Source organism: Electrona antarctica (assembly GCF_951216825.1).
Source record: "Electrona antarctica genome assembly, chromosome: 4".
NCBI lineage: Eukaryota > Metazoa > Chordata > Actinopteri > Myctophiformes > Myctophidae > Electrona > Electrona antarctica.
In genome coordinates this window covers 2,754,597-2,826,685 of record NC_136809.1, presented here as the reverse complement: position 1 = coordinate 2,826,685, position 72,089 = coordinate 2,754,597, and the positions used below count along the sequence as shown (strand labels likewise).

Genomic DNA, 72,089 nt, shown 5'->3' with positions numbered 1-72,089 from the left:
AGCAGTAGCAGCCAGGCCACTTTAAAACTATATGTCTTGCCATTTTGTGTGCACATGTCTTGCCTTGCGATGTACATGTGTTACAGTACACCCTTGGTTGGTCTAATTCATTGCCAAAGCAAGTGTCAAAATAGAATAAGTTAAACAGTTGAAAAATGGGGAAAGTAGTATCAGTTGCAAGTTGGAGGCATTGTGTAAAACAGAGCTAGGTCACATTGTGTCTTATAGGTTATATACATGTTATATACACGCGTTACGTAGCCTATAAAGCTTTTTTGGAAACAAATAACAAACTTTTCCACAGTCAATTTGGGACAAATAGAAGCCTTTTTTCCTTGAGACTATTTAATAAATATTATACAAAACAAAACAACTCAGATTTAAGATTGTGTTTAAAAGGTAGCAGCTCTGTTTACATGTGCAGTAAGGTCTAGAGACAGATAGCAGTCCTTAGGGTGGTTATATTCCTTAAGGCTAAACCCTATTTTATCGCAAACAACAGTTCAAAATAGTTCAACAACCAACCATAATTCACTGTTTTAACTGTTAAGTAATGTTAAACCAAACGTAACGTGGTGGCTACTAATAACGTCTACTAATAACGTCCGCAATAACGTATAAACAATACGACGAAAGGATAGGAACAACACAACAAAGACAGACATCTCTCTGTCTTTATTCATTGTGCAACGGTCGGTGTGAAGTCGTGTATAATATATATTATTTCCTACTTGGAGAACACCTTTGCTTTTCTTTGCTAACCTTCCACAGACAGCTCGGTGCGTCGCCATGTCTGTCCGCTGCCTGCCTCCCTGTCAGCAGACACAACCACACGGTTGACAGCTAGCTCCGCTCCGTGCGTAAACGGCCTTCCAGAATAGCATTTGAAACGCGGACGGTTCGGGGACTCACTGCTGCTATTCTCGAACACAACATACGTACCGGACGTACTAGCATCTCGTATGTGTTGGTCCCCCCCCCCCCCCCTCCCCCGCGCCACTTGTTGTGCGTAAGCCACGCTCCTCCTGGGGCAGTGTTGTTGCCAGATTGTGTGAGAGAAATGCAGCAAACTAGGTCTATTATATGAAAACGTGAATTTGAAAATAGCTATTGCATTTAATATATTTCTTAGAACATTTGAACAACACAAATCTGGTATGTGGTCCCTGGCACAAAATATGTTTTTGATGCAGGGTCCATGGACAAATACATACTCGTACTTTGTTGACATTAGGAAGTATTTAGACAGGCACATGACTACATGGGTATCTTGGTGGTGTAGCGAATCTTGTTGACCAGGCCCATTGCAAGATGCTGTACTCTCACTACTCTGTCATCAACCCTAAGACATTTGAGCCTATCAAAATGGGCAGGGGTGAGGGAGAGAGTCCAAGTAGTATAGAAGTAGTAGTTTTGGGAAGTCTGGAGCCTTGTTTTAAGGGCTGCTGAAGTGCTGTGGTACCAAGAGGTGCATGTGTAACAACCGGGATTCGAACTCGGGTCTCCCGCGTGAAAGTCCAACATCTTAACCACTAGACCAAAGGGACCGGGGGAGATATTAGACTTTTGAAGCCATCAGGCAGAGGCTCTGAGCCACTCTGCTACACTCACCTCCCTTTGGACCTCCTCACACGGGGAAACCCCATCCAGGTCACGGCACCAATGTAATGCCCGGGATTCGAACTCGGGTCTCCTGCGTGAAAGTCCAACATCTTAACCACTAGTCCAAAGGGATATCCCTCTGGACCGGGGGAGGTATTAGACTTTTGAGGCCATCAGGCTCTGAGCCACTCTGCTACACTATAGCGCCACCATCAGGCTCTGAGCCACTGTGCTACACTATAGAGCCACCATCAGGCTCTGAGCCACTGTGCTACACTATAGCGCCACCATCAGGCAGAGGCTTTGAGCCACTGTGCTACACTATGTGCACATGCATAGTCGAAGAAACCTTGGCTCCTGTTAGGGCAGGGGTGGACTGGAACTCACCTATGCTTTCTATGGCTCCTGTTAGGGCAGGGGTGGACTGGAACTCACCTATGCTTTCTATGGCATAGGCCGGGAGAGATTAGACACAGCTGCGCGACATGAGACTATAATAATAATATATATACCCACACTTTTTTGACTTGAGAGCTACTTTCAAAATTACCAGCTCAACAAGATATACCCACCAAAAAGTATCCTCAATGCTGAAAATACTTGAATAGAGGTTCTTGGAATAGGAAATGGAGGGGGTGGTATTGGTATAGTTTTTTTTTGTATATAACTTTGTAATGTGCGCACGATGCGCAACAGTATTGCATTGTGGGTTTGAGCTGACAGGCGCTTTTTATGTCAATCAATCAAGCCACCTTAATTGAAGTGGCAGATGCCTTTTTTTTAAATGATATATATTTTTAGGGTCACGTCATGTGGTCTACCTGCACGTCATGTGGTCTACCTGCACGTCATGTGGTCTACCTGCACGTCATGTGGTCTACCTGCACGTCATGTGGTCTACCTGCACGTCCTGTGGTCTACCTGCACGTCATGTGGTCTACCTGCACGTCATGTGGTCTACCTGCACGTCCTTTTAGGGGCACGTCATGTGGTCTACCTGCACGTCATGTGGTCTACCTGCACGTCATGTGGTCTACCTGCACGTCCTGTGGTCTACCTGCACGTCATGTGGTCTACCTGCACGTCATGTGGTCTACCTGCACGTCCTTTTAGGGGCACGTCATGTGGTCTACCTGCACGTCATGTGGTCTACCTGCACGTCATGTGGTCTACCTGCACGTCATGTGGTCTACCTGCACGTCATGTGGTCTACCTGCACGTCCTGTGGTCTACCTGCACGTCATGTGGTCTACCTGCACGTCCTGTGGTCTACCTGCACGTCCTGTGGTCTACCTGCACAGCCTTTGTGATCTCTTTGTAGATCTAACTTTTGGGCCGGCACCCTATGCCGGCACCCCTGTGTTAGGAGATCCAGTGAGGAGATCCTGTACAGGAATCTTGTTCTTTGGTCTTAAGTAATGTACAAGTATACATTTTGTGTGAACATGCACAGGTACAACATCATTATTATCGGCTGCAATTCGAAACTGGCCCCCGTAAAATCTGAATCCCCCCCATCCCCCCCCCCCCCCCTTTTCCCTCACTGTATATGTTTCTTTTCCCTTTTTACCTCCATTATGATGAATTCCTGTTCTGTTCTTTGTCTATATAGAAGTGTCTACTTGTACGTCTCTATATGTTTTGATGAATTGAACATGGTGGACCCTCTTGTAAACAAGTGTAATGCTTAATTGGGTCGTCCACTCACAGTTAACAGTCTTTGTATTGAGTTTGTGCTTGAAATGTACTGTAATTCTGATCCCTGCAAACTGTTAATACATATTTCAATCAATCAATCAACCAATCAGACTTCTTGTGTATGCCCCAAAATGACTGGATAATACAGGCTTTGTAGCAATTTGTACAAATATTAAACCTTAATTGTCGGAATGTTTAAGCATGTTCTAATAATCATGTATAGGCCACTTTACTTCAATATTTATTCTTGTATTATTATTTTTTACATTTTTAACAAAATAGCATTTTTTTTACATGGAGGTGCCCAAATGTCCCTATAGTGCCCAGACTGGCCCACCTATAATATTTACAAGCTACTTTACAGAAAAAAAGAAAACAAATCAAGCCCCCAGGGAGTCGCTTATTATGAGCAAACATGGCAACACGGCTGCTGGGTTAGACGACGCAACTCATATCACGAATACGGCCTTAACGTAACGTTGCGGACGGAGGAATACGGCCTTAACGTAACGTTGCGGACGGAGGCTACAAACAAACAACGTACAGACAGCAGCTAGCTGCTAGCAGCGTGATGCCGTCCCGTCCTGGTGGGAAGGCAGACAGACAGCACAGCGTGCACTGTGACTGCACACACTAGCCCCAATATGTCCCCTCAGTCCCTACGCTCATTCTTTAGCTCTCTCACTAGCCCCAATATGTCCCCTCAGTCCATTCTGTAGCTCCCCAATATGTCCCCTCAGTCCCTACGCTCATTCTGTAGCTCCCCAATATGTCCCCTCAGTCCCTACGCTCATTCTGTAGCTCCCCAATATGTCCCCTCAGTCCTTACGCTCATTCTGTAGCTCCCCAATATGTCCCCTAAGTCCCTACGCTCATTCTGTAGCTCCCCAATATGTCCCCTCAGTCCCTACGCTCATTCTGTAGCTCCCCAATATGTCCCCTCAGTCCCTATGCTCATTCTGTAGCTCCCCAATATGTCCCCTCAGTCCCTACGCTCATTCTGTAGCTCCCCATTCCCAATATGTCCCCTCAGTCCCTACGCTCATTCTGTAGCTCCCCAATATGTCCCCTCAGTCCCTACGCTCATTCTGTAGCTCCCCAATATGTCCCCTCAGTCCCTACGCTCAAAGTGTGTGCACACACTTTAGTGACAGCACTACCCAGGACTAGTTCCCACGGAAGGCCATTAATTAAACACGGCGGCACAAACACGACGTCCACTCGGGGGCCGGGGCCCCTATGCTCAGGGACCGCTGCGCTCTCTCTACGTCTCTACGACGTTGTAATTAAGACACATTTCATCATCATGCACAGGTCGCTGCCTGCCCTGCGAGGCCTGCGGACAGTCTCACACTGTCTCACACACACACACACACACACACACACACACACACACACACACACACACACACAGTCACACACACAGTCTCTCACACTCTCACACTCTCTCTCACACACACACACACACACACACACAGTCACACACACAGTCTCTCACTCTCTCTCACACACACACACACACACACACACACACACACACACACAGTCACACACACAGTCTCTCACTCTCTCTCACACACACACACACACACACACACTCTCTCTCTCTCTCTCTCTCTCTCTCTCTCTCTCTCTTCTCTCTCTCTCTCTCTCTCTCATGCTCCGCCGCTTGTCACTGTCTGACAGCGTGTGAAATAAATACACACCACCGGTCCGTCCGTCACGCGTCCCGGGACCCGTGGGGGGGGGGGGGGGGGGCGTGTCGGGCCCACGCCACCTCTTCGTCTCGTGCTGAAAAAACAAGAGGCCACTTTTTATGTCCTACCTTGTTGTTGGGTCGGTTGTCACTCAGCAGCAGCAGCGCGCGGATCTTTCCTCCTCCTCCTCCTCCTCCTCGCCCCGAATATATCCAGAACAAACAGTCCCGTTCCGACGCGCCGTCGACGACGTGGGTGACGTCACGCGACGCACGGCGTCGTTCGTTCGATCGCATGGACGTCACCCAGTTCACCCCCGGCCCCCCTACCCCTCCCCTCGCAGTGAGGCTCCGGTGTTGCCATGTCTACTTATAAGCGACTTTGGCCTTCCATCAAAGCAAAGCAAAGCAAATTTCTTTGTTTACCCAGGGTAAGTGGACTAAGCTCGAGATGCTTGTTTACAGCCACGCCCTGCTCATAGAACATTTCATGGTTGGGGTTCAATGCCTTGCTCAAGGGCACTTCAGCGGTGGTAATTTGAACGTGCCGGTCCGGGGATTCGAACTGGCGACCTTCCGGTATCAAGACCGCTCCGCAAACCGTTCGGCCACCGCTGCATCCATCCATCCATCCATCTTCAACCGCTTATCCGTAGGCGGGTCACGGGGACAACAGCTCCACCAGAGAGCTCCAGACTTCCCTCTCCAGAGCAACATTAGTAACTTCCTCCTGGGGGACCCAGAGGCGTTCCAAGGCCAGTGTTGAGATGTAATCCCTCCATCTGGTCCTTGGTCTGCCCCGGGGTCTCCTCCCAGTGGGACGTGGTCCTTGGTCTGCCCCAGGGTCTCCTCCCAGTGGAACGTGATCCTTGGTCTGCCCCCGGGGGTCTCCTCCCAGTGGGACGTGATCCTTGGTCTGCCCCGGGGTGTCCTCCCAGTGGGACGTGATCCTTGGTCTGCCCCGGGGTCTCCTCCCAGTGGGACGTGATCCTTGGTCTGCCCCGGGGTCTCCTCCCAGTGGGACGTGATCCTTGGTCTGCCCCGGGGTCTCCTCCCAGTGGGACGTGATCCTTGGTCTGCCCCGGGGTCTCCTCCCAGTGGGACGTGATCCTTGGTCTGCCCCGGGGTCTCCTCCCAGTGGGACGTGATCCTTGGTCTGCCCCGGGGTCTCCTCCCAGTGGGACGTGCATCGAGGACCTTAGGGAGACACTCGAGAGGCATCCTAACCCTAACCAGAACCACCTAAGCTGGATCCTTTCCAACGAAGAAGCAGCGACTATACTCTTGCGTGACTGAGCTTCTCACCCTATCTCTAAGGGAGATGCCAGCCACCCGTCTGAGAAAATTAATTTTGTCCGCTTTCGGTCATGACCCACACTTCATGACCATAGGTGAGAGTAGGAACACTTCATGACCATAGGTGAGAGTAGGAACACTTCATGACCATAGGTGAGAGTAGGAACACTTCATGACCATAGGTGAGAGTAGGAACACTTCATGACCATAGGTGAGAGTAGGAACACTTCATGACCATAGGTGAGAGTAGGAACACTTCATGACCATAGGTGAGAGTAGGAACACTTCATGACCAGGTGAGAGTAGGAACACTTCATGACCATAGGTGAGAGTAGGAACACTTCATGACCATAGGTGAGAGTAGGAACACTTCATGACCATAGGTGAGAGTAGGAACACTTCATGACCATAGGTGAGAGTAGGAACACTTCATGACCATAGGTGAGAGTAGGAACACTTCATGACCATAGGTGAGAGTAGGAACACTTCATGACCAGGTGAGAGTAGGAACACTTCATGACCAGGTGAGAGTAGGAACACTTCATGACCATAGGTGAGAGTAGGAACACTTCATGACCATAGGTGAGAGTAGGAACACTTCATGACCATAGGTGAGAGTAGGAACACTTCATGACCATAGGTGAGAGTAGGAACACTTCATGACCATAGGTGAGAGTAGGAACACTTCATGACCATAGGTGAGAGTAGGAACACTTCATGACCATAGGTGAGAGTAGGAACACTTCATGACCAGGGGAGAGTAAGAACACTTCATGACCATAGGTGAGAGTAGGAACACTTCATGACCATAGGTGAGAGTAGGAACACTTCATGACCATAGGTGAGAGTAGGAACACTTCATGACCATAGGTGAGAGTAGGAACACTTCATGACCAGGTGAGAGTAGGAACACTTCATGACCATAGGTGAGAGTAGGAACACTTCATGACCATAGGTGAGAGTAGGAACACTTCATGACCATAGGTGAGAGTAGGAACACTTCATGACCATAGGTGAGAGTAGGAACACTTCATGACCATAGGTGAGAGTAGGAACACTTCATGACCATAGGTGAGAGTAGGAACACTTCATGACCATAGGTGAGAGTAGGAACACTTCATGACCATAGGTGAGAGTAGGAACACTTCATGACCAGGTGAGAGTAGGAACACTTCATGACCAGGTGAGAGTAGGAACACTTCATGACCATAGGTGAGAGTAGGAACACTTCATGACCAGGTGAGAGTAGGAACACTTCATGACCATAGGTGAGAGTAGGAACACTTCATGACCATAGGTGAGAGTAGGAACACTTCATGACCATAGGTGAGAGTAGGAACACTTCATGACCATAGGTGAGAGTAGGAACACTTCATGACCATAGGTGAGAGTAGGAACACTTCATGACCATAGGTGAGAGTAGGAACACTTCATGACCATAGGTGAGAGTAGGAACACTTCATGACCAGGTGAGAGTAGGAACACTTCATGACCATAGGTGAGAGTAGGAACACTTCATGACCATAGGTGAGAGTAGGAACACTTCATGACCATAGGTGAGAGTAGGAACACTTCATGACCATAGGTGAGAGTAGGAACACTTCATGACCATAGGTGAGAGTAGGAACACTTCATGACCATAGGTGAGAGTAGGAACACTTCATGACCAGGTGAGAGTAGGAACACTTCATGACCAGGTGAGAGTAGGAACACTTCATGACCATAGGTGAGAGTAGGAACACTTCATGACCATAGGTGAGAGTAGGAACACTTCATGACCATAGGTGAGAGTAGGAACACTTCATGACCATAGGTGAGAGTAGGAACACTTCATGACCAGGTGAGAGTAGGAACACTTCATGACCAGGTGAGAGTAGGAACACTTCATGACCATAGGTGAGAGTAGGAACACTTCATGACCATAGGTGAGAGTAGGAACACTTCATGACCATAGGTGAGAGTAGGAACACTTCATGACCATAGGTGAGAGTAGGAACACTTCATGACCATAGGTGAGAGTAGGAACACTTCATGACCATAGGTGAGAGTAGGAACACTTCATGACCATAGGTGAGAGTAGGAACACTTCATGACCAGGGGAGAGTAGGAACACTTCATGACCATAGGTGAGAGTAGGAACACTTCATGACCATAGGTGAGAGTAGGAACACTTCATGACCATAGGTGAGAGTAGGAACACTTCATGACCATAGGTGAGAGTAGGAACACTTCATGACCAGGTGAGAGTAGGAACACTTCATGACCATAGGTGAGAGTAGGAACACTTCATGACCATAGGTGAGAGTAGGAACACTTCATGACCATAGGTGAGAGTAGGAACACTTCATGACCATAGGTGAGAGTAGGAACACTTCATGACCATAGGTGAGAGTAGGAACACTTCATGACCATAGGTGAGAGTAGGAACACTTCATGACCATAGGTGAGAGTAGGAACACTTCATGACCAGGTGAGAGTAGGAACACTTCATGACCAGGTGAGAGTAGGAACACTTCATGACCATAGGTGAGAGTAGGAACACTTCATGACCAGGTGAGAGTAGGAACACTTCATGACCATAGGTGAGAGTAGGAACACTTCATGACCATAGGTGAGAGTAGGAACACTTCATGACCATAGGTGAGAGTAGGAACACTTCATGACCATAGGTGAGAGTAGGAACACTTCATGACCATAGGTGAGAGTAGGAACACTTCATGACCATAGGTGAGAGTAGGAACACTTCATGACCATAGGTGAGAGTAGGAACACTTCATGACCATAGGTGAGAGTAGGAACACTTCATGACCAGGTGAGAGTAGGAACACTTCATGACCATAGGTGAGAGTAGGAACACTTCATGACCATAGGTGAGAGTAGGAACACTTCATGACCATAGGTGAGAGTAGGAACACTTCATGACCATAGGTGAGAGTAGGAACACTTCATGACCATAGGTGAGAGTAGGAACACTTCATGACCATAGGTGAGAGTAGGAACACTTCATGACCATAGGTGAGAGTAGGAACACTTCATGACCATAGGTGAGAGTAGGAACACTTCATGACCATAGGTGAGAGTAGGAACACTTCATGACCATAGGTGAGAGTAGGAACACTTCATGACCATAGGTGAGAGTAGGAACACTTCATGACCATATATAGAGTAGGAACACTTCATGACCATAGGTGAGAGTAGGAACACTTCATGACCATAGGTGAGAGTAGGAACACTTCATGACCATAGGTGAGAGTAGGAACACTTCATGACCATAGGTGAGAGTAGGAACACTTCATGACCATATATAGAGTAGGAACACTTCATGACCATATATAGAGTAGGAACACTTCATGACCATATATAGAGTAGGAACACTTCATGACCATATATAGAGTAGGAACACTTCATGACCATATATAGAGTAGGAACACTTCATGACCATATATAGAGTAGGAACACTTCATGACCAGGTGAGAGTAGGAACACTTCATGACCATAGGTGAGAGTAGGAACACTTCATGACCATAGGTGAGAGTAGGAACACTTCATGACCATAGGTGAGAGTAGGAACACTTCATGACCATAGGTGAGAGTAGGAACACTTCATGACCAGGTGAGAGTAGGAACACTTCATGACCATAGGTGAGAGTAGGAACACTTCATGACCATAGGTGAGAGTAGGAACACTTCATGACCATAGGTGAGAGTAGGAACACTTCATGACCATAGGTGAGAGTAGGAACACTTCATGACCATAGGTGAGAGTAGGAACACTTCATGACCATAGGTGAGAGTAGGAACACTTCATGACCATAGGTGAGAGTAGGAACACTTCATGACCATAGGTGAGAGTAGGAACACTTCATGACCATAGGTGAGAGTAGGAACACTTCATGACCATAGGTGAGAGTAGGAACACTTCATGACCAGGTGAGAGTAGGAACACTTCATGACCATAGGTGAGAGTAGGAACACTTCATGACCATAGGTGAGAGTAGGAACACTTCATGACCATAGGTGAGAGTAGGAACACTTCATGACCATAGGTGAGAGTAGGAACACTTCATGACCATAGGTGAGAGTAGGAACACTTCATGACCATAGGTGAGAGTAGGAACACTTCATGACCAGGTGAGAGTAGGAACACTTCATGACCAGGTGAGAGTAGGAACACTTCATGACCATATATAGAGTAGGAACACTTCATGACCATATATAGAGTAGGAACACTTCATGACCATATATAGAGTAGGAACACTTCATGACCATATATAGAGTAGGAACACTTCATGACCATATATAGAGTAGGAACACTTCATGACCATATATAGAGTAGGAACACTTCATGACCATATATAGAGTAGGAACACTTCATGACCATATATAGAGTAGGAACACTTCATGACCATATATAGAGTAGGAACACTTCATGACCATATATAGAGTAGGAACACTTCATGACCATATATAGAGTAGGAACACTTCATGACCATATATAGAGTAGGAACACTTCATGACCATATATAGAGTAGGAACACTTCATGACCATATATAGAGTAGGAACACTTCATGACCATATATAGAGTAGGAACACTTCATGACCATATATAGAGTAGGAACACTTCATGACCATATATAGAGTAGGAACACTTCATGACCATATATAGAGTAGGACAGTAGAGCTCAGCTCTCTTTTCAGTGCGGTACAGCAACTGCAATACCGCCCCTGCCGCTCCGATTCTCCGGCTGATCTCCTTCTCCGTCCTCCCCTTCAGTGGTGTCATGGTGGGGTTTGATCTCCTTCTCCGTCCTCCCCTTCATGTGTCATGGTGGGGTTTGATCTCCTTCTCCGTCCTCCCCTTCATGTGTCATGGTGGGGTTTGATCTCCTTCTCCGTCCTCCCCTTCAGTGGTGTCATGGTGGGGTTTGATCTCCTTCTCCGTCCTCCCCTTCAGTGGTGTCATGGTGGGGTTTGATCTCCTTCTCCGTCCTCCCCTTCAGTGGTGTCATGGTGGGGTTTGATCTCCTTCTCCGTCCTCCCCTTCATGTGTCATGGTGGGGTTTGATCTCCTTCTCCGTCCTCCCCTTCAGTGGTGTCATGGTGGGGTTTGATCTCCTTCTCCGTCCTCCCCTTCAGTGGTGTCATGGTGGGGTTTGATCTCCTTCTCCGTCCTCCCCTTCATGTGTCATGGTGGGGTTTGATCTCCTTCTCCGTCCTCCCCTTCATGTGTCATGGTGGGGTTTGATCTCCTTCTCCGTCCTCCCCTTCATGTGTCATGGTGGGGTTTGATCTCCTTCTCCGTCCTCCCCTTCATGTGTCATGGTGGGGTTTGATCTCCTTCTCCGTCCTCCCCTTCAGTGGTGTCATGGTGGGGTTTGATCTCCTTCTCCGTCCTCCCCTTCAGTGGTGTCATGGTGGGGTTTGATCTCCTTCTCCGTCCTCCCCTTCAGTGGTGTCATGGTGGGGTTTGATCTCCTTCTCCGTCCTCCCCTTCAGTGGTGTCATGGTGGGGTTTGATCTCCTTCTCCGTCCTCCCCTTCAGTGGTGTCATGGTGGGGTTTGATCTCCTTCTCCGTCCTCCCCTTCATGTGTCATGGTGGGGTTTGATCTCCTTCTCCGTCCTCCCCTTCATGTGTCATGGTGGGGTTTGATCTCCTTCTCCGTCCTCCCCTTCATGTGTCATGGTGGGGTTTGATCTCCTTCTCCGTCCTCCCCTTCAGTGGTGTCATGGTGGGGTTTGATCTCCTTCTCCGTCCTCCCCTTCATGTGTCATGGTGGGGTTTGATCTCCTTCTCCGTCCTCCCCTTCATGTGTCATGGTGGGGTTTGATCTCCTTCTCCGTCCTCCCCTTCATGTGTCATGGTGGGGTTTGATCTCCTTCTCCGTCCTCCCCTTCATGTGTCATGGTGGGGTTTGATCTCCTTCTCCGTCCTCCCCTTCATGTGTCATGGTGGGGTTTGATCTCCTTCTCCGTCCTCCCCTTCATGTGTCATGGTGGGGTTTGATCTCCTTCTCCGTCCTCCCCTTCAGTGGTGTCATGGTGGGGTTTGATCTCCTTCTCCGTCCTCCCCTTCAGTGGTGTCATGGTGGGGTTTGATCTCCTTCTCCGTCCTCCCCTTCAGTGGTGTCATGGTGGGGTTTGATCTCCTTCTCCGTCCTCCCCTTCAGTGGTGTCATGGTGGGGTTTGATCTCCTTCTCCGTCCTCCCCTTCAGTGGTGTCATGGTGGGGTTTGATCTCCTTCTCCGTCCTCCCCTTCAGTGGTGTCATGGTGGGGTTTGATCTCCTTCTCCGTCCTCCCCTTCAGTGGTGTCATGGTGGGGTTTGATCTCCTTCTCCGTCCTCCCCTTCAGTGGTGTCATGGTGGGGTTTGATCTCCTTCTCCGTCCTCCCCTTCAGTGGTGTCATGGTGGGGTTTGATCTCCTTCTCCGTCCTCCCCTTCATGTGTCATGGTGGGGTTTGATCTCCTTCTCCGTCCTCCCCTTCAGTGGTGTCATGGTGGGGTTTGATCTCCTTCTCCGTCCTCCCCTTCAGTGGTGTCATGGTGGGGTTTGATCTCCTTCTCCGTCCTCCCCTTCAGTGGTGTCATGGTGGGGTTTGATCTCCTTCTCCGTCCTCCCCTTCATGTGTCATGGTGGGGTTTGATCTCCTTCTCCGTCCTCCCCTTCATGTGTCATGGTGGGGTTTGATCTCCTTCTCCGTCCTCCCCTTCATGTGTCATGGTGGGGTTTGATCTCCTTCTCCGTCCTCCCCTTCAGTGGTGTCATGGTGGGGTTTGATCTCCTTCTCCGTCCTCCCCTTCAGTGGTGTCATGGTGGGGTTTGATCTCCTTCTCCGTCCTCCCCTTCAGTGGTGTCATGGTGGGGTTTGATCTCCTTCTCCGTCCTCCCCTTCAGTGGTGTCATGGTGGGGTTTGATCTCCTTCTCCGTCCTCCCCTTCAGTGGTGTCATGGTGGGGTTTGATCTCCTTCTCCGTCCTCCCCTTCATGTGTCATGGTGGGGTTTGATCTCCTTCTCCGTCCTCCCCTTCAGTGGTGTCATGGTGGGGTTTGATCTCCTTCTCCGTCCTCCCCTTCAGTGGTGTCATGGTGGGGTTTGATCTCCTTCTCCGTCCTCCCCTTCAGTGGTGTCATGGTGGGGTTTGATCTCCTTCTCCGTCCTCCCCTTCATGTGTCATGGTGGGGTTTGATCTCCTTCTCCGTCCTCCCCTTCATGTGTCATGGTGGGGTTTGATCTCCTTCTCCGTCCTCCCCTTCATGTGTCATGGTGGGGTTTGATCTCCTTCTCCGTCCTCCCCTTCAGTGGTGTCATGGTGGGGTTTGATCTCCTTCTCCGTCCTCCCCTTCATGTGTCATGGTGGGGTTTGATCTCCTTCTCCGTCCTCCCCTTCAGTGGTGTCATGGTGGGGTTTGATCTCCTTCTCCGTCCTCCCCTTCAGTGGTGTCATGGTGGGGTTTGATCTCCTTCTCCGTCCTCCCCTTCAGTGGTGTCATGGTGGGGTTTGATCTCCTTCTCCGTCCTCCCCTTCAGTGGTGTCATGGTGGGGTTTGATCTCCTTCTCCGTCCTCCCCTTCATGTGTCATGGTGGGGTTTGATCTCCTTCTCCGTCCTCCCCTTCAGTGGTGTCATGGTGGGTTTTTTACTGGTACCACAGCGTTTTAATGACGCAACGTGCACGCACACACGTGCACGTGCGTGCATATGCACATCACAGAACACACAGAAAAGCTGATATTGTTAAATAGTGTATGAGAGTTTTAGACACAAACACAAAAGTAGACTTAAAATAGTCAGACAAACATCTTTACTGCACACTATCGAAACTAAAAAGTTTTCTTTGGACGAATGAATCTGTTCTGGAGGAGGCATGTTCTTCTTGTGTACAGAACACCACACAGCAGCAGTAGCCTACTGGAGCCATACAGAACACCACACAGCAGCAGTAGCCTACTGGAGCCATACAGAACACCACACAGCAGCAGTAGCCTACTGGAGCCATACAGAACACCACACAGCAGCAGTAGCCTACTGGAGCCATACAGAACACCACACAGCAGCAGTAGCCTACTGGAGCCATACAGAACACCACACAGCAGCAGTAGCCTACTGGAGCCATACAGAACACCACACAGCAGCAGTAGCCTACTGGAGCCATACAGAACACCACACAGCAGCAGTAGCCTACTGGAGCCATACAGAACACCACACAGCAGCAGTAGCCTACTGGAGCCATACAGAACACCACACAGCAGCAGTAGCCTACTGGAGCCATAGCCTACTGCTGTAAGTGTGCATGCTTACCATGCACTCAGGTATAAACAGTTAAAGCTGTCCTGTTGTTGGGGGGGGGGGGGGGGGCACTGGGTACCTTGTGCGTCTTGGAAATTCTGGTGACACGAGGTTGATTAGGTGCGTCTTCTCTTGAATCTAGGGGGACGCGTTCTAGCGTGCACGCACATGCACCGTTCCTTTCCGTCCCTGCGCGTGCACGTCAAAAGATTACTGGCACCACGGCGTGGTACTGCGTTCTACGAGCATGACACCACTGCTCCCCTCATGACACCACTGCTCCCCTCATGACACCACTGCTCCCCTCATGACACCACTGCTCCCCTCATGACACCACTGCTCCCCTCATGACACCACTGCTCCCCTCATGACACCACTGCTCCCCTCATGACACCACTGCTCCCCTCGTTCACCATGACACCACTGCTCCCCTCATGACACCACTGCTCCCCTCATGACACCACTGCTCCCCTCATGACACCACTGCTCCCCTCATGACACCACTGCTCCCCTCGTGACACCACTGCTCCCCTCATGACACCACTGCTCCCCTCATGACACCACTGCTCCCCTCATGACACCACTGCTCCCCTCATGACACCACTGCTCCCCTCATGACACCACTGCTCCCCTCATGACACCACTGCTCCCCTCATGACACCACTGCTCCCCTCATGACACCACTGCTCCCCTCGTTCGTAAACAAGACCCTGAGATACTTAAACTCCTTCACCTGGGGGATTCCCTACTTGGACTGCACAATCCTTTCCTGCTGAGAACCAAGGCCTCAGATTTTAAGATGCTGATCTGCATCCCAGCCGCCGTACACTCGACTGCGAACCGGTCCGGTGAGAGCTGAAGGTCTTGGACCTGGTGATGGTGCCATCGGGACCACATCACAGCTGCAGCTGTGGTCATGCAGAAGGTGAGAGCTGAAGGTCTTGGACCTGGTGATGGTGCCATCGGGACCACATCACAGCTGCAGCTGTGGTCATGCAGAAGGTGAGAGCTGAAGGTCTTGGACCGATGGTGCCATCGGGACCACATCACAGCTGCAGCTGTGGTCATGCAGAAGGTGAGAGCTGAAGGTCTTGGACCTGGTGATGGTGCCATCGGGACCAGATCACAGCTGCAGCTGTGGTCATGCAGAAGGTGAGAGCTGAAGGTCTTGGACCTGGTGATGGTGCCATCGGGACCACATCACAGCTGCAGCTGTGGTCATGCAGAAGGTGAGAGCTGAAGGTCTTGGACCTGGTGATGGTGCCATCGGGACCACATCACAGCTGCAGCTGTGGTCATGCAGAAGGTGAGAGCTGAAGGTCTTGGACCTGGTGATGGTGCCATCGGGACCACATCACAGCTGCAGCTGTGGTCATGCAGAAGGTGAGAGCTGAAGGTCTTGGACCTGGTGATGGTGCCATCGGGACCACATCACAGCTGCAGCTGTGGTCATGCAGAAGGTGAGAGCTGAAGGTCTTGGACCTGGTGATGGTGCCATCGGGACCACATCACAGCTGCAGCTGTGGTCATGCAGAAGGTGAGAGCTGAAGGTCTTGGACCTGGTGATGGTGCCATCGGGACCACATCACAGCTGCAGCTGTGGTCATGCAGAAGGTGAGAGCTGAAGGTCTTGGACCTGGTGATGGTGCCATCGGTCATGCAGAGGGTCTTAGGTGCCTCAAGGCGCGGTAACCCTTGAACACCCTGGTGGGCAGCGGAGGTCGGGGAAGCCGTCCGCCTGAATAAGGATGCTTACCGGGGTATGTAGGGGCAGCAGCGGCAGCTGTGACTGAGGCAAAGCAGCTGGTGTGGGAGGAGTTCAGAGAATCCATGGAGGACTTTCGGGCGGCTCCAAAGTTATTCTGGAAGACAGTATACACGGCACCTCAGGAGGGGAAAGCGGGGAACCATCCAAGCCGTGTACACCAAGGATGGGACTCTGCTGTCTTCAAATGAGGAAGTCGTAGGGCGGTGGAAGGAACACTTTGAGGAACTCCTAAACCCAAGGACATCAGACCCACCCTTTCGTGGCTGGAGCAGAGCCTGAGGATGATGGGGGATCAGCGTCAATCTCCCGGAAGGAAGTCACTGAGGTAGTTAAGCACAATAAGCAGCTCCACAGTGGCAAAGCTCCGGGGGTTGATGAGAATCGTCCAGAAATGCTGAAGGCTCTGGGTTTTGAGGGGCCGTCTTGGTTGATACGTCTTTTCAACATTGCGTGGAAGTCTGGGACAGTGCCGAGAGAGAGGCAGACCGGGGTGGTGGTACGTCCCACTTTTCAAAAAGGGGGATCAGAAGGTGTGTGCCAATTACAGAGGTATCACATTACCCAGCCTCCCTGGGACAGTTTACGCCAAGGTACTGGAAAGGATGGTCCGGCCGATAGTCGAACCTCAGACTTTTTCCCCCTGTAAAGTGGTGGTTGACTGGTTGTGGTTGCGGGTTTTGGGGTGGGCTTGTTTACTTTCTAAAGTATAGTTGTGTTTCCTAATTTAAACCAGTGATTCTCACACCATGTCAAGGATTCATTCATGTATTTCTACCCTACAGCTAAAATATGTGGTGCCAGTGACCCCTACCACATTTGTGTCGTTATCCACATTTGTCACTTTTTTCTGAGATTATTATTATTTTTATAGCAGATCTAAAAGCTCACGACTTGTCAACGCATTGTGAGCTTGTAGATCGGCTCAAATATAGCCGATGTGGTTTCACGTGGTCATGTAGCGGCTACATGACCACGTAAATACAAGGTATTTAAGATTCAGAAGCGACTATAGGCTACATTGTAGCCTATAGTCGCTTCTGAATCTAAAATACCTTACCTGGTTGCTTATTTCTTTCACACAATTTGGCAACACTGCAGTGAGCTCGTGCAATACCATGCAATCGTTGTCATAGAAGTTGGTTGAGGCGAGCAGGGATGCGACGTTACTTTAGTTTGAGAAACCTGGCTACCTCTTTGATTGATTGATTGATTGAAGTTATTTGTTAACAGATTGGAGAATTACAGTACATTTCCAAGCACAACTCAATACAAAACTGTTAATTGTGGACGACACCATAATTCAAGCATTACACTTGTTTTTGTTGTTTACAATATAGGGTCCACCATGTTCAATTCATCATAACATTTAGACAAATTTGTCAAATTGTAATAGTAGTATGGTGGTAGGAGAGAAAATAATTGAGTCCCTTGTTTGTGCCGAATCTGGGTTGCACATGGTTTGTTGAACTCCCTCTGGTGTTGTGGGCGTGGACTTCGTTGACATTAAGGAAGTATCTTGTGGGTATCTTAGTGAAGTATCTAGACAGGTACATGGGTATCTTAGTGAAGTATTTAGACAGGTACATGGGTATCTTGGTGAAGTATTTAGACAGGTACATGGGTATCTTAGTGAAGTATTTAGACAGGTACATGGGTATCTTAGTGAAGTATTTAGACAGGTACATGGGTATCTTAGTGAAGTATTTAGACAGGTACATGGGTATCTTAGTGAAGTATCTAGACAGGTACATGGGTATCTCAGTGAAGTATTTAGACAGGTACATGGGTATCTTAGTGAAGTATTTAGACAGGTACATGGGTATCTTAGTGAAGTATCTAGACAGGTACATGGGTATCTTAGTGAAGTATTTAGACAGGTACATGGGTATCTTAGTGAAGTATTTAGACAGGCACATGGGTATCTTGGTGAAGTATTTAGACAGGTACATGGGTATCTTGGTGAAGTATCTAGACAGGTACATGGGTATCTTGGTGAAGTATCTAGACAGGTACATGGGTATCTTAGTGAAGTATTTAGACAGGTACATGGGTATCTTAGTGAAGTATTTAGACAGGTACATGGGTATCTTAGTGAAGTATTTAGACAGGTACATGGGTATCTTAGTGAAGTATTTAGACAGGTACATGGGTATCTCAGTGAAGTATTTAGACAGGTACATGGGTATCTTAGTGAAGTATTTAGACAGGTACATGGGTATCTTAGTGAAGTATCTAGACAGGTACATGGGTATCTTAGTGAAGTATTTAGACAGGTACATGGGTATCTTAGTGAAATATTTAGACAGGTACATGGGTATCTTAGTGAAGTATTTAGACAGGTACATGGGTATCTTGGTGAAGTATTTAGACAGGTACATGGGTATCTTGGTGAAGTATCTAGACAGGTACATGGGTATCTTGGTGAAGTATCTAGACAGGTACATGGGTATCTTAGTGAAGTATTTAGACAGGTACATGGGTATCTTAGTGAAGTATTTAGACAGGTACATGGGTATCTTAGTGAAGTATTTAGACAGGTACATGGGTATCTTAGTGAAGTATTTAGACAGGTACATGGGTATCTCAGTGAAGTATTTAGACAGGTACATGGGTATCTTAGTGAAGTATTTAGACAGGTACATGGGTATCTTAGTGAAGTATTTAGACAGGTACATGGGTATCTTGGTGAAGTATTTAGACAGGTACATGGGTATCTTAGTGAAGTATTTAGACAGGTACATGGGTATCGGTGGTGTATCGAATCTTGTGGACCAGATCCATTGCAAGATGCTGTACTCTGTCGTCAACCCTAAACTATTCCAGCCTGTCAACGTGGGCAGGGGTGAGGTGGGTTCGGGGGGTGAGGCCCAGTAGGAGCCTGACCAGTTTGTTTTGGGAAGTCTGGAGCCTTAATAGTTTTAAGGGCCTTTGAGGTGCTGTGGTACCAAGAGGTGCAGCATAGTCCAATAAACCTTGTACGAGGGCTCCTGTTAGGGTCTTCAGGGTGTTTTTGTTGACCAGTGAGGAGATCTAGGCTGAGCTCACACCTTTCATGCAATTCTCTGTGCTCGTTGGGTGTTGTGTCATGGCCGCCCAGCGGCCCAATGCATTTCCAATGGAGGTCACATGGTTTGACCCAACATTGTGTTGTGTGAGGGGGAGGGGCGCACGACTGCGCCCCTCCCCCTCACACAACACAATGTTGTGTGAAACCATGTGACCTCCATTGGCAATGCATTGGGCGGCCATGACACAACACAACATGCATCCAACGAGCACGAGAATTGCATTAAAGGTGTGAGCTCAGCCCTAGGCTGAGCTCACACCTTTCATGCAATTCTCTGTGCTCGTTGGGTGCGCCCCTCCCCCTCACACAACACAATGTTGTGTGAAACCATGTGACCTCCATTGGAAATACATTGGGCGGCCATGACACAACACAACATGCATCCAACGAGCATCCAACGAGCACGAGAATTGCATGAAAGGTGTGAGCTCAGCCCTAGGCTGAGCTCACACCTTTAATGCAATTCTGGTGCTCGTTGGGTGCTCGTTGGGTAGTGTCATGGCCGCCCAATGTATTTCCAATGGAGGTCACATGGTTTGACCCAACATTGTGTTGTGTGAGGGGGAGGGGCGCACGACTGCGCCCCTCCCCCTCACACAACACAATGTTGGGTCAAACCATGTGACCTCCATTGGAAATGCATTGGGCCGCTGGGCGGCCATGACACAACACCCAACGAGCACAGAGAATTGCATGAAAGGTGTGAGCTCAGCCTTAGTCTAAACCATGAAGCCGGGACGGCTTCAACGACCGAGTACAGCATCTTGCAATGGGTCTGGTCCACAAGATTCACTACACCACCAAGATACCCATGTACCCGTCTAGATACTTCACTAAGATACCCATGTACCTGTCTAGATACTTCACTAAGATACCCATGTACCTGTCTAGATACTTCACTAAGATACCCATGCACCTGTCTAGATACTTCACTAAGATACCCATGTACCTGTCTAGATACTTCACTAAGATACCCATGTACCTGTCTAGATACTTCACTAAGATACCCATGTACCTGTCTAGATACTTCACCAAGATACCCATGTACCTGTCTAGATACTTCACTAAGATACCCATGTACCTGTCTAGATACTTCACTAAGATACCCATGTACCTGTCTAGATACTTCACTAAGATACCCATGTACCTGTCTAGATACTTCACTAAGATACCCATGTACCTGTCTAGATACTTCACTAAGATACCCATGTACCTGTCTAGATACTTCACTAAGATACCCATGTACCTGTCTAGATACTTCACTAAGATACCCATGTACCTGTCTAGATACTTCACTAAGATACCCACGTACCTGTCTAGATACTTCACTAAGATACCCACGTACCTGTCTAGATACTTCACTAAGATACCCATGTACCTGTCTAAATACTTCACTAAGATACCCATGTACCTGTCTAGATACTTCACTAAGATACCCACGTACCTGTCTAGATACTTCACTAAGATACCCACGTACCTGTCTAGATACTTCACTAAGATACCCACGTACCTGTCTAGATACTTCACTAAGATACCCATGTACCTGTCTAAATACTTCACTAAGATACCCACGTACCGGTCTAGATACTTCACTAAGATACCCATGTACCTGTCTAGATACTTCACTAAGATACCCACGTACCTGTCTAGATACTTCACTAAGATACCCATGTACCTGTCTAGATACTTCACTAAGATACCCATGTACCTGTCTAGATACTTCACTAAGATACCCATGTACCTGTCTAGATACTTCACTAAGATACCCATGTACCCGTCTAGATACTTCACTAAGATACCCATGTACCTGTCTAGATACTTCACTAAGATACCCATGTACCTGTCTAGATACTTCACTAAGATACCCATGTACCTGTCTAAATACTTCACTAAGATACCCATGTACCTGTCTAGATACTTCACTAAGATACCCATGTACCTGTCTAGATACTTTAATGTTAACGAAGTCCACACCCACAACACCAGAGGGAGTGCAACGAACCATGTACAACCCAGATTCGGCACAAACAAGGGACTAAATTATTTTCGCTCCTATGCCACCAAAATGTGGAACGCCCTACCAACAGTGGGCGACTGTGGCTCAAGAGGTAGAGCAGGTCGTCCAATGATCCATGGGTCGGCGGTTCGAATCCCGGCTCCTCCTGGCTACATGTCGAAGTGTCCTTGGGCAAGACACTGAACCCCAAATTGCTCCCGATGTGCTGGTTGGTACCTTGCATGGCTTCCGCCGCAATCGGTGTATGAATGTGTGTGTGAATGGGTGAATGTAATGCACAATCTATGTAAAGCGCCTTGGATAAAGGCGCTATATAAATGCACCATTTACCATTTACCATTAAGACATGTGAATCCCTTGACTCCTTCAAAACCGCTCTCAAAGGGAACCTACGGACGGCTGCAATTCGAAACTGGCCCCCGTAAAAATCTGAAACCCCCCCTCCCCTTTTCCCCCTCACTGTATGTTTCTTTTCCCTTTTTACCTCTATGATGAATTCCTGTTCTGTTCTTTGTCTATATAGAAGTGTCTATTTGTATGTCTCTAAATGTTTTGATTAATTGAACATGGTGGACCCGCTTGTAAACAAGTGTAATGCTTAATTGGGTCGTCCACTCACAGTTAACAGTCTTTGTATTGAGTTTGTGCTTGAAATGTACTGTAATTCTGCAAACTGTTAATACATATTTCAATCAATCAATCAATGGCGTACGGTAGTTTAGTGAATCCGTATACATAGACAGGTCGTTTTCTGACCGGAAAGTTGATTTTACACAAAAGGTGGGGTTTTGAGAGAGTGAGAAAGGGGGAGAGAGAGAGAGAGAGAGAGAGTGAGAAAGGGGGAGAGAGAGAGGGAGAGAGAGAGAGAGAGAGAGAGAGAGAGTGAGGGGTTCCTGCCGCAGAGAATATCAACATAATAAAACTGCCTTTGTTTTGGCGAGTAGCGAAATTATATAATTTATATAGGCTAATTATCTTTACTCAAGTGTAGTGGTCGTAGTTGTAGTACAGTAGTCATACAGTAAACAGTTATTAGGCCTGCTGGCAGAGCATTGGACAGTATTACACTTGCTGTATCCGTTCTGCTCAGTTGAAAAACGATGGAGTCGGTACGCCGCCTGGTGGCCAATGTTGATACTCGTTTTAAAGATGGGTCAATGAGAGCGTCGCAGTCCCGCCTCCTGTCATGACGACGCCAGGCCCAGGAAATGAATCGCAATGCATTTTTCCCATAGACATTTCAAAAAGTATTTATTTAAAGACGGTTACGCCGCGGACAAAGCCAACTCGAGTCGTGACAAATCATGAAAATAAACACAATATTTTGGCCCAAACAAACAATTACAAAGAAGAAAAACAAAAAAAAAGTGTTGTAACCTGCCGTTTTTTTCTACTTTCTAATTCTTTGTTTGGCCCAAAACATTGTGTTTATCGTCATGATTTGTCACGACAAGAGTTGGCTTTGTCCGGCAATGAACCCCCACTAACCAGTAGTGGAAAAAGTAGTGTACTCACAATTCTTACCCAAGTAAAAAAATATCAATACTGTCTGCAATGTAGAAATAATAAAAGTCTGGAATTCAAAATGTACTTGAGTAAAGTATTTGTTCATTATGGAGAATGTCTAGTTGCAAGATTTCAAATAGTAATTTCAAAGTAAACAAAAAAAGAAAAATCCTTTGAAAACAGCGAAAATGAAGTGGTTAATGCATGTTTTGTAAAAAATAATAATCAAAATATGCAAAGTAACGTTTCCAAACAAATGTAGTGGAGAAAAAGTACGATAGAAATGGAAATACTTCTAGGATAGAAATGGAAATTAGTTTCTGTCCTTTTACATCTTTGACTTTTTGGAAGTAATTATCCTTTTTGGACAAACACCATTTCCCAGATTCAATTGTCTGGATACAACATTTGCCATTTCACAGCAGTGGTTTTCAAAAATACATTTTAGTCGACTAAATCTACAGTTGATTTAGTCGACTAAAATGTATTTTTGAAAACCACTGCTGCTAAAATCTTATGACATTTAGTCGACTAAAACTAGACTAACACTAAAACATTCCAGGTGACTAAAATGTGACTAAAACTAAATGAAAACTATTCAAGAGACTGACTAAAAACTAAAAAAAAAAAACAACAACAACAAAACATCAGTGTATATAAAACAACAACAAAACATCAGTGTATATAAAACAACAACAACAAAACATCAGTGTATATAAAACAACAACAACAAAACATCAGTGTATATTCAACAAGTTCTTTATTTGTACTCAAGAGACAAAACAACGCCTCTTCCGTTCCCACTGCTGTTTCCACCCCAACCCAAAGTCCACCGTTTCAGATTCTTAAACACAAGGCGAGGTGAATTCAATGTAACATGATGTTGCTCTGTGCATAACCGTTCAGCGTTATTCATAGTCTAATATGTTCGGTGGTGAGGTGACCACCGAACTACAACATAACGTTGTAGGTGAAGATCAAAGCACCGTTCTCCCCCAGCCCTTCTCTGTTCTTATTACAGCTCCGGTGGTCACCTCACCACCCAAAACCCAGACTATGATTAGGCCTTTAGTCCCTAAGGCCTCCTGTCACAGAGGTGACCGACAGGGAGGTTAGGCCTCCTGTCACAGAGGTGACCGACAGGGAGGTTAGGCCTCCTGTCACAGAGGTGACCGACAGGGAGGTATCTCCTCCTGTCACAGAGGTGACCGACAGGGAGGGATCTCCTCCTGTCACAGAGGTGACCGACAGGGAGGGATCTCCTCCTGTCACAGAGGTGACCGACAGGGAGGGATCTCCTCCTGTCACAGAGGTGACCGACAGGGAGGGAAGGCCTCCTGTCACAGAGGTGACCGACAGGGAGGTTAGGCCTCCTGTCACAGAGGTGACCGACAGGGAGGGATCTCCTCCTGTCACAGAGGTGACCGACAGGGAGGTTAGGCCTCCTGTCACAGAGGTGACCGACAGGGAGGGATCTCCTCCTGTCACAGAGGTGACCGACGGAGGTTAGGCCTCCTGTCACAGAGGTGACCGACAGGGAGGGATCTCCTCCTGTCACAGAGGTGACCGACAGGGAGGGATCTCCTCCTGTCACAGAGGTGACCGACAGGGAGGGATCTCCTCCTGTCACAGAGGTGACCGACAGGGAGGGATCTCCTCCTGTCACAGAGGTGACCGACAGGGAGGTTAGGCCTCCTGTCACAGAGGTGACCGACAGGGAGGTTAGGCCTCCTGTCACAGAGGTGACCGACAGGGAGGTTAGGCCTCCTGTCACAGAGGTGACCGACAGGGAGGTTAGGCCTCCTGTCACAGAGGTGACCGACAGGGAGGGATCTCCTCCTGTCACAGAGGTGACCGACAGGGAGGTTAGGCCTCCTGTCACAGAGGTGACCGACAGGGAGGGATCTCCTCCCGTCGTCACCATCATAAACCAGTTAGGACCAGTTAGGACCAGTTAGGACCAGTTAGGACCACCGGGTCAACTCTCATGTGAATGAAAAATATAAATAACATTTCTCACCACTTGACAAGTCTAAACTAACGAATGAATTTCAACAAAGATAAAGAGTTGCGGAAACAAACAAAAGGCACAAAATAAATCTATAAACAAAAATAAAAAGTATACGTGATTTCCAGGCTTACTAGTGTGTGAGAAACCAGGGGCGGGGGCAGGGGGGGGGGGGCGGGGGGGGGGGGCGAGGACAAGGTATTCCAACAGCATTAAAATAAAAAATAAAGTAGAAAAATTCACACTGACGTTTAAAAATGGCCACTCTAGTCTAGGACCACCACCGCATCGTCGTCATCATCATTCCTTAATATGTCATCCTCCGCCTCTGTCGCCACTATTCCTTCATCCACCTCATCCTCATCTTCATCCAAGTAATGTTCTACTCCCTCCTCTTCATCCTCACAGCCCATCTCAAAACCTTCCTCATCTTCAGCCTCCTGGTCTTTTCCCTGCCGCTCCTCCTCCTCCCCCTCTACTCCTAAATCCTCTTCCAACTTATCTCCCTCTGTCCCCTCACCTCCCTCAACCACCACTGGCACAATCTCTCCCTCTCGACTGTCACCCTCCTCAACTGGCACAATCTCTCCCTCTCGACTGTCACCCCCCTCAACCACCACTGGCACAATCTCTCCCTCTCGACTGTCACCCTCCTCAACTGGCACAATCTCTCCCTCTCGACTGTCACCTCCCTCAACCACCACTGGCACAATCTCTCCCTCTCGACTGTCACCCTCCTCAACTGGCACCATCTCTCCCTCTCGACTGTCACCCTCTGCAAGAACCTCTGGCACAATCCCTCCCTCTGTCGTCTCGCCCTCAACTGCTCCTGGCACAGTCTCTCCCTCTGTCCCGTCACCCTCAACAGCCTCTGGGACAGTCTCCGCTTCCGTCCGCTCACCCTCGACTGCCTCAATCTCTGCCTCAGGTTCTGCCTCGATCTTTTCCTCGGGTGCCGCCTCATCCTTGAAAGGCTCCACCTCCGCCTCAGTCTCAATAGGCTCCGCCTCTGCCTCAATAGGCTCCGCCTCCGCAGGCTCCGCCTCGGTTGGCTCCGCCTCCACCAGCTCCGCCTCCGCCTCGGTAGGCTCCGCCTCCGCCTGGTTGTCATTGGTCATCTCCAACTCAGATACGTCCATGTTCATGGAATCCTCGGGATCCTGGTCGTCCTGGTTATCAGCGAAGGGATTCTCCCCCTGCCGAGTGGAAGCGGAAGAAACGTTAACTCAACCCCCGCCAGCAGGGGGCGCCGATAGTTCAGCAACCGCCACCGTTCACCACCATTCTATTTGGCTGTAGAAGAAGACGGCCTCCACCTCTACTGTCAACAACAATGGTGGAGGTGGTCACGCTGATCGGATTATTCACTCGCTAAGAGTCTTTAGAAGCGTTCATTATGTTACTCTTAAAAAGGCCCAGAAAGGCCTCATCCACCACCTTGCTGTTTTTCCAATGCATTGAGGCTTAAGGGGAAGCAATGGAACACGGAGCTGCCGCTCGAGGGGAGCTTTGATTAGCGGTAAGCCAACTTTATAGTTTTATCATTAAATAGAGCGCTAATTAACACGTTAAAGGCGTCGTTGGCGGTGCGGGATATCATTAAAAAGGCGTTTAAGAAGTCCTCCCATTTTGGGCGGGAACCCCTTTTGGTGTTAGCATTATGTTATGCTTTAGCTATTGAAAAATAGCAGATCTACAAGCTCATAGCGCGCCACTCGGTGGCGCGCTATGAGCTTGTAGCTTGTAGGTCTTGTAGGACTGCTATTTTTGAAAAATCGAAGAACCACTGACAAACTGTCAGGATTTAGAAGACATTTTTAGAAGCTGATCTCAGGTAAAAATGGATTAAAGAAGTATCGTATATTAGCTTTGTACCGCTGAGAAAGAAATAATGCGATATTTGAATAGAGTAAAACATGATTAGTCGTGAAAACTAGTGTTAAATGTCAATTTTGTATACAATTAGATAAACTAAGATTATTGAAAAGATATTGGCTGTTGGAAGCAAGCTTACACGATGCAAAAAACCTTGTGTATACCTTGAGGAAAGTCTCCAACTTCTGTGCAATGACTTTGTGGTTAAGGATGCTACGAGCGACGGACAGACTGTCCCTCTTGGACTGTTCCATCATTCCCTTTGGAAATACAAACAAAGGATAAACAAGTCATTCAAAATGTCAAAAGGAAAAACATTCTTAATACAGGGTATGCGCGTGACATCATCATTAAACCCGGAAGTTATGCAGGAACGCCTCCGTTCTGGCCTCGACAGCCCAGACATCCAAACAGAAAATCTAATTGCATTAAAGAACATTAACACCTTAGAGGCCCGGAACTATTGAATCCATTTCATCCAGGGTGCCTATCATTTATAGCGCACGGACCACTTTTACTGGCGCACCGGAAGCTGGTGTGCATGTCTGTGTAGCAGCTAACAATAGCCACACCACTCTAGAGTCGATCGACAACAACGGGAGGTAATAATAAATCTATCGCGACTAGCGACTGGACCGCGGAGCGCCGTCAAACACAGGATCTTTTTTCAGAATTAGACGGGATGATTTAGATCGGGAGTTATGATCGTTTTAAGATTTTCGTTTTCGTCAGCTAAACGGGCAGGGGAGATTTTCGATGACGTGTCACTTTTTGACACGTCATCGGATCGGGCAACAAGCGCTCCAAGGCTCTAGAGCGATGCGAACGGTTTTGTTATCATTAATCTCCGTCCTGTTTATCAATCTCCGTGTTGGGCACTTGACCATGACCTTGAACTTGGACGGAGAACTCCGCCTTGGACATCCAAGGTGTTAAATAATGTTAAACTCACTTTGCCTGTCACTTTATGCATGCGCATACCCTATATACAAATCAATAATATTGATTGGGCCTGACTTGAGTACTTGATGTAGTCTTTACTATGTCTACATGGCGGCGGTGGTTCAGCGGTAGAGTGGCTGGATGGTAACAGTTCGATCCCTGTGGGCTCCCCCAGAGTTAGTGTCGAAGTGTCCTTGAGCAAGACTCTGAACCCCTGATTGCTCCTGATGTGCAGGTTGGTGCCTTGCATGGTTTCCGCCGCCATCGGTGTGTGAATGCGTGTGTGAATGGGTGAATGTAATGCACAATCTATGTAAACCTAATGCCACCAAGACATCATTTAGTTTATAGATATCAGTCCCATCGTCACCTTTCGGTTGTAGTTGTGGTCAGGGGACCTCATGTGTTCCTGGATCAGATGAGGCTGCATGGGAATGAAGACGTCACACGCTGCGCAGTGAGCCGCCTCCACCTTCTTCATGAAGTGTTCCATGCCGATGTCTACAGGAGAGAGAGAGAGAACATTCAGGTCTATGTCTACAGGAGAGAGAGAGAGAGAACATTCAGGTCTATGTCTACAGGAGAGAGAGAGAGAGAGAACATTCAGGTCTATGTCTACAGGAGAGAGAGAGAGAACATTCAGGTCTATGTCTACAGGAGAGAGAGAGAGAACATTCAGGTCTATGTCTACAGGAGAGAGAGAGAGAACATTCAGGTCTATGTCTACAGGAGAGAGAGAGAGAACATTCAGGTCTATGTCTACAGGAGAGAGAGAGAGAGAGAACATTCAGGTCTATGTCTACAGGAGAGAGAGAGAGAGAGAGAGAACATTCAGGTCTATGTCTACAGGAGAGAGAGAGAGAGAACATTCAGGTCTATGTCTACAGGAGAGAGAGAGAGAACATTCAGGTCTATGTCTACAGGAGAGAGAGAGAGAGAGAACATTCAGGTCTATGTCTACAGGAGAGAGAGAGAGAGAGAGAGAGAGAGAGAGAGAGAGAGAGAGAGAGAGAGAGAGAGAGAGAGAGAGAGAACATTCAGGTCTATGTCTACAGGAGAGAGAGAGAGAGAGAGAGAGAGAGAGAGAGAGAGAGAGAGAGAGAGAGAGAACATTCAGGTCTATGTCTACGAGAGAGAGAGAGAGAGAACATTCAGGTCTATGTCTACAGGAGAGAGAGAGAGAGAACATTCAGGTCTATGTCTACAGGAGAGAGAGAGAGAGAGAGAACATTCAGGTCTATGTCTACAGGAGAGAGAGAGAGAGAGAACATTCAGGTCTATGTCTACAGGAGAGAGAGAGAGAGAGAACATTCAGGTCTATGTCTACAGGAGAGAGAGAGAGAGAGAGAACATTCAGGTCTATGTCTACAGGAGAGAGAGAGAGAGAACATTCAGGTCTATGTCTACAGGAGAGAGAGAGAGAACATTCAGGTCTATGTCTACAGGAGAGAGAGAGAGAGAACATTCAGGTCTATGTCTACAGGAGAGAGAGAGAGAACATTCAGGTCTATGTCTACAGGAGAGAGAGAGAGAACATTCAGGTCTATGTCTACAGGAGAGAGAGAGAGAGAGATAACATTCAGGTCTATGTCTACAGGAGAGAGAGAGAGAGAGAGAACATTCAGGTCTATGTCTACAGGAGAGAGAGAGAGAGAGAGAGAGAGAGAACATTCAGGTCTATGTCTACAGGAGAGAGAGAGAGAGAGAGAGAACATCTATGTCTACAGGAGAGAGAGGGAGAACATTCAGGTCTATGTCTACAGGAGAGAGAGAGAGAGAGAACATTCAGGTCTATGTCTACAGGAGAGAGAGAGAACATTCAGGTCTATGTCTACAGGAGAGAGAGAGATAGAGAACATTCAGGTCTATGTCTACAGGAGAGAGAGAGAGAACATTCAGGTCTATGTCTACAGGAGAGAGAGAGAGAACATTCAGGTCTATGTCTACAGGAGAGAGAGAGAGAACATTCAGGTCTATGTCTACAGGAGAGAGAGGGAGAACATTCAGGTCTATGTCTACAGGAGAGAGAGGGAGAACATTCAGGTCTATGTCTACAGGAGAGAGAGAGAGAACATTCAGGTCTATGTCTACAGGAGAGAGAGAGAGAGAGAACATTCAGGTCTATGTCTACAGGAGAGAGAGAGAGAACATTCAGGTCTATGTCTACAGGAGAGAGAGAGAGAACATTCAGGTCTATGTCTACAGGAGAGAGAGAGAACATTCAGGTCTATGTCTACAGGAGAGAGAGAGAGAGAGAACATTCAGGTCTATGTCTACAGGAGAGAGAGGGAGAACATTCAGGTCTATGTCTACAGGAGAGAGAGAGAGAACATTCAGGTCTATGTCTACAGGAGAGAGAGAGAGAACATTCAGGTCTATGTCTACAGGAGAGAGAGAGAGAGAACATTCAGGTCTATGTCTACAGGAGAGAGAGAGAGAACATTCAGGTCTATGTCTACAGGAGAGAGAGGGTTTCATTCAGAAGGTTACACACACCGCCATTCCTAACCCCCATTCTGCCTTTGGCCTGGTGGAGACAATAGAGTGCCGAGAGACCCGTAAAATAATTCCCTGTTAATTTTCCTCATAGACTTTTCAAAAAGTATTTATTTAAAGACGTTTACGCTGCGGACAAAGACAACTCTTGTCGTGACAAATCATGACAATAAACACAATGTTTTGGGCCAAAAATGAATTAGAAAGAAGAAAAGAACAACACTTTTTGTGTTGTTTTTCTTCTTTGTAATTATTTGTTTGGTCCAAAATATTGTGTTTATTGTCATGATTTGTCACGACTCGAGTTGGCTTTGTACGACGCTTAAAAGGTCTTTAAATAAATACTTTTTGAAATGTCTATTGGGAAAAATGCATTGGGAATTATTTCCTGGGCCTGGTGTCGTCATGAAAGGGGGCGGGACTGGGCCTGGCGTCGTCATGAAAGGGGGCGGGACTGGGCCTGGCGTCGTCATGAAAGGGGGCGGGACTGGGCCTGGCGTCGTCATGAAAGGGGGCGGGACTGCAACGCTCTATAAGAACATTATAATAGAGCACTGAAGTCTGACGTCAATATCGGTAGAAATCCACGGGTTCATGTACGTTTTATTTGCATTGTAAATAATCCCCATTGGGGGGATTTTAGATCACCTCATACAAGAACCGTGTTTGAAAAATAAACATGTCATCCAGGCCGTTTCACTCCTATGGATATGAAGAATCAACTGACAGAGAAAACACTATTGTTACTGCTGCTGAATTAGTTACATTTTCGCTAGAAACAGACTGTATCAAATATGAGTGACTGACTGTCGGTAAAACGATACAGAGACACCTCCCTGACAATATAACGATACAGAGACACCTCCCTGACAATATAACGATACAGACACCTCCCTGACAATATAACGATACAGACACCTCCCTGACAATATAACGATACAGAGACACCTCCCTGACAATATAACGATACAGAGACACCTCCCTGACAATATAACGATACAGAGACACCTCCCTGACAATATAACGATACAGAGACGCCTCCCTGACAATGTAACGATACAGAGACACCTCCCCGACAATGTAACGATACAGAGACACCTCCCTGACAATATAACGATACAGAGACACCTCCCTGACAATATAACGATACAGAGACACCTCCCAGACAATATAACGATACAGAGACACCTCCCCGACAATATAACGATACAGAGACACCTCCCCGACAATATAACGATACAGAGGCACCTCCCCGACAAACGATACAGAGACACCTCCCCGACAATATAACGATACAGAGACACCTCCCCGACAATATAACGATACAGAGACACCTCCCTGACAATATAACGATACAGAGACACCTCCCTGACAATATAACGATACAGAGACACCTCCCTGACAATATAACGATACAGAGACACCTCCCTGACAATATCGCCGAGACAGTTTGTTTATTTTTGGACCACAACGCTTATATGAAATGATTTTAAGATGACCTCATGCTATTCTCCATAGAGAATTTACTTCCGTGAACCAGGCAGAACCAGGGGATGAGCCAGTGACGTCAGGACCTCGGCGCTCTATGGTGTGTCTACTGACCAAGTCTTTGCCGCGGACACATTTGCCCGTGTACGCACAAGTTGACGACCCCTGCTTTCAACCAGTGTTGACTACCTTTTTCCACTGACGAAAACTAAATGGAAACTAAATAAAAACTAAGCTATGATGACTAAAACTAAGACTAAAATGTTAGAAAGGGACTAGTGGACAAAATATCCAGTATAAGTCATTTTATAATTAGTTGCATGCTGAAAATAGACGATCTACAAGCCCACAACGCGTCCCAGCTGGGCTTGTAGATGGTCTATTTTCAGCAAGTGGAAAAAAGGCCCGCCCAAATACATTGTTAAAATCTTATGATGTTTAGTCGACTAAAACTAAAACATTCCAGATGACTAAAATGTGACTAAAACTAAAACCACACATGCATGAATACTGGTCCTTGTAGACCTGTACTACAACCATGCTACTGGTCCTTTACCTCTGGTGAGGTCCTGGTCCTTGTAGACCTGTACTACAACCATGCTACTGGTCCTTTACCTCTGGTGAGGTCCTGGTCCTTGTAGACCTGTACTACAACCATGCTACTGGTCCTTTACCTCTGGTGAGGTCCTGGTCCTGGTAGACCTGTACTACAACCATGCTACTGGTCCTTTACCTCTGGTGAGGTCCTGGTCCTTGTAGACCTGTACTACAACCATGCTACTGGTCCTTTACCTCTGGTGAGGTCCTGGTCCTTGTACACCTGTACTACAACCATGCTACTGGTCCTTCACCTCTGGTGAGGTCCTGGTCCTGGTAGACCTGTACTACAACCATGCTACTGGTCCTTTACCTCTGGTGAGGTCCTGGTCCTTGTAGACCTGTACTACAACCATGCTACTGGTCCTTTACCTCTGGTGAGGTCCTGGTCCTTGTAGACCTGTACTACAACCATGCTACTGGTCCTTTACCTCTGGTGAGGTCCTGGTCCTTGTAGACCTGTACTACAACCATGCTACTGGTCCTTTACCTCTGGTGAGGTCCTGGTCCTTGTAGACCTGTACTACAACCATGCTACTGGTCCTTTACCTCTGGTGAGGTCCTGGTCCTTGTAGACCTGTACTACAACCATGCTACTGGTCCTTTACCTCTGGTGAGGTCCTGGTCCTTGTAGACCTGTACTACAACCATGCTACTGGTCCTTTACCTCTGGTGAGGTCCTGGTCCTTGTAGAACTGGCAGATGGAAGCGCTGTGGTTCGCTAACTGGAGCGTCCTCTGCTCAGTCTTCTTACACTTGTCCAGAATATACTCCTAGAAGAACAAATAATACCAACACACTTTGTTAGGACAAGAAAGAAAGAAAGGCAAAAACAAGCTGTGCAGAAGCTTTAACGTATGAGCTAATAATGTGCAATCAACTAATCGTCCACTAGATGGCAGCTATGACACATGAGATTGTACAACTTGTACTGACATAAGTGCCACTTTATTTTTGTTATGAGTTGAGATGTAGTTATAACTGTATATATATAGTGATTTTTACACCACAGTATATCATCATAATTGAAGTATATACCGCTGGCCAATCAATCTACAAGCTCACACCGTGACGCCTTGCAAGCTTGTTTATTCTAATTTAATTCACAGTTTTGCGTCTTTTGCTTTAGTGAAGTAATCAATTAATCATTTGGCACCAGCTGTGTAAAACACGGTTTGTTGGTCGCGTCTGAAAAACGGCCAAATTGTCACCAAATGGAAGCGTAGGATTAGGAGACGATAAATTATACACAACTATCAGAGCGTGTACACAGCACAGTACAGAGTTCTCGTCTGAACAGCAGGGCTGGACTGGGTCAAAAAATCATCCCTGACATTTGTCCCAAAACCTATTAAAGCAAGGCGGGGGGGGACCATTCATTGGGATGTGATCTGTCCATTTCGATCGTGTTTACGTGTACAACTCAATGTTGCGGCGGAAGTGTCATCTTTCAAGAAAGACGGACAGCGTAAGGGAGCCGACGCAAGGGGAGACGCAAGGGGAGACATCCCCGACGCAAGGGGAGACGCAAGGGGAGACATCCCCGACGCAAGGGGAGACGCAAGGGGAGACATCCCCGACGCAAGGGGAGACAAAGACGGACAGCGTAAGGGAGCCGACGCAAGGGGAGACATTCCTCACCGCCGTTGCTTAGGGCTTTCTGCGTCGATTACGTTCGACTCTCAAGAGATTAAAATAGGGTGCATTTTGCATCCCAAAACGCAATTTATAGTTAAGGGACGCAATAAAACAACGACCTCTGCATCCACGGGATGCACTACTGTACTGTTTTTTTAATTCTAGTTTATTTTGATAGCTTTAGTTATTCTACTGTTTTCTACATGAATACAACCACATTATAACCATATCAAATGAAATGGGAGTTAAATGCTGCAATTTGTAAAAAATGGCAAAAAATGACTCTTAATGTCGTTGAAGTGGGACTCATGAAATGTCCCTGGGACTCATTTCTAAAAGACCATCCCTGCATCGCGGGACTCATTACATTGAAAAGCTGTTTATATCACTGGACTCTGTAAAGCACTTTACTTGTACTTTTTGTGGTAAAAGCGCTCAAACTTTCCTCTTTCCTGCCTTGATCTCCTTGCCCCCCAACCCTCTCTTCTTCCCTTGTTTTTCTTGGAAAACAACACGATGGAACCAGTATGCACCCTAACTAATGTCACCCACTGCTGTACATGTAAACCTGTATGAAAACACCACCACGATAGAACCAGTATGCACCCTAACTAATGTCACCCACTGCTGTACATGTAAACCTTGTAACCATGTAAGCCTGGTCTCACCTGGAGGTAGTCTGTGGTGGGTTTGGACATACCTGGAGGTAGTCTGTGGTGGGTTTGGACATACCTGGAGGTAGTCTGTGGTGGGTTTGGACATACCTGGAGGTAGTCTGTGGTGGGTTTGGACATACCTGGAGGTAGTCTGTGGTGGGTTAGGACATACCTGGAGGTAGTCTGTGGTGGGTTTGGACATACCTGGAGGTAGTCTGTGGTGGGTTTGGACATACCTGGAGGTAGTCTGTGGTGGGTTTGGACATACCTGGAGGTAGTCTGTGGTGGGTTTGGACATACCTGGAGGAAGTCTGTGGTGGGTTTGGACATGCGGTTGATGACGAACTTTAGGTGTGCCTGGTGGAAGCTGCTCTCCAGGTGAGTCATCAGGTCTTCTTTGTAGAAGGAGCGGAATTTACACAACAAGCACGCAAACATGGCTCTGTGTGAGGGGGGAGGAGCACGTCAATTATTTTAATATACATTAATATAAGATTATTAAAACCCATTTAGACCTGAGGACGATTCTACAAATGCATTCTAAATCATGACAGGTTTTCCATGTAAGTGGTTCTCAAACATTTTCATGTCAAGGACCCCAAAGATTATCTGTAATTGGCCGCCGACCCCCATCTGAAAACATGTTGTTCCAGGGACCTCCCCCCAGAAACTAAGATTTGAGTTCAAAACGTTGGTTCTGAAAGAATATATATGAAAAGCTTTGCACTTTCACGATTATTCAAAAATAGCAGACCTACAAGCTCGTAGCGCGCCACTTGTAGATCTGCTATTTTTCAACAGCTAAAGCATAACATAATGTTTAAAACACCAAAAAGGGGTTCCCGCGCCCCCAGAATGGGCCGTTAAACCATGACCTCTGACCTCTCCACGTAGCCCCTCTTCCTCCTCAGCTTGGGGTTCCTCTCCTGGCCGTGGGGGGTCGTGGTCCATTTGCCCTGAGGCTTCTTCTGGGACTTCTGGGAGTCGTCTTCCTGCTGCTCAGACGGAGCTGGTGGAACGTAGGGATGGGTTAGGGTTAGACGGAGCTGGTGGAACGTAGGGATGGGTTAGGGTTAGACGGAGCTGGTGGAACGTAGGGATGGGTTAGGGTTAGACGGAGCTGGTGGAACGTAGGGATGGGTTAGGGTTAGACGGAGCTGGTGGAACGTAGGGATGGGTTAGGGTTAGACGGAGCTGGTGGAACGTAGGGATGGGTTAGGGTTAGACGGAGCTGGTGGAACGTAGGGATGGGTTAGGGTTAGATGGAGCTGGTGGAACGTAGGGATGGGTTAGGGTTAGACGGAGCTGGTGGAACGTAGGGATGGGTTAGGGTTAGACGGAGCTGGTGGAACGTAGGGATGGGTTAGGGTTAGACGGAGCTGGTGGAACGTAGGGATGGGTTAGGGTTAGACGGAGCTGGTGGAACGTAGGGATGGGTTAGGGTTAGACGGAGCTGGTGGAACGTAGGGATGGGTTAGGGTTAGACGGAGCTGGTGGAACGTAGGGATGGGTTAGGGTTAGACGGAGCTGGTGGAACGTAGGGATGGGTTAGGGTTAGACGGAGCTGGTGGAACGTAGGGATGGGTTAGGGTTAGACGGAGCTGGTGGAACGTAGGGATGCAAATGATTGATTTGTTCATTAATTGATAAATAACCGGTAGTGGGTCTCGCACTAGGGCATTAACTTCTAGTCATTTTTACTAGTCGACTAGTTATTTAACTACCTATTATGTAAAAGAATATATATTCGAAGATTTGAGGCACATTTTCACGATTTTTCAATAGCTAAATTATAACATAATGTTTAAAACACCAAAAGGGGTTCCCGTCCAGAATGGGTTAATCAAATAATGTATTTGACCATGTGAGATACAGAGCCAGGCAAAGGCATCTCTGTATGAGGAATACAATGAGATGTAAAGTGCACTAGTGTCTCGTCTGTCATGCACGAACAGAGACGTTTCTGTGGCTACCGAGGTGGAGGACCCACATGGTTACATAGTGTAGGACAGTGGTTTCAGGTGGAGGGACCCACATGGTTACATAGTGTAGGACAGTGGTTTCAGGTGGAGGACCCACATGGTTACATAGTGTAGGACAGTGGTTTCAGGTGGAGGACCCACATGGTTACATAGTGTAGGACAGTGGTTTCAGGTGGAGGGGCCCACATGGTTACATAGTGTAGGACAGTGGTTTCAGGTGGAGGGGCCCACATGGTTACATAGTGTAGGACAGTGGTTTCAGGTGGAGGGACCCACATGGTTACATAGTGTAGGACAGTGGTTTCAGGTGGAGGGACCCACATGGTTACATAGTGTAGGACAGTGGTTTCAGGTGGAGGGACCCACATGGTTACATAGTGTAGGACAGTGGTTTCAGGTGGAGGACCCACATGGTTACATAGTGTAGGACAGTGGTTTCAGGTGGAGGACCCACATGGTTACATAGTGTAGGACAGTGGTTTCAGGTCAAGGACCCACATGGTTACATAGTGTAGGACAGTGGTTTCAGGTGGAGGACCCACATGGTTACATAGTGTAGGACAGTGGTTTCAGGTCAAGGACCCACATGGTTACATAGTGTAGGACAGTGGTTTCAGGTCAAGGACCCACATGGTTACATAGTGTAGGACAGTGGTTTCAGGTGGAGGGACCCACATGGTTACATAGTGTAGGACAGTGGTTTCAGGTGGAGGGACCCACATGGTTACATAGTGTAGGACAGTGGTTTCAGGTGGAGGGACCCACATGGTTACATAGTGTAGGACAGTGGTTTCAGGTGGAGGGACCCACATGGTTACATAGTGTAGGACAGTGGTTTCAGGTGGAGGGACCCACATGGTTACATAGTGTAGGACAGTGGTTTCAGGTGGAGGACCCACATGGTTACATAGTGTAGGACAGTGGTTTCAGGTGGAGGGACCCACATGGTTACATAGTGTAGGACAGTGGTTTCAGGTGGAGGGACCCACATGGTTACATAGTGTAGGACAGTGGTTTCAGGTGGAGGGACCCACATGGTTACATAGTGTAGGACAGTGGTTTCAGGTGGAGGGACCCACATGGTTACATAGTGTAGGACAGTGGTTTCAGGTGGAGGGACCCACATGGTTACATAGTGTAGGACAGTGGTTTCAGGTCAAGGACCCACATGGTTACATAGTGTAGGACAGTGGTTTCAGGTGGAGGGACCCACATGGTTACATAGTGTAGGACAGTGGTTGCAGGTGGAGGACCCACATGGTTACATAGTGTAGGACAGTGGTTTCAGGTGGAGGACCCACATGGTTACATAGTGTAGGACAGTGGTTTCAGGTGGAAGGACCCACATGGTTACATAGTGTAGGACAGTGGTTTCAGGTGGAGGGACCCACATGGTTACATAGTGTAGGACAGTGGTTTCAGGTCAAGGACCCACATGGTTACATAGTGTAGGACAGTGGTTTCAGGTGGAGGGACCCACATGGTTACATAGTGTAGGACAGTGGTTTCAGGTCAAGGACCCACATGGTTACATAGTGTAGGACAGTGGTTTCAGGTGGAGGGACCCACATGGTTACATAGTGTAGGACAGTGGTTTCAGGTGGAGGGACCCACATGGTTACATAGTGTAGGACAGTGGTTTCAGGTCAAGGACCCACATGGTTACATAGTGTAGGACAGTGGTTTCAGGTGGAGGGACCCACATGGTTACATAGTGTAGGACAGTGGTTTCAGGTGGAGGGACCCACATGGTTACATAGTGTAGGACAGTGGTTTCAGGTCAAGGACCCCCACATTGACACCAATTAGCCCACAGACCCCCCGTTTGAAAAGATATGCTAGAGACCCCCATAAGAGAAGGTTTTTACGGCTCTGTAACTCAGTGTACAAATGGATCCTATAATAATAAAGATATGCTAGAGACCCCCATAAGAGAAGGTTTTTACGGCTCTGTAACTCAGTGTACAAATGGACCCTATAATAATAAAGATATGCTAGAGACCCCCATAAGAGAAGGTTTTTACGGCTCTGTAACTCAGTGTACAAATGGACCCTATAATAATAAAGATATGCTAGAGACCCCCATAAGAGAAGGTTTTTACGGCTCTGTAACTCAGTGTACAAATGGACCCTATAATAATAATAATAATATCTGGGACTTATATCGCGCTTTTATAACACCCAAAGACGCTTTACATGTGTGGGGGCCGGGGGGGGGGGGGGGGGGGACATGAGAAAATGACAACTTTATTAGAAAAACAAGTAAGCAACCCCCAGGGGTCCTTGAGGGAGTCACAGGGGGTCCCCAGCTAAATTATAGTATGGAACTAAATGGACCCTTACGGGTCTGTAACTCTGAGAGTACAAATGGAACCAAACGAGATGCCAGGGACCCCATAGATGTTTTTTAATTTCAAGGACCTCCAGTTTGACATGCATTATACTCAGGGATGCACACAACTTTTTTGGTCTAGTACTCAGAGGAGCACCTGGAGGAGTTACTTGGTGCTCCAAAATGCGGCGACCCGTCTCGCCGGATGGATAAAAGAGGGAAGCATGAATAACTTATAGAAAAACTATATGTATTGGATAGGTGGGGACTGGGGAGTCAATGGAGGGTATTGCAACTCTAGATTCATACCATTATAAAAAAAAATCTAGAGTTGCAAATTGCAGCTAGGTCCATGTGTGGTCCAGCCCTAAATGCATATTCTAATAAAAACAACTTAATACTTCCTAAGGATAATATGAGCATCAAAGCAATATTTAGGTACTTTATTTATATGCATTTAAATAGCCGATCTACTAGCTCACAACGTGTTGCGGAGGCGACACGTTGTGAGCTTGCAGATCAGCTATTTGTTTAACATACGACACGTCGTACGGCGAAGCATACGTCAGGCTTCCCTTTAGTTTTACCGAGGCAACGTACAGTCAGACACACATGGCTCCTCAGGGCAAAAATAAACAGTGTACACTACCCGACTTTACGATTATAAGGGACAGTATGTCGGGACACGGTGTTGATAAGCTTCATGTTGTGCAGCAGCAGTGCCAGTCCGCAATGCTTTGCACTCTTCCCACTGTCGGAACTAAAACCTGTACCCGTAAAAAGTCAGTGGCCGGTGCCTAAGCTGTGAGAGACGGCATCGCACACGAGCAACCCGGAAAACAAACATAAGCACAGAGGCGAATGGGAAGAGTGCAAAGCATCCCCTTTTACAACTTTTACTTTTTAGTTTGCTCCACATCTGAAACGGAGAAGCCGAACCATTTGTGTCAGGTTTTCTCAGTAGTAAACTCCTGTCCTCCTGTCAACCGCCCTCCTCCCAGCAGCGAGCAGCATGGAAATGGAATCCTCCCTCGTTTGAGTAAGGATGCGCTGTGATTGGCCACAATGGCCAGTGCACTTGTGCAAGACGTGCTGTGATTGGCCAGTAGCTACTTTGAGTGGTAGTCGGTGGGAAATGCTCTCACTACAGATTTTACTAGTATTCTGGCCATAATAATCATTCTGGGCGGCCCCAGCTGTTGGTACGCTGAATCGCTTCCCGGCGCTTGATTGACAGCGCAGAATTAATTTTGACGACGCATGCACACTGGCACCTGTGTGCAGGTCTGATTATACTATAGGCTACAGACCCTCACGTAAACCTCATTCCATTCCACAGGACGCCTCCCCTTTAATGGCATTTCTATCTCCGAGACCCCAATTTGTCTCCATAATAATAATAATAATGATAATGATAATAACAATAATAATAATTTACCAGTCTCGGGCTCTGCAGCAGGCTCATTGCTCTGTGGAAAACACAAAAACAAAAAAATAAACATGAGGAATTCACACTACCAGCATAGCCAATACTGACAAAAAGATGAATGAAAATTATTCTTTGATGTGCATCAAACGTCAGAGCACGGTGCTAACAGAAACATGTTTGTGGTTAACACCCCGAACGCCCGGGGGTATTTAGGACCATTAAATCAGGGCGCCCGCCACCCAACGATTTGCAGCAACGGAGCCCATTTCAAGGTGCACCAGGCGCCATCTTGGATGTAGCTGAAGTAGCTAAATGTAGCCAAAACACTCTAGAGGTGATCGATAACAACGGGAGGTATGATTCATTCTAACGCGACTAGCGACGGGACCGCGGTGGGCCGTCTAACACATAATCTTTGCTTAGAATTGGACGGATTGGCCCAGGCGGCTGGCGTAGCCGTTTGGGCACCCTGGCTGGTAATCCAGTCTGGCAGTGTGCCGCGGGTTCGCCTCCCGATCCCGCCGGCCTTTACTGCATGTCAACCCCCCCCCCCCCCCCCCATCTCTCTCCCCATTTTCCTGTCAGCCTACGGTCTATCTCTCTAAAAAATATAAAATAAAGGCGAAAGCCACAAAAAATAAATATCTAAAAAAAAAAGAATTAGACGGATTGATTTAGATCAAGATTTTCAATCTCATCCACTAAAATGGAGGGGGACCACTTTGGATGACGTCCCAACCGGAATGTTGCCCAACAGGCGCTCCACTGAGATCCCAGCTTTTAATGCTTTATATAAATTAAATATCAGAGCGTGCTATACTACCGTCTAGGAGCGCTTTTGTGGCGCAACGGAAAAACCGGAAGAAGTCGATGGTGCGCCCGCATGACAATTACCCCCCACATAATTTATCTCTTAACCCATTTTGACCTGGGAAAGATTCTACACAGGTCTTCTAAATCCTGACAGTTTTCTTTAAAAACCTTATATTTCTATGTCAGTGGTTCTTATACATTTTCATGTCAAGGACCCCCAAAAATGTATGTAATTGGCCACCGACCCCCATCTGAAAATATGTTGTTCCAGGGACCCCCCCTCCCAAAAGCAAAGATTTGAGTTAAAAACGTTCGCTCTGAAAGAATATATATATATTTAAAGATTTGCACTACATTTTCACGATTTTTCAAAAATAGCAGGCCTACAAGCTCGTAGCGCGGCACTATGTATTGTAGATCTGCTATTTTCAATAGCTAAAGTACTACATAATGCTTAAAACAACCAAAAGGGGTTCCCGCCCTGAATGGGTTCATCTAAATCACAGATTACGATTCTAATCAAAATAAGCATTTTTGATAGCCCGATTGCGGTCCCATCGCTAGTCGCAGTAAACATAATTCATGCCTCAGGGATAAGATTTTATTAGCCTGGGGGTATTTTTTCCCTAAGGCTCAAACAGCTGGGCACATGAATGTATCCTCCAACCACCGGGGGCAGTCCAGTGTTACCAGTTTGTGTGCCCTTGTATTCTTTCAAAATAGCGACGTGGGGTGCCCGTCCGATTTTGATTTTTGTGTACAGACATCTTGGGCACACCATGGGATAATTCCCAGGACGTCTGGAGATGTCTTGGGCACAAATTCTTTTTTTTTTGTTTTAATACATTTTTATCCCACGATTTTGTAACCCATTCTTCACCCCTGCGTCAATCATCTAATGTGATCCTGGGCTCTACACACCCTCTGCCAACCTGGGGAGAGCAACGGACTTGAACTCATGCTTCCTTCATGCCCGAGTGTCCAAGTTGCTCCTTTACACCTGACAGGGGGGCGTTTCCCTGGTTGGACGTAGCTGGCCAGGGGGAGGCAGTTTAGAGACCAGGATTAAAATACAAATTGTGTTTCTAAGGATGAATGTTACTGTACTCACTTCATCTGGAGTGTCGGCTTCCTTGGCGTCACCGTTGTTCTCCATCTCCATGGAGTCTGTGGAGACCGGAAACAGGACATGACATCAGCAACCAACCACCCAATTAACCAACCAGGAAACAGGATGACATCAGCAACCAACCACCCAATCAACCAACCACCCAATCAACCAACCACCCAATCAACCAACCACCCAATTAACCAGACAGTAAATACATCTAGTCCAATAATAATGTAATTTGACCTAAAACTAAATTGCAAAAAAAACAAACTCAGCTGATTTTGTATTTTCAATACATCCTGAATAACAGAAAAAAGGTTGCCTGGAATTGTCTGAGGAGAAAGGGTTGAAAATGGCCTGTACAGTATGGCCACCATATACATCCAATCTAAGGCAAATATTTTCTAAATTTCCTTTTGCTTTAAGTAACATGCTATAAGTCTGTATGAAATGAAGTCTACACAGATGTGTAGTACCGTGGGCAGCCTCTGGGGTTATGTAATGAATGTGTAGTACCGTGGGCAGCCTCTGGGGTTATGTAATGAATGTGTAGTACCGTGGGCAGCCTCTGGGGTTATGTAATGAATGTGTAGTACCGTGGGCCGCCTCTGGGGTTATGTAATGAATGTGTAGTACCGTGGGCCGCCTCTGGGGTTATGTAATGAATGTGTAGTACCGTGGGCAGCCTCTGTCCCCGAGGCGGTTTCCGTCTTGTTCAGCTTGGACTCCGGCTCGTCGGCTGCAGGCGTGGTGGGCTTCCTCTTAGCGTTGTTGGCGGTCTTCATGATCTCCCGCTGAGGTTTCCCCTAGTGGTGACGCAGGGGAACACACAGTGAACTCAGTCTAATCCTCAGACACACACACACACATTATGACTGAGATTCCCCTAGTGGTGACGCAGGGGAACACACAGTGAACTCAGTCTAATCCTCAGACACACACACACACATTATGACTGAGATTCCCCTAGTGGTGACGCAGGGGAACACACAGTGAACTCAGTCTAATCCTCAGACACACACACACAGATCATGCTATTCGCATGCCAGGACAAGAATTTAAGTTCTTAGGGCCGATTCATACTCCTATTTTAGAGCCGAATAAAAGTGGGTTGGGCTCTGTAGAGCCTACAATGTGACGTCATTGGGCTCTGTAGAGCCTACAATGTGACGTCATTGGGCTCTGTAGAGCTTACAATGTGACGTCATTGGGCTCTGTAGAGCCTACAATGTGATGTCATTGGGCTCTGTAGAGCCTACAATGTGACGTCATTGGGCTCTGTAGAGACTACAATGTGACGTCATTGGGCTCTGTAGAGCCTACAATGTGACGTCATTGGGCTCTGTAGAGACTACAATGTGACGTCATTGGGCTCTGTAGAGACTACAATGTGACGTCATTGGGCTCTGTAGAGACTACAATGTGACGTCATTGGGCTCTGTAGAGCCTACAATGTGACGTCATTGGGCTCTGTAGAGCCTACAATGTGACGTCATTGAGCTCTGTAGAGCCTACAATGTGACGTCATTGGGCTCTGTAGAGCCTACAATGTGACGTCATTGGGCTCTGTAGAGCCTACAATGTGACGTCATTGAGCTCTGTAGAGCCTACAATGTGACGTCATTGGGCTCTGTAGAGCCTACAATGTGACGTCATTGGGCTATGTAGAGCTTACAATGTGACGTCATTGGGCTATGTAGAGCCTACAATGTGACGTCATTGAGCTCTGTAGAGCCTACAATGTGACGTCATTGAGCTCTGTAGAGCCTACAATGTGACGTCATTGAGCTCTGTAGAGCCTACAATGTGACGTCATTGAGCTCTGTAGAGCCTACAATGTGACGTCATTGAGCTCTGTAGAGCTTACAATGTGACGTCATTTGGCTCTGTAGAGCTTACAATGTGACGTCATTGGGCTCTGTAGCGCCTACAATGTGACGTCATTGAGCTCTGTAGAGCCTACAATGTGACGTCATTGAGCTCTGTAGAGCCTACAATGTGACGTCATTGAGCTCTGTAGAGCTTACAATGTGACGTCATTTGGCTCTGTAGAGCTTACAATGTGACGTCATTGGGCTCTGTAGCGCCTACAATGTGACGTCATTGGGCTCTGTAGAGCCTACAATGTGACGTCATTGGGCTCTGTAGAGCCTACAATGTGACGTCATTGGGCTCTGTAGAGCTTACAATGTGACGTCATTGGGCTCTGTAGAGCCTACAATGTGACGTCATTGGGCTCTGTAGAGCCTACAATGTGACGTCATTGGGCTCTGTAGAGCTTACAATGTGACGTCATTTGGCTCTGTAGAGCTTACAATGTGACGTCATTGGGCTCTGTAGAGCCTACAATGTGACGTCATTGGGCTCTGTAGAGCCTACAATGTGACGTCATTTGGCTCTGTAGAGCCTACAATGTGACGTCATTGGGCTCTGTAGAGCCTACAATGTGACGTCATTTGGCTCTGTAGAGCCTACAATGTGACGTCATTTGGCTCTGTAGAGCTTACAATGTGACATCATTGGGCTCTGTAGAGCCTACAATGTGACGTCATTGGGCTCTGTAGAGCTTACAATGTGACGTCATTGGGCTCTGTAGAGCCCAATGACGGGGGGGGGGGGGGTACCGTCCTAAAGTCGGCTCTTCGGTGCTACTGAAAATTTCTGACGAGCCGAAATCATTTGGGCACTACAGCGCCGAAACAGCGGTAAAATAGGAGTATGAATCGGCCCTTAGAATGAGCTCAAATCAATGGAGAAGCTCTCCACTGGTTTTAGGCCAAAAATAATACATTTGTGCTGCACGATTCTTCTTGCTCAAATTTGAATATCGATTTTATCCTCCTCCACAAGAATTTGAGATCACGAATCTCAATATTTATTGTCTTTAGTCTGTAGTCTGTAGTCGCTGAACATTACTGCATTTAAAATGTGGCACCCGGAGACAAAGTGCTTGACTTAAACCTCTCTTAACCCATTTTAGACGAGAACCCCTTTTGGCGTTTATAGCATTGTTATACTTTAGCTATTGAAAAATAGCAGATCTACAAGCTCGTAGCGCGGCACTCGTAGATCTGCTATCTTCGTGACGCACTTGGTGCGCAAATCTTTGAATATATTTTTCAGAGCCGAGCGTTTTTAACTCAAAGCTTTGCTTCTGGGGAGGTCCTTAGTTGGAATTACATATTTTCAGATGGGGGTCGGCGGCCAAATACAGATATTAGTTGGAACTACATATTTTCAGATGGGGGTCGGCGGCCAAATACAGATATTAGTTGGAACTACATATTTTCAGATGGGGGTCGGCGGCCAAATACAGATATTAGTTGGAACTACATATTTTCAGATGGGGGTCGGCGGCCAAATACAGATATTAGTTGGAACTACATATTTTCAGATGGAGGTCGGCGGCCAAATACAGATATTAGTTGGAACTACATATTTTCAGATGGGGGTCGGCGGCCAAATACAGATATTAGTTGGAACTACATATTTTCAGATGGGGGTCGGCGGCCAAATACAGATATTAGTTGGAACTACATATTTTCAGATGGGGGTCGGCGGCCAAATACAGATATTAGTTGGAACTACATATTTTCAGATGGGGGTCGGCGGCCAAATACAGATATTAGTTGGAACTACATATTTTCAGATGGGGGTCGGCGGCCAAATACAGATATTAGTTGGAACTACATATTTTCAGATGGGGGTCGGCGGCCAAATACAGATATTAGTTGGAACTACATATTTTCAGATGGAGGTCGGCGGCCAAATACAGATATTAGTTGGAACTACATATTTTCAGATGGGGGTCGGTGGCCAAATACAGATATTAGTTGGAACTACATATTTTCAGATGGGGGTCGGCGGCCAAATACAGATATTAGTTGGAACTACATATTTTCAGATGGAGGTCGGCGGCCAAATACAGATATTAGTTGGAACTACATATTTTCAGATGGAGGTCGGAGGCCAAGTACAGATATTAGTTGGAACTACATATTTTCAGATGGGGGTCGGCGGCCAAATACATATATTTTGGGTGTCCTTGACATGAAAAAGGTTGACGTTTTTCAGAAAACAGTCAGGATTTGAAAATGTGGCGCAAATCTTTGAATATATATTTCAGAGCGAACATTTTTAACTAAAATATTTGCTTCTGTGGGGGTCCCTGGAGCTACATATTTTGAGATGGGGGTCCGTGGCCCAATAGAGATAATTCTGGGGGTCCTTGACATGAAAAAGGTTGAGCATTACTGACATAGAAACATGGATTTTTCAGAAAAAAATGTAGTATTTAGAAGCCTTTTTTTATCGACCTCAGTCCAAAATGGGTTAAGTAAGTGAAACCAATAAGGCTTCCGGGTCACCATCATGAGGAGGAATTGAAACATGCACAGAATGAGAAACAGGACAAGGCAGAACAGCACCTTCTTCACAATGAATAAGAAAGTGGACAATATCATGAGAGACATTGGTCTATGAAGATGATGCGTGTGGGACTGTTTCCAATAATACATCATTGTGCAATTCTAACTAAAAAAAATGATAAAAGTGACAGCCATTGAGTAACAATTTGATAATCATCTCTTTGCAAATTTGCTTTGAAACCCAGGTTTTTGGCAAGACACCAAAAGAGTCAATAAAAAATGCAAATTATGAAATATATGACTTAAGATGGAGATAACAAATGCAGTGCATAGTAGTGAATAAGTAACTACTGCTAACTGCAGTGCACATTGGATTTTTATTTTGGCAATGACGCAACTAAAGAAAACACAATTCCAACACTTCATCATCTTTATAGCTTTTTAGTGCTGTTAAACCGCATACATTTTAAAGAGCAAATGAAATGCAAAAGCATAATTCAACTAATTGAGTTTGAAGGCATGTTGACAAATTGTTGCCAATGGCTACGACAAATGTAACATGGCTGGTTGATGTCATGCTAATGTTTGCCTGGTCTTTTAGAGTTATGAATGAATGAAAAAGCAACAACTTCACCCCTGCCTGCCTTAGCAGAGCTGCTGTCTGTCAGATATGATCATAGTTATGGCATCTTTAACTTACAGTAGTCTGTATGGCGTATATCTATTCTACGTCCGAGCATAGGCATGGCAACGCCCTGCCTGCCTCTGATTGGCCTACCGTAGACATGGTAACGCCCTGCCTGCCTCTGATTGGCCTACCATAGACATGGTAACGCCCTGCCTGCCTCTGATTGGCCTACCATAGACATGGTAACGCCCTGCCTGCCTCTGATTGGCCTACCATAGACATGGTAACGCAGTTACCATGTCTATGGTCAGTGTCGGTAGGCCAATCAGAGGCAGGCAGGGCGTTACCATGTCTATGGTAGGCCAATCAGAGGCAGGCGGGGCGTTACCATGTCTATGGTAGGCCAATCAGAGGCAGGCGGGGCGTTGCCATGTCTATGCTCGGACGTAGAAAAGATATACGCGTCTGTATGTAACCAAATTTGGCTAATTATATTGAACAGCACTACCCGGCTTTCCCCATTCCCAGCGAAAAGTTAAAACAGGCATACATTACTGACTGGTGCCAATAGCCCGTTTGATCGCCATCAGCTTAGTCTACCAGCTGCCATTTATTAGCATTTCATTTCCCCTTTCAATCGTCACCTTCAATCCATAATTCATTACACTATTAAATATGAACAATCGTCCTTCTATAGGAAGTTCCTGATCACTAGCATTAGCCGTATTCTAAGGACACCCAAGGGTGAAAGAAAAGGAACGCAAAAAAAAGGGGGGAAATGTGTGGAAAAACACACACACGGATGAGTTCCTGGGGCACTTAAGTGGAAATGGGGCACTTAAGGTGGAAATGGGGCATCTAGCTCCATGGGGCATCTAGCTCCATGAGGCATCTAGCTCCATGGGGCATCTAGCTCCAAGGGGCATTTCTAAACCGCACAGGGGCAGGAGGACGTTATGGGACAGAAGTGGTGGTAAATGTGAGATGCAGATATTTGGGACTAGTTGATACAGATGTAAAATAGATTTGAATGTGCCAGACTGCATTGCCCACTTCGAGGGGATTGAAGGACATCATTAAAACAGGTCTAGTCTTTAATAACTGGAGCCTGGTGGTGGAGGGGCTGAGAAGTCTGACTGGAGGTACTTACTCGGTTGACTCTCTTGCGGCCTCGCTGGCGGCCGGCCTGTGGGCCGGGGCCCCCTCCAAAATGCCTCCCAGGGAAGTTGTGTGGCCCTTGGGGAGAACCCTGGTGGAATCCCCCACTCTCGGGGTACATGCGGTTGGACAGGAGGGATGGGAGCTTGCCCCTGCCACCTCCCGGGGAGTGACCGTGATGGGAGAGGCCACCACCGCCGCCACCTCCCCGCCCTCCTCCTCCTCCTCCTCCTCCTCCTCCTCCCATTGGAGTGGGGTCAGACCTGCGCCCTCCAAAACCTCCTCCATTGCCATGGCCCCCGGCATTTCCACCCCCTCTGGGGGAGCGCCTGCCCGCTCCAGCCCATCCGCCACCTCCTCCTCCTCCTCCTCCTCCTAGGCCACCTCCCAGACCTCCTCCCAGACCTCCTCCCAGGCCACCGCTGAAGGAGTCTCTCATATTCGGTTGTATTTTAGCGACTCCGTAGGACGAGGATTGGCCACCAAAGCCTCCTCCTCCTGCTCCTCCTCCCCCTCCCCCACCAAGCCCAAATCCCCCTCCTCCAAAGCCTGAGCTGCCACGCTGACCCATCAGCATGCCGTCCCCCCGGCCATCGCCGTAACCATAGCTACCGCCGCCGGCAGATCTGTAGAGATCTCGGGAAGAGGTGAGAGAGGAAGGTTGCGAGTCGTACGACTCGTACTGCTCAAACCTGCGGGGGGGGAGGGAGGGGGGGAGGAAGGGTGGCAGAGAAGAGCAGAGGGTGAGGGAGGGAGGCAGGCTTGGATTTCTCCACCTGCTCTTCCTTCACCTTCACAGTCTCACTTTCTCTCTCTCTCCCTTTATCTTTAGCTCCCAGACTGACGACACCATACAGTGATGATCCATAACAAACGGGGTCAATTCATCTGAACATTTGATTGACATTGAAAAAGTTCTTCCCAAAACTCATCTCACCACATCTCTGCAGGAGGTTAAAACAATTAGCTGGGAAGTTTAAAATGTCACTAATAGCAATTAGTGAGTTTAGGGGGAACTGTAATTAAATGTTAATGTTCTCCCCCCCCCCCCCCCCACCCGTCCATGTGATATGTGGGGGTTTGGTCAAACCTTGGAAGGAACAAACAGGAATGGCAGAGAGGAAACTGAAGAGAGCTGTCGGATACATTTGGTCTATCATAAGACTTATCCTATCTTAGGGAGGAAACAGTTCATACCCTAATTACTACTAGGTGTGCTTTTAACACAAAATGTCTTTAATAAAGAGCTGTCATCTGCAACCTAAAGCCAGGACGCTGGGTAAGGTTAGGTCACATTGATTGGAGGATAAGGGGAAAAAAAGTGGGTACTAAAAATATATATATACAAAAAGACTAGAATCATATGTTTTAATTCATTACGCGTTAAAAAATGCATTGTTCTTATTTAAACGATCAAGGCTTAAGTGAGAATGCCCATCATTGTATTCCTTGACTCCCAAAAAAACATAATAATATCAACACTTACACAACACCGTTCTGTCTGTCACAAAGGTGTTTGAATGTAAGCATGCAATGCATGGCTTGAAGGGGAATCATTACACAATTATTACCATTGAAAAAATGTAAAAAAAAAAAAAAAAAACATTGTAAATTGTCCCCATATGTCTTTTCTTCTCTGTGAATCAGCATGTTAACCCATTCTGGGCGGGAACCCCTTTGTGTTTTAAACATTGTTATAATTTAGCTATTGAAAAAATAGCAGATCTACAAGCTCATAGCGCGCCACCGAGTGGCGCGCTATGAGCTTGTAGGTCTGCTATTTTTGAAAAATCGTGAAAATATTTATTTCAGAAAACTGGAGGATTTAAGATTTTTTTTTAATTTTGAGGTCAGGCCTAAATGGGTTAAGATAAGACATGCTTAACCAGGTTAAGATAAGACATGCTTAACCAGGTTAAGACCGCTGGACTGACGGCGTTGAATCGAACGTGTGTGTGCGTTACCTATCAGAACGACCGCCACCACCGCCACCGCCACCAGACTTCATCCCTCCTTCCATCTGGGTCAGCATGTCGAGGCGCTGGTTGATCTTTGCGATGACGTTGTCGGCGCCCGTCGGGTTGGAGAGCAGCGAGCCTCCGGAGAGACCCCTCTTCATCTGCCCCCCGCCGCCTCCTCCTCCTCCTCCTCCTCCTCCTCCTCCTCCTCCTCCTCCATACGCACCCAGCCCCGACATAGAGTCCTTATAGCCTCCTCCTCCATACAGACCAAAGTTGTTGGCGCCTGGCGTGGGACAAAAACAACGTGACAAACAGTGACAACAGGTTTTCGATGTAATGAGTCCCGGGATGCAGGGATGGTCTTTTTTTAATGGTTTATTTTGTGGCTTTCGCCTTTATTTTATATTTTTTTATGGAGGGACAGACAGTGGGCTGACAGGAAATGGGGAGAGATGGGGGGAAGACATGCAGTAAAGGCCGTCGGGATCGGGAGTCGAACCCGCGGCACACTGCCAGACTGGATTACCAGCCAAGGTGCCTGGACCGCTGAGCCACGGCCCAGGCCTGGACCGCTGAGCCACGGCCCAGGCCTGGACCGCTGAGCCACGGCCCAGGCCTGGACCGCTGAGCCACGGCCCAGGCCTGGACCGCTGAGCCACGGCCCAGGCCTGGACCGCTGAGCCACGGCCCAGGCCTGGACCGCTGAGCCACGGCCCAGGCCTGGACCGCTGAGCCACGGCCCAGGCCTGGACCGCTGAGCCACGGCCCAGGCCTGGACCGCTGAGCCACGGCCCAGGCCTGGACCGCTGAGCCACGGCCCAGGCCTGGACCGCTGAGCCACGGCCCAGGCCTGGACCGCTGAGCCACGGCCCAGGCCTGGACCGCTGAGCCACGGCCCAGGCCTGGACCGCTGAGCCACGGCCCAGGCCTGGACCGCTGAGCCACGGCCCAGGCCTGGACCGCTGAGCCACGGCCCAGGCCTGGACCGCTGAGCCACGGCCCAGGCCTGGACCGCTGAGCCACGGCCCAGGCCTGGACCGCTGAGCCACGGCCCAGGCCTGGACCGCTGAGCCATGGCCCAGGCCTGGACCGCTGAGCCATGGCCCAGGCCTGGACCGCTGAGCCATGGCCCAGGCCTGGACCGCTGAGCCACGGCCCAGATGAGTCTCAGGGACATTTCATGAGTCCTACTTCAACCACGTTAGGAGTCATATTTTGCAATTTTTTACAAATTGCAGCATTTAACTCCCATTTCATTGTATATGGTTATAATGTGGTTATATTATTCATGTAGAAAACAGAAGAAGAAATTATTATTATAACTAAAGCTATCAAAATAAACTAGAATAAAAAAACAGTACAGTAGTGCATCCTGTGGATGCAGAGGTCGTTGTTTTATTGCGTCCCTTAACTATAAACTGCGTTTTGGGATGCTGCAAAATGCACCCTATTTTAATATCTGGACAAAACAATTTCACATATTGTTACAGAAATCCCTCTGCTTCGCATAATAGAAAAGTGAAAAGCAACCCCAAATACCTAGTTGGGCCAGCCAGGGTCGGCTTGGCAGAGGAAAGCTAAAATGGTATACTGTATTACGGAATACGGATGTATAAACTTGAGAAGGTGAAAAAGCACAAACATTTATAGTATTTTTTGTTTATTTGTTTTGAGCACAACCTAAATCAGGGGTGGGCAACGTTGACGATGGAGAGGGCCACTATATTTATATAACCCTTTGACGATGGAGAGGGCCACTATATTTATATAACCCTTTGACGATGGAGAGGGCCACTATATTTATATAACCCTTTGACGATGGAGAGGGCCACTATATTTATATAACCCTTTGACGATGGAGAGGGCCACTATATTTATATAACCCTTTGACGATGGAGAGGGCCACTATATTTATATAACCCTTTGACGATGGAGAGGGCCACTATATTTATATAACCCTTTGACGATGGAGAGGGCCACTATATTTATATAACCCTTTGACGATGGAGAGGGCCACTATATTTATATAACCCTTTGACGATGGAGAGGGCCACTATATTTATATAACCCTTTGACGATGGAGAGGGCCACTATATTTATATAACCCTTTGACGATGGAGAGGGCCACTATATTTATATAACCCTTTGACGATGGAGAGGGCCACTATATTTATATAACCCTTTGACGATGGAGAGGGCCACTATATTTATATAACCCTTTGACGATGGAGAGGGCCACTATATTTATATAACCCTTTGACGATGGAGAGGGCCACTATATTTATATAACCCTTTGACGATGGAGAGGGCCACTATATTTATATAACCCTTTGACGATGGAGAGGGCCACTATATTTATATAACCCTTTGACGATGGAGAGGGCCACTATATTTATATAACCCTTTGACGATGGAGAGGGCCACTATATTTATATAACCCTTTGACGATGGAGAGGGCCACTATATTTATATAACCCTTTGACGATGGAGAGGGCCACTATATTTATATAACCCTTTGACGATGGAGAGGGCCACTATATTTATATAACCCTTTGACGATGGAGAGGGCCACTATATTTATATAACCCTTTGACGATGGAGAGGGCCACTATATTTATATAACCCTTTGACGATGGAGAGGGCCACTATATTTATATAACCCTTTGACGATGGAGAGGGCCACTATATTTATATAACCCTTTGACGATGGAGAGGGCCACTATATTTATATAACCCTTTGACGATGGAGAGGGCCACTATATTTATATTTATATAACCCTTTGACGATGGAGAGGGCCACTATATTTATATAACCCTTTGACGATGGAGAGGGCCACTATATTTATATAACCCTTTGACGATGGAGAGGGCCACTATATTTATATAACCCTTTGACGATGGAGAGGGCCACTATATTTATATTTATATAACCCTTTGACGATGGAGAGGGCCACTATATTTATATAACCCTTTGACGATGGAGAGGGCCACTATATTTATATAAACCTTTGACGATGGAGAGGGCCACTATATTTATATAACCCTTTGACGATGGAGAGGGCCACTATATTTATATAACCCTTTGACGATGGAGAGGGCCACTATATTTATATAACCCTTTGACGATGGAGAGGGCCACTATATTTATATAACCCTTTGACGATGGAGAGGGCCACTATATTTATATAACCCTTTGACGATGGAGAGGGCCACTATATTTATATAACCCTTTGACGATGGAGAGGGCCACTATATTTATATAACCCTTTGACGATGGAGAGGGCCACTATATTTATATAACCCTTTGACGATGGAGAGGGCCACTATATTTATATAACCCTTTGACGATGGAGAGGGCCACTATATTTATATAACCCTTTGACGATGGAGAGGGCCACTATATTTATATAACCCTTTGACGATGGAGAGGGCCACTATATTTATATAACCCTTTGACGATGGAGAGGGCCACTATATTTATATAACCCTTTGACGATGGAGAGGGCCACTATATTTATATAACCCTTTGACGATGGAGAGGGCCACTATATTTATATAACCCTTTGACGATGGAGAGGGCCACTATATTTATATAACCCTTTGACGATGGAGAGGGCCACTATATTTATATAACCCTTTGACGATGGAGAGGGCCACTATATTTATATAACCCTTTGACGATGGAGAGGGCCACTATATTTATATTTATATAACCCTTTGACGATGGAGAGGGCCACTATATTTATATAACCCTTTGACGATGGAGAGGGCCACTATATTTATATAACCCTTTGACGATGGAGAGGGCCACTATATTTATATAACCCTTTGACGATGGAGAGGGCCACTATATTTATATAACCCTTTGACGATGGAGAGGGCCACTATATTTATATAACCCTTTGACGATGGAGAGGGCCACTATATTTATATAACCCTTTGACGATGGAGAGGGCCACTATATTTATATAACCCTTTGACGATGGAGAGGGCCACTATATTTATATAACCCTTTGACGATGGAGAGGGCCACTATATTTATATAACCCTTTGACGATGGAGAGGGCCACTATATTTATATAACCCTTTGACGATGGAGAGGGCCACTATATTTATATAACCCTTTGACGATGGAGAGGGCCACTATATTTATATAACCCTTTGACGATGGAGAGGGCCACTATATTCCCACACTCCCTTTAGAGGGGCCACAGTGCATACTACTGTCGTAGCAAAGAAATAGCCGATCTACAAGCTCAAAACGCGTCGCAACGCGTTTTGAGCTTGTAGATCAGCAATTTTTTTCGCTATATTTGAATTGAAATCCTGAATAATGTTTTGCAATTTTTTTTAATTGGAATCCCGAAAAGTAACCTTTTTTATTGAATTTCAAATGCATTTAAGTTATAGTTATGTTAACTTTAACTGTTAATATAACTACATTGGACACAAAAAGACAATAACATTTTAAATACTAGTCATTAAGTAATTTAAGCGGGTCATGTTTGCATTTTTGGAATTGCTAACAGCTGCAATCAAGCTTTCTTACCTTTATTTGTAGTTGTTACGTCCCCACCAAAGAGGTCCAGGTGTTATCTTGTGCAAAAGTGCATTATTGGCTATTTCCCCTAATATAAGCCCTCAATGAATTGAATTGCATTGAATTGGGCATTGGGGTGCTAATTCGCTTATTTCCATCGCTCAAAAATCATTTTTTTGTATATATCCTCTCTTCATAATGTAAATAGTATCCCAAGCAGCACACTTTACTACTTATTTCGATGGAAATAAGCAAATTAGCACAAAAACCGAAACCCCATTGAGGGCTTATATTAGGGGAAATAGCCAATAATGCACTTTTGCACAAAATAACATCTGGACCTCTTTGGTGGGGACAACTACAAATAAAAGGTAAGAAAGCCTTCTAGCATGGAATTCTCCTTTAAGTGAAGGTGTGGGGGGGGTGCATGTGGCCCCCGGGGCGCCAGATGCCCACGCACCCCTGCTCTAAGGTGTGTGTGGGGGGGGGGGGGGGGGGGGGGGGGGGGGGTGCATGTGGCCCCCTGATCTTAACGGTGTGAAAAGTACACCAACGTTTAACTTTCCCTGGAGGACCGGCATTGTTGGAATATTTCAAAGTTGTCAGCCCTCTGAAAGGGCTTGGCAGGCAGAACATAATGTTATGACACGTTTGTCTTTTTGTCTCGACAGCTAGAGCAGCGGTTCCCAAACATTTTTGGCCATGCACCCCCCCCCCCCCCCCCCCCCCCCACGGGTGCAGTACTTAGTTTAGACAGTACTTAGTTTAGACTAGTCATTAGTCCTACAACTACAACCTATCTCAAACCCTCACCCTAAACCTAACCTCCCACGGGGCAGCACACCTAAACCTAACCTTAACCTAAACTAAGTATGCACACCGCCCGAGTTGGTGTTGGCTAGACCTCACTCTCAGCAACTAACTAACTAACTAACTATATGCATCATAGGCTATATTCTGCATATACTTGCCATATATATTGGTATAATATATTTAAAATACAACCATAGAACCACCATTAGCCTTTTCATGTCGCGCACCCCCTAGAAGGCACTCGCGCACCACAGCACCCCCTAGAAGGCACTGGCGCACCACAAGGGGTGCACGCACCACAGCACCCCCTAGAAGGCACTGGCGCACCACAAGGGGTGCACGCACCACAGCACCCCCTAGAAGGCACTGGCGCACCACAGCACCCCTAGAAGGCGCTGGCGCACCACAAGGGGTGCACGCACCACAGCACCCTCTAGAAGGCACTGGCGCACCACAAGGGGTGCACGCACCACAGCACCCCCTAGAAGGCACTGGCGCACCACAAGGGGTGCACGCACCACAGCACCCCCTAGAAGGCACTGGCGCACCACAAGGGGTGCACGCACCACAGCACCCCCTAGAAGGCACTGGCGCACCTGCCGCACCACAAGGGGTGCACGCACCACAAGGGGTGCACGCACCACAGCACCCCCTAGAAGGCACTGGCGCACCACAAGGGGTGCACGCACCACAGCACCCCCTAGAAGGCGCTGGCGCACCACAAGGGGTGCACGCACCACAGCACCCCCTAGAAGGCAGTGGCGCACCACAAGGGGTGCACGCACCACAGCACCCCCTAGAAGGCAGTGGCGCACCACAAGGGGAGCACGCACCACAGCACCCCCTAGAAGGCACTGGCGCACCACAAGGGGTGCACGCACCACAGCACCCCCTAGAAGGCACTGGCGCACCACAAGGGGTGCACGCACCACAGCACCCCCTAGAGGGCACTGGCGCACCACAAGGGGTGCACGCACCACAGCACCCCCTAGAGGGCACTGGCGCACCACAAGGGGAACCACTGAGCTAAAGAACACCAGCCAGTTGTGGCTGTGTGCTCCTCCTGTCGCAGGATTCAGATTGAATGAAAGAACACCAGCCATTTACAAAAGACTACCAGCGCAGCCAGCCGCACATGCTCCCTCAAGCACTCTGTCAGAGTTACATAACCCTCATGATAGATGTAACAAATATTAAGAGAAATACATAGAAGTGACATAAAATCACAGACTGTTCCCATTATTTTATAGGTAAAATGATTTAGACTCGTTAATTTAACGTCCCAATACTTTTTATAAAATTACCTAAAAGTCTGGACAAGCATTGCTCAGTCACAAACAGGTTTAGACATCCACTCTGCAATGCAGTCAAGGATTAGGATTTATTTGGCTTGACAGACGATGTCGGCACAGTTAAATTTGGCACAACAAACAAACAACGGTGAACACATCCATCGTGACATTATTAGTACTTTTAAGCATCATGTTATGCTTTAAGCTGTTGAAAAATAGCAGATCTACAAGTTCACAGCGCGGCACTCGGTGCCGCGCTGTGAACTACGTGGCGCAAATCTTTGAATATCACCATGACATCATTAATCTGCTCACCTCTGTTGCCCGATGACGATCCTCCTCCCCAACTAGAGTACCCTTCAAGAACATAAACACAATGGAATGTTAAAGTTATATAATAACGTGAATGTTAAGTACAGGTCTTACAGGACGGACCTTGCTAGCACATTATTTCCACATGAAGCATTAGCTCATTGGTTCTTGAAGTGGGGTCCAGGGAGGGTACCCCAACTCAGGGGTCCTTGATGGAGTTCCAGGGGTTCCCCAGCTAAGAAAAATGGCAGGATAGTTCATAACGAAAATGGGTCTTATGGATCTGTAACTCCGAGTGTGTACAAATGGAGCCAAATTGGGGTCTCAGAGATAGAAATGACATTAAATGAGGCCAGGGTCTGTAGCCTATAATGCATGTCAAACTGGGGGTCTTTGAAATAAAATAAAGGGGGTCTTTGAAATAAAATAAAAGGGTCTATGGGGTCCCTGGCATCTCTTTTCAAATGGGGAGGTAATATTATTGTCAATTTTGGCGGTCCTTGACATGGAAAAGTTGTGAACCAAAACTGCATTAGCTGGTTCTGGGTGAATACTGCAGAACTGCAACGAGAAGAAAAAACGGGAAAAAAAACCAGGGCACACCATGATTAGAACTCGAATGAATCCAACATTATTAAATAATATTATTTGGCTCTGAGGTTTGTTTATTGACGTGGCGGCCATTTTATTAGCTTTATATGAGACTATTAATGCCAGTGACTCCATTTTAACGACGCAAAGCCACAGTTACAAAAAAAAAATAAGCTTTCTAACAACCAGCAGCCAACATGTCTGTGAGCTAGCCTAGCTGCTAGCTGTGATGTGGAATGGATGGATGGATTGTTGTGTAACGCTGTTAGCTAACATAGCTAGCTCACAGCTAACCCTCCCACCCCCATTGTTCACATCAAACAGCAGCGTTGTTGCTCCGGTTTGTTATTAGCCGTTACATCTACAGCTAAACATCTAGCTCGAGACGAGCAACAGTGGCTTCATTGATTCATTTATTGATTCATTGATTTATTAACAGTTTGCAGAATTACGCTACATTTCTCAAGTACAACTCTATACAAAAAAAATAGACTGTTAACTGTGAGTGGACGACCCCAATAAAGCATTACACTTGTTTACAAGACAGGGTGGGCCCTGATGTAAACAAGGCTTAAATGTATTATAATTATAAGCTTATAAAACGTAAATAATGAGAGGTTGCACTGCGGGTTGTTCACGAAGAGCCACACACACACACACACACACACACACACACACACACACACACACACAAAGCAACGTTAGCCTTTTAGTGGGAAGGAATATTAGAGCTGGTAACGACATTTTTTGCACGAGCATTTCTCGTGCAAAAAGCTGTCTGATGTAAACCTGGATGCTGTTGCATGATGAAAACGTGCGTTTATTTACCAGATCCGTAGTTTCGTCCGTCCATTTCTCTGAATGTACTCTGTGTTCCAAACCAATGAAGACTCTCTCTGTGCACACCACACACACACACACTACAGTGACTACACGCACACACACACTACACGGTAACACGCACACAGCACGACTGAGAAGCAGTGTTGCCAGATTGTGTGAGAGCGAGGGAGAAATAAGCAGCCAGGTCTATGAAAACTATAGCCTCGGAGAATACCCAGACGTTTTTATTTTCAGGGAGAAAAATGGGAAAAAAATTAAATGAAAACAAGCCTAAGATAATAAGCCACGTACGAAATGTGCAGTTTAATTCTAAGTTTTAATTCTGGGCATTCATTTGAAAATAGCCAATCTACAGCTTGTAGGCTAGATCTACCCCCAAATAAATGTTAGAAAATGTATTAGAGTGGTTTCAATTCGAAACTGGACCCCGTCAAATCTGAATCCGATCTTACGGGGGCCAGTTTCGAATTGCAGACGTCCGTAGGTCAAAGGTGCCCTTTGAGAGCGTTTTTGAAGGAGTCAAGGGATTTGCATGTCTTAATGACTGTTGGTAGGGCGTTCCACATTTTGGTGGCATGGGAGCAAAATTAATTTAGTCCCTTGTTTGTGCCGAATCTGGGTTGTACATGGTTGTTGCACTCCCTCTGGTGTTGTGGGTGTGGACTTTGTTAACATTAAGGAAGTATTTAGACAGGTACATGACTACATGGGTATCTTGGTGATGTATCGAATCTTGTGGACCAGACCCATTGCAAGATGCTGTACTCTGTTGTCAACCCTAAGCCATTCCAGCCTGTCAAAGTGGGCAGGGGTGAGGTGGGTTCGGGGGGTGAGGCCAAGTTGTAGCCTGACCAGTTTGTTTTGGGGAGGCTGTCTGGGGAACCCAGTGGAGCTGAGCTCAATAAACCAGTGTGGAGCTGAGTTTTTCATACCAGTGTTGCAGACTCTATTTTTTCCTCTTGTACTGCCATTTGTCCTGCAGCACCTGGGCTAGAGTGGAGGTGCATGCTCTATTACCTACATTAGGAAACAAACCTAAATAAAGAACTAATCAACTAGGCCTACACTACACTTTAGAAACAAGCCCAGAAACCCACAGCAACTAGCAATATTTACAAGCTACTTTACAGGGAAAAACAAGCGCAAAGTCGCTTAGAATCAGCGGACATGGCAACACTGCTGAGAATCAACTCTCCTCCGCACTTTAGTGCGTGTTGCTGCCCCCTACAGGTAATGGGCAGTATGGGCACAAACTTAGTTATTACACATCTTTATATTCCATGCAAGTATTCTTCTAACAAAAACCTCGAAACAAGCAGCCACCCGCGTCTTTAAAAATCACCCCCGTGTGAAGTGAGGGGCGCTAATATATTAAAGTCTAAATCACGTTGATTAGGTGATGTAATGGTGATGACAAAACAAACTTAAAACAAATATTGTTAATGGCGTTTTTAAACAAACATTGAACTAAAAACATTAAACCTAGGCTATCAAAGGCTCAAAAGCATATAGAGTCCAATTTGAACCCAACACAATGTAGGCCTATTTATATGACATTACGAGTTCCTTCAGCAGTGAGACCAAAACATAGGCTACCAGGGGGTGCCTACGCCTTTTGACTTGAGAACTACTTTTAAAATACTACTACTAATACTACTACTACTACTAATACTACTATACTACTACTAATAATACTACTACTCTATGTCACACAGCTTTAAACTGCTATTCGTCTATAGTAGCCTACTCTATGGCACACAGCTCTATAGTAGCCTACTCTATGGCACACAGCTCTATAGTAGCCTACTCTATGACACACAGCTCTATAGTAGCCTACTCTATGACACACAGCTTTAAACTGCTATTCGTCTATAGTAGCCTACTCTATGGCACACAGCTTTAAACTGCTATTCGTCTATAGTAGCCTACTCTATGGCACACAGCTCTATAGTAGCCTACTCTATGGCACACAGCTCTATAGTAGCCTACTCTATGACACACAGCTCTATAGTAGCCTACTCTATGGCACACAGCTCTATAGTAGCCTACTCTATGGCACACAGCTCTATAGTAGCCTACTCTATGGCACAAAGCTCTATAGTAGCCTACTCTATGGCACACAGCTCTATAGTAGCCTACTCTATGGCACACAGCTCTATAGTAGCCTACTCTATGGCACACAGCTCTATAGTAGCCTACTATATGGCACACAGCTCTATAGTAGCCTACTCTATGACACACAGCTCTATAGTAGCCTACTCTATGGCACACAGCTCTATAGTAGCCTACTCTATGGCACACAGCTTTAAACTGCTATTCGTCTATAGTAGCCTACTCTATGACACACAGCTTTAAACTGCTATTCGTCTATAGTAGCCTACTCTATGGCACACAGCTCTATAGTAGCCTACTCTATGGCACACAGCTCTATAGTAGCCTACTCTATGACACAGCTCTATAGTAGCCTACTCTATGGCACACAGCTTTAAACTGCTATTCGTCTATAGTAGCCTACTCTATGGCACACAGCTCTATAGTAGCCTACTCTATGGCACACAGCTCTATAGTAGCCTACTCTATGACACACAGCTCTATAGTAGCCTACTCTATGGCACACAGCTTTAAACTTCTATTCGTCTATAGTAGCCTACTCTATAGTAGCCTACTCTATAGTACTCTATAGTAGCCTACTCTATAGTACGCCTACTCTATAGTAGCCTACTCTATAGTACTCTATAGTAGCCTACTCTATAGTAGCCTACTCTATAGTACTCTATAGTAGCCTACTCTATAGTACTCTATAGTACGCCTACTCTATAGTACTCTATAGTAGCCTACTCTATAGTACTCTATAGTAGCCTACTCTATAGTAGCCTACTCTATAGTAGCCTACTCTATGGTACTCTATAGTAGCCTACTCTATAGTAGCCTACTCTATGGTACTCTATAGTAGCCTACTCTATAGTAGCCTACTCTATGGTACTCTATAGTAGCCTACTCTATGGTACTCTATAGTAGCCACTCTATAGTACTCTATAGTAGCCACTCTATAGTAGCCTACTCTATAGTAGCCTACTCTATGGTACTCTATAGTAGCCTACTCTATGGTACTCTATAGTAGCCACACTATGGTACTCTATAGTAGCCTACTCTATAGTAGCCTACTCTATGGTACTCTATAGTAGCCTACTCTATGGTACTCTATAGTAGCCACTCTATAGTACTCTATAGTAGCCTACTCTATAGTAGCCTACTCTATAGTACTCTATAGTAGCCTACTCTATGGTACTCTATAGTAGCCACTCTATAGTAGCCTACTCTATAGTACTCTATAGTAGCCACTCTATAGTACTCTATAGTAGCCTACTCTATGGTACTCTATAGTAGCCTACTCTATAGTAGCCTACTCTATAGTAGCCTACTCTATGGTACTCTATAGTAGCCACTCTATAGTACTCTATAGTAGCCTACTATATGGTACTCTATAGTAGCCTACTCTATAGTAGCCACTCTATAGTACTCTATAGTAGCCTACTCTATGGTACTCTATAGTAGCCACTCTATAGTACTCTATAGTAGCCTACTCTATGGTACTCTATAGTAGCCTACTCTATGGTACTCTATAGTAGCCTACTCTATAGTAGCCACTCTATAGTACTCTATAGTAGCCTACTCTATGGTACTCTATAGTAGCCTACTCTATAGTAGCCACTCTATAGTACTCTATAGTAGCCTACTCTATAGTAGCCTACTCTATGGTACTCTATAGTAGCCTACTCTATGGTACTCTATAGTAGCCTACTCTATAGTAGCCTACTCTATAGTACTCTATAGTAGCCACTCTATAGTACTCTATAGTAGCCTACTCTATAGTAGCCTACTCTATGGTACTCTATAGTAGCCTACTCTATGGTACTCTATAGTAGCCTACTCTATGGTACTCTATAGTAGCCACTCTATAGTACTCTATAGTAGCCTACTCTATGGTACTCTATAGTAGCCTACTCTATGGTACTCTATAGTAGCCACTCTATAGTACTCTATAGTAGCCTACTATATGGTACTCTATAGTAGCCACTCTATAGTACTCTATAGTAGCCTACTCTATGGTACTCTATAGTAGCCTACTCTATGGTACTCTATAGTAGCCACTCTATAGTACTCTATAGTAGCCTACTCTATGGTACTCTATAGTAGCCTACTCTATGGTACTCTATAGTAGCCTACTCTATAGTACTCTATAGTAGCCTACTCTATAGTAGCCTACTCTATGGTACTCTATAGTAGCCTACTCTATAGTACTCTATAGTAGCCTACTCTATAGTAGCCTACTCTATGGTACTCTATAGTAGCCTACTCTATAGTACTCTATAGTAGCCTACTCTATAGTACTCTATAGTAGCCACTCTATGGTACTCTATAGTAGCCTACTCTATAGTAGCCTACTCTATGGTACTCTATAGTAGCCACTCTATGGCACACAGCTCTTTTTATGTCAAGGACCCCCAAAAATATTTAAATTGGCTGCCGACCCCCATCTGAAAATATGTTGTTCCAGGGGGACCCCCCCCCCCCCCCCCAGAAACAAAGCTTTGAGTTAAAAACATACTCTGAAAGAATATCTATTCAAAGATTTGCACCACATTTTCACGATTTTTCAAAACAATAGCAGATCTACAAGCTCATAGCGTGGCACTCAGTGCCGTGCTATGAGCTTGTAGATCTGCTATTTTTCAACAGCTAAAGCAATTGAAACACCAACAGGGGTTGCTGTCCAGAATGGGTTAACACTCATTACTGTACATTTAAACTTGAACATTAAATCCTTGATACAGCTGCAGATTTATTTTGCATTGACATTTTCTTTCTCATACCGACAATCTGCACATCTGACGAAGACTATAACCATTAGAAAAGAAAAGTCCCCAATGGAAGCACTGATGTATTCAACAAGTTTTTTATTTGGACCTTAAGACAAAACAACGTGTTATATTTGAGAGACCTATTAGTCTACAGACATTAAAATCACTGCTTTGCCTTCTTTTCACATCAACTCACAGAAGAAAAAACCCACACATTTCTCAGCACAAGGTTTTGGGAAAACGCAGTCTAGCATTTTCAGCTATTATCGTGAGGAGCAAGTCCATGCCATCGTGAAGAGCAAGTCCATGCCATCATGAGGAGCAAGTCCATGCCATCGTGAGGAGCAAGTCCATGCCATCGTGAAGAGCAAGTCCATGCCATCATGAGGAGCAAGTCCATGCCATCGTGAGGAGCAAGTCCATGCCATCGTGAAGAGCAAGTCCATGCCATCATGAGGAGCAAGTCCATGCCATCGTGAGGAGCAAGTCCATGCCATCGTGAAGAGCAAGTCCATGCCATCGTGAGGAGCAAGTCCATGCCATCATGAAGAGCAAGTCCATGCCATCGTGAGGAGCAAGTCCATGCCATCGTGAGGAGCAAGTCCATGCCATCGTGAAGAGCAAGTCCATGCCATCGTGAGGAGCAAGTCCATGCCATCATGTAGAGCAAGTCCATGCCATCGTGAGGAGCAAGTCCATGCCATCGTGAAGAGCAAGTCCATGCCATCGTGAGGAGCAAGTCCATGCCATCATGAGGAGCAAGTCCATGCCATCATGAAGAGCAAGTCCATGCCATCATGAGGAGCAAGTCCATGCCATCATGAAGAGCAAGTCCATGCCATCATGTAGAGCAAGTCCATGCCATCGTGAGGAGCAAGTCCATGCCATCATGAGGAGCAAGTCCATGCCATCATGAGGAGCAAGTCCATGCCATCATGAGGAGCAAGTCCATGCCATCATGAGGAGCAAGTCCATGCCATCATGAGGAGCAAGTCCATGCCATCATGTAGAGCAAGTCCATGCCATCGTGAGGAGCAAGTCCATGCCATCATGAGGAGCAAGTCCATGCCATCATGAGGAGCAAGTCCATGCCATCATGAGGAGCAAGTCCATGCCATCATGAGGAGCAAGTCCATGCCATCATGAGGAGCAAGTCCATGCCATCATGAGGAGCAAGTCCATGCCATCATGTAGAGCAAGTCCATGCCATCGTGAGGAGCAAGTCCATGCCATCATGAGGAGCAAGTCCATGCCATCATGAGGAGCAAGTCCATGCCATCATGAGGAGCAAGTCCATGCCATCATGAGGAGCAAGTCCATGCCATCATGAGGAGCAAGTCCATGCCATCGTGAGGAGCTCTTCACGATGGCATGGACTTGCTCCTCACGATGGCATGGACTTGCTCCTCACAATGGCATATGCCAATTATCAATGAATACAAAACTCTCATCACTTTGACAATTTACAAGAACAAAAACAAAATAAAGAGTTCAATAAAACCAAAATAAAATAAAAAGGTTTAGAACAAAGGCACACAAAAACAAAAAAATAAAATCTATACACAAACATGTTAATAGTAGCATGTTCAGGGTTACTAAGTATGTGCAAGAGCGTAGGGAGCCAGAATGGTTCTATTGGTTGGTGATGATGGGAGACAGAATGGTTCTATTGGTTGGTGAGGATGGGAGTCAGAATGGTTCTATTGGTTGGTGATGATGGGAGTCAGAATGGTTCTATTGGTTGGTGATGATGGGAGTCAGAATGGTTCTATTGGTTGGTGATGATGGGAGTCAGAATGGTTCTATTGGTTGGTGATGATGGGAGTCAGAATGGTTCTATTGGTTGGTGAGGATGGGAGTCAGAATGGTTCTATTGGTTGGTGATGATGGGAGTCAGAATGGTTCTATTGGTTGGTGATGATGGGAGTCAGAATGGTTCTATTGGTTGGTGATGATGGGAGTCAGAATGGTTCTATTGGTTGGTGATGATGGGAGTCAGAATGGTTCTATTGGTTGGTGATGATGGGAGTCAGAATGGTTCTATTGGTTGGTGATGATGGGAGTCAGAATGGTTCTATTGGTTGGTGAGGATGGGAGTCAGAATGGTTCTATTGGTTGGTGTTGAACTGGTCCAGACCAGTATGTATATCCGACTTAGCTGTTAGCGCGGCAGAAAGAATGACTCGTCTCTCCTAATCCAGGGCGCTCTCCGTGGTTTTGAACGGATCGATATACTAGCGCTTCATTTCTGCTCCTCATCCGTCTCTCCCGCTAAATATGAACGCTTTTTGGATCATACAGTATATCGTATAAATTAAAACGATAGCAATGTAAGCTAGCAATGTAAAGAAAACTATTTTTAGCGGATTGTTTCCGGGTCGTGGGTTTCAGAGTAAAGCGGCCATGTCTTTCCGGCACCGATTGTGTTAATAGAGACGGCACCGGGTTTCTCCTCCATCCTCTTGCAAGTACCTCAAAAGCACATGAGGCGATTTCACTCCTCCTTCCAGGTAGGAACAGAGTGCATTCTGGGATGGATTGGGCCCAAACACATGAACACGCTGCCGTTGACCATCATTGCGCCGTTTGCGCGCGTTCACGTATGAAAGGACCCAATAACATGAACGAGCGCAATGATAGTCAACGGACCAGCGCTGGCTCAGAGCTGATAGTCAACAGACCAGCGCTGGCTCAGAGCTGATAGTCAACGGACCAGCGCTGGCTCAAAACTGATAGTCAACGGACCAGCGTTGGCTCAGAGCTGATAGTCAACAGACCAGCGCTGGCTCAGAGCTGATAGTCAACGGACCAGCGCTGGCTCAGAGCCGATAGTCAACGGACCAGCGCTGGCTCAGAGCTGATAGTCAACGGACCAGCGCTGGCTCCAGCTGCAATGACAAATTGGGCCACTATGTCCATTTGGCCTCAGGGTTTCCTCCGGGTGCCGTCTCTATTAATATATACTCTAAGGTCCAGACAGGTCTAAAAAGGTCTAAACATTCACAATGGTGTGTTAAAAAAAACAAAAAAAAACAAAACAGGAAAAAGGTTCAGTCTAGGACGACCACTCCATTGACATCATCATTCTTTAACAACTCGTCTTCCGCCTCGGTCGCCACTATCCCCTCATCCTCCTCCTCCTCCTCTTCGTCACCCTCTGCCTCGACCCCCTCCTCACCAACCTCATCAGCCACCACGAAACCCTCCTCGTCTCCACCGTCACCATCTCCATCTCCATCCTCAAACCCTCCCTCATGTTCCCCCTCCTCCTCCTCCTCCTCCCCCTCCAGCACTCCCTCCACCCCCTGCTCCTCCTCCATCTTCTCCTCCTCCGTCCTGTCACCCCGGGGGGGAGGGGACGCCACCGCCGCCTCTGGAACAGTCGCTTCTCCGTCCGCGTCCGGCTCCGCCTCTGCCTGGCTGTCATTGGTCAGCTCCATCTCTGACACCTCCATCGCCATGGAATCCTCCAGGTCCTGGTCGTCCTGGTTACCGCCCACGAAGGGATTCTCCCCCTGCCGCCAGGAAGGGGATTAAAAGCAACCAATTAGGAGGTTTCACTGAATTAACTCGTACATAGCTAACTGGCAGTAGCAAAAGTTCAGCACAGGCTAATATAGATTTGTTCCGTTTTTTTTTTTAGAAAGAGTTGTAAGATAAAAAAAAAAAGTTCTTCTTTCCCCCAATGTTAAAAAAACGTTCTTAATGTCTTTGGCCTGGATGGCTATTTGTTAAAAGAAGTCAAATAAGTACTTAGAGTACTTAGCCTAGAATGAGTTTTAAAAATGCAAAAAGGCAGGGCAACAGGATACTTTTAAACAATGGAAATTAAAATGTGACAATACCCCATGTTAAAATGTGGCATTCTCACAAAGAATGTGATTGGGAGTTATGCCCAATTTATACTTTTAGCTGAATGCTCGTGTTCCACAATGCTGTAGGTGGTGGAAGCTCACTGTGAGCTGTCCTTAGGATGTTCCAATGCTGTAGGCGGTGGAAGCTCACTGTGAGCTGTCCTTAGGATGTTCCACTGCTGTAGGCTGTGGAAGCTCACTGTGAGCTGTCGTTAGGATGTTCCACTGCTGTAGGTGGTGGAAGCTCACTGTGAGCTGTCGTTAGGATGTTCCACTGCTGTAGGTGGTGGAAGCTCACTGTGAGCTGTCGTTAGGATGTTCCACTGCTGTAGGCGGTGGAAGCTCACTGTGAGCTGTCGTTAGGATGTTCCACTGCTGTAGGTGGTGGAAGCTCACTGTGAGCTGTCGTTAGGATGTTCCACTGCTGTAGGCGGTGGAAGCTCACTGTGAGCTGTCCTTAGGATGTTCCACTGCTGTAGGCGGTGGAAGCTCACTGTGAGCTGTCCTTAGGATGTTCCACTGCTGTAGGCGGTGGAAGCTCACTGTGAGCTGTCCTTAGGATGTTCCACTGCTGTAGGCTGTGGAAGCTCACTGTGAGCTGTCGTTAGGATGTTCCACTGCTGTAGGTGGTGGAAGCTCACTGTGAGCTGTCGTTAGGATGTTCCACTGCTGTAGGTGGTGGAAGCTCACTGTGAGCTGTCGTTAGGATGTTCCACTGCTGTAGGTGGTGGAAGCTCACTGTGAGCTGTCGTTAGGATGTTACACTGCTGTAGGTGGTGGAAGCTCACTGTGAGCTGTCGTTAGGATGTTCCACTGCTGTAGGCTGTGGAAGCTCACTGTGAGCTGTCCTTAGGATGTTCCACTGCTGTAGGTGGTGGAAGCTCACTGTGAGCTGTCGTTAGGATGTTCCACTGCTGTAGGTGGTGGAAGCTCACTGTGAGCTGTCGTTAGGATGTTCCACTGCTGTAGGTGGTGGAAGCTCACTGTGAGCTGTCGTTAGGATGTTCCACTGCTGTAGGCTGTGGAAGCTCACTGTGAGCTGTCGTTAGGATGTTCCACTGCTGTAGGTGGTGGAAGCTCACTGTGAGCTGTCGTTAGGATGTTCCACTGCTGTAGGCTGTGGAAGCTCACTGTGAGCTGTCGTTAGGATGTTCCACACTGCTGTAGGCTGTGGAAGCTCACTGTGAGCTGTCGTTAGGATGTTCCACTGCTGTAGGCGGTGGAAGCTCACTGTGAGCTGTCGTTAGGATGTTCCACTGCTGTAGGCTGTGGAAGCTCACTGAGAGCTGTCGTTAGGATGTTCCACTGCTGTAGGTGGTGGAAGCTCACTGTGAGCTGTCGTTAGGATGTTCCACTGCTGTAGGCGGTGGAAGCTCACTGTGAGCTGTCGTTAGGATGTTCCACTGCTGTAGGCTGTGGAAGCTCACTGTGAGCTGTCGTTAGGATGTTCCACTGCTGTAGGCTGTGGAAGCTCACTGAGAGCTGTCGTTAGGATGTTCCACTGCTGTAGGCTGTGGAAGCTCACTGTGAGCTGTCGTTAGGATGTTCCACTGCTGTAGGTGGTGGAAGCTCACTGTGAGCTGTCGTTAGGATGTTCCACTGCTGTAGGCTGTGGAAGCTCACTGTGAGCTGTCGTTAGGATGTTCCACTGCTGTAGGTGGTGGAAGCTCACTGAGAGCTGTCGTTAGGATGTTCCACTGCTGTAGGTGGTGGAAGCTCACTGTGAGCTGTCGTTAGGATGTTCCACTGCTGTAGGCTGTGGAAGCTCACTGAGAGCTGTCGTTAGGATGTTCCACTGCTGTAGGCTGTGGAAGCTCACTGTGAGCTGTCGTTAGGATGTTCCACTGCTGTAGGCTGTGGAAGCTCACTGTGAGCTGTCGTTAGGATGTTCCACTGCTGTAGGCGGTGGAAGCTCACTGTGAGCTGTCGTTAGGATGTTCCACTGCTGTAGGCTGTGGAAGCTCACTGTGAGCTGTCGTTAGGATGTTCCACTGCTGTAGGCGGTGGAAGCTCACTGTGAGCTGTCGTTAGGATGTTCCACTGCTGTAGGCGGTGGAAGCTCACTGTGAGCTGTCGTTAGGATGTTCCACTGCTGTAGGTGGTGGAAGCTCACTGTGAGCTGTCGTTAGGATGTTCCACTGCTGTAGGCTGTGGAAGCTCACTGTGAGCTGTCGTTAGGATGTTCCAATGCTGTAGGCTGTGGAAGCTCACTGTGAGCTGTCCTTAGGATGTTCCACTGCTGTAGGCTGTGGAAGCTCACTGTGAGCTGTCGTTAGGATGTTCCAATGCTGTAGGCTGTGGAAGCTCACTGTGAGCTGTCGTTAGGATGTTCCACTGCTGTAGGTGGTGGAAGCTCACTGTGAGCTGTCCTTAGGATGTTCCACTGCTGTAGGCTGTGGAAGCTCACTGTGAGCTGTCGTTAGGATGTTCCACTGCTGTAGGCGGTGGAAGCTCACTGTGAGCTGTCGTTAGGATGTTCCAATGCTGTAGGCTGTGGAAGCTCACTGTGAGCTGTCGTTAGGATGTTCCACTGCTGTAGGCGGTGGAAGCTCACTGTGAGCTGTCGTTAGGATGTTCCAATGCTGTAGGTGGTGGAAGCTCACTGTGAGCTGTCCTTAGGATGTTCCACTGCTGTAGGTGGTGGAAGCTCACTGTGAGCTGTCCTTAGGATGTTCCACTGCTGTAGGTGGTGGAAGCTCACTGTGAGCTGTCCTTAGGATGTTCCACTGCTGTAGGCGGTGGAAGCTCACTGTGAGCTGTCGTTAGGATGTTCCACTGCTGTAGGCTGTGGAAGCTCACTGTGAGCTGTCGTTAGGATGTTCCACTGCTGTAGGCTGTGGAAGCTCACTGTGAGCTGTCCTTAGGATGTTCCACTGCTGTAGGCTGTGGAAGCTCACTGTGAGCTGTCGTTAGGATGTTCCACTGCTGTAGGTGGTGGAAGCTCACTGTGAGCTGTCCTTAGGATGTTCCACTGCTGTAGGTGGTGGAAGCTCACTGTGAGCTGTCCTTAGGATGTTCCACTGCTGTAGGCTGTGGAAGCTCACTGTGAGCTGTCGTTAGGATGTTCCACTGCTGTAGGCTGTGGAAGCTCACTGTGAGCTGTCCTTAGGATGTTCCACTGCTGTAGGCTGTGGAAGCTCACTGTGAGCTGTCGTTAGGATGTTCCAATGCTGTAGGCTGTGGAAGCTCACTGTGAGCTGTCGTTAGGATGTTCCACTGCTGTAGGCGGTGGAAGCTCACTGTGAGCTGTCGTTAGGATGTTCCACTGCTGTAGGCTGTGGAAGCTCACTGTGAGCTGTCGTTAGGATGTTCCAATGCTGTAGGCTGTGGAAGCTCACTGTGAGCTGTCGTTAGGATGTTCCACTGCTGTAGGTGGTGGAAGCTCACTGTGAGCTGTCGTTAGGATGTTCCACTGCTGTAGGTGGTGGAAGCTCACTGTGAGCTGTCGTTAGGATGTTCCACTGCTGTAGGTGGTGGAAGCTCACTGTGAGCTGTCGTTAGGATGTTCCACTGCTGTAGGTGGTGGAAGCTCACTGTGAGCTGTCGTTAGGATGTTCCACTGCTGTAGGTGGTGGAAGCTCACTGTGAGCTGTCCTTAGGATGTTCCACTGCTGTAGGCTGTGGAAGCTCACTGTGAGCTGTCGTTAGGATGTTCCACTGCTGTAGGCGGTGGAAGCTCACTGTGAGCTGTCGTTAGGATGTTCCACTGCTGTAGGCTGTGGAAGCTCACTGTGAGCTGTCCTTAGGATGTTCCACTGCTGTAGGCTGTGGAAGCTCACTGTGAGCTGTCGTTAGGATGTTCCACTGCTGTAGGTGGTGGAAGCTCACTGTGAGCTGTCGTTAGGATGTTCCACTGCTGTAGGCGGTGGAAGCTCACTGTGAGCTGTCGTTAGGATGTTCCACTGCTGTAGGCTGTGGAAGCTCACTGTGAGCTGTCGTTAGGATGTTCCACTGCTGTAGGCTGTGGAAGCTCACTGTGAGCTGTCGTTAGGATGTTCCACTGCTGTAGGCTGTGGAAGCTCACTGTGAGCTGTCGTTAGGATGTTCCACACTGCTGTAGGCTGTGGAAGCTCACTGTGAGCTGTCGTTAGGATGTTCCACTGCTGTAGGCTGTGGAAGCTCACTGTGAGCTGTCGTTAGGATGTTCCACTGCTGTAGGCTGTGGAAGCTCACTGTGAGCTGTCGTTAGGATGTTCCACTGCTGTAGGCTGTGGAAGCTCACTGTGAGCTGTCGTTAGGATGTTCCACACTGCTGTAGGCGGTGGAAGCTCACTGTGAGCTGTCGTTAGGATGTTCCACTGCTGTAGGTGGTGGAAGCTCACTGTGAGCTGTCGTTAGGATGTTCCACTGCTGTAGGTGGTGGAAGCTCACTGTGAGCTGTCGTTAGGATGTTCCACTGCTGTAGGCGGTGGAAGCTCACTGTGAGCTGTCGTTAGGATGTTCCACACTGCTGTAGGTGGTGGAAGCTCACTGTGAGCTGTCGTTAGGATGTTCCACTGCTGTAGGCTGTGGAAGCTCACTGTGAGCTGTCGTTAGGATGTTCCACTGCTGTAGGTGGTGG

General features: G+C 47.1%; 2 protein-coding genes across 3 annotated transcripts in view; both read right to left on the bottom strand.

The window, feature by feature from the left end:
* Positions 1 to 24,008: 24,008 nt before the first annotated feature.
* LOC306921764 (uncharacterized protein) lies at positions 24,009 to 58,956 on the bottom strand. Of its 2 annotated transcripts, XM_079499054.1 has the most exons (14): positions 58,798 to 58,956; positions 57,382 to 57,423; positions 50,425 to 50,704; positions 48,453 to 49,152; positions 42,984 to 43,113; positions 42,308 to 42,363; positions 40,393 to 40,423; positions 35,523 to 35,649; positions 34,941 to 35,082; positions 33,014 to 33,119; positions 28,136 to 28,266; positions 26,988 to 27,083; positions 25,563 to 26,144; positions 24,009 to 25,517 (listed from the first exon to the last, which is right to left on the bottom strand). In XM_079499054.1, the coding sequence occupies exons 1-14, from the start codon at positions 58,820 to 58,822 to the stop codon at positions 25,215 to 25,217; spliced, it is 2,751 nt and encodes a 916-aa protein (XP_079355180.1). In that variant the 5' UTR covers positions 58,823 to 58,956; the 3' UTR covers positions 24,009 to 25,214. The 2 variants fall into 2 exon arrangements, with proteins under 2 accessions (XP_079355180.1, XP_079355179.1); XM_079499053.1 differs by having other exon boundaries at positions 24,009 to 26,144.
* Positions 58,957 to 66,724: 7,768 nt separating this feature from the next.
* akap8l (A kinase (PRKA) anchor protein 8-like) overlaps positions 66,725 to 72,089 on the bottom strand; it is a gene marked incomplete at both ends in the record, with an annotated part of 53,168 nt that continues 47,803 nt past the window's right edge. The window contains one exon of the mRNA XM_079499552.1: positions 66,725 to 67,189. Coding sequence (XP_079355678.1) covers positions 66,725 to 67,189 — 465 coding nt within the window. The remainder of the gene's footprint in view (positions 67,190 to 72,089) is intronic.

What these genes read in the sequence shown, in the direction of transcription:
- LOC306921764 (XM_079499053.1), bottom strand. Translation starts at nt 58,822, where the DNA reads ATGGACGGACGAAACTACGGATCTG. An exon ending in GGTGGCGGTCGTTCTGATAG is followed by an intron (nt 49,153 to 50,424) that starts GTAACGCACACA and finishes CCCCCCCCGCAG; the next exon opens with GTTTGAGCAGTACGAGTCGT. An exon ending in TGCTGCAGAGCCCGAGACTG is followed by an intron (nt 35,650 to 40,392) that starts GTAAATTATTAT and finishes ACGTTCCACCAG; the next exon opens with CTCCGTCTGAGCAGCAGGAA.